Source organism: Miscanthus floridulus, chromosome 12, assembly GCF_019320115.1.
Source record: "Miscanthus floridulus cultivar M001 chromosome 12, ASM1932011v1, whole genome shotgun sequence".
NCBI classification, from domain to species: Eukaryota; Viridiplantae; Streptophyta; class Magnoliopsida; order Poales; family Poaceae; genus Miscanthus; species Miscanthus floridulus.
In genome coordinates this window covers 35,097,225-35,151,393 of record NC_089591.1, presented here as the reverse complement: position 1 = coordinate 35,151,393, position 54,169 = coordinate 35,097,225, and the positions used below count along the sequence as shown (strand labels likewise).

The window sequence follows — 54,169 nt, the reverse complement described above, 5'->3', positions numbered from 1 at the left end:
GCTGGGCTTCGCTTGTTTAAGTCCGAGCTCTTCCGGACAACAGAACTGGTCGACAGCCGTCCTCATAGATCGATAGGACAGTTAAGCTGTCAAAAAGCATTTTCATGGCTCAGGTCACCAACTATGCTGGTCGGCTTTCTTTTTCATCCTTAGTTGAACTGATCGGCTTCATGGCAAACTGCTCGGACTTGATCAAGGCGACGTCGACAAAGCAGATACAAGGCACTCGGGGACTAGCTGTGGGGGGTCTAACCCTAGGTACCCATAACGATGCACATGGGCCACACCAATAGGGATGATCTAGCCCATAAGATGAAGGCTTGCGGTGCACGGCGCAGCTCGGCGCACGCTGCAAGGCATCTCGGTGGCATCCTAAAGATCGCATAGAATTTGTTAGCATATGCCAAATGTATGATTACATGTAGATTATCTCTTACCCGATCAGATTCTAACTAGATCAGTATGTAACCCTACCCCTAGGGCTATATAAGGCGGGTAGAGGATCCCCCTCAAAAGACACGCATTCATATACGATAGCCAATACAAACCGACGGGTCACAGGATTAGGGTATTACATCAAGCTGATGGCCTGAACCTGTATAAATCTTGTGTCTTGTCACCATCTCGCTCCTGATCTCACTCATGTCTCCAACAAATCTACCATCGCGGTTAGCCCCCTTAGTGGACTATCGAGCATGTTTTGTCGACAATATGCCTTCTTCTTTATTCCATTGCTCAAATCTGCTTGACGCTTTTCTAGGATTGCACTTTTTAGTTTATTTTACACTGTATTCATGCATAAGTCTTGCAAAACATTGATATTCCAAATACATGTGGAATTATATTAGTGGTAAATGCATATGTGTATAAGTTTGCTTATTTCTCCTCCTTTTGAGTCTTAATTGGTCGTTGGATTTGGTCGATAAGGACCACCAACAATTGCTATTGATGATGGTGGGTATGTTAGTGCTAGTGATGAAGAGAATGAATTTGTGCTTGCCACTAACCATGATGTAGGTAAATATGAGGATAGCACTGAGGATAATGAAGTAATTGATAGTGTTGCATGTACTACAACCTACCAATAAATCATTGTTCAGCGTGTTTTGAGTGCACAAGTTGAGCAAGCAGACAAACTTCAATGCCATAATTTGTTCCAAATGTTTCTCATCATTAAGGATTGCCTGTGTTCGTGCTATAATTGATGATAGGGGCAGCAATAACTTGGTAAATTCAGATCTTGTCAAGAACCTTGGTTTGACTACACGTGCTCTTCCACATCCATACCATGTTCAATGGTTCAACAATAGTGGTAAGGCAAAGGTAACACAATCTACGCATGTGCATTTTTCTATCGGTTCATACCATGATAATGCTGATTTTGATGTCGTGTCTATGCAAGCTTATTCACATTTGTAAGGCCACCCTTGGCAATATGATAACGATGCTATCCACCATGGTAGACCAAATAAATACACATTCATGCATAAGCGAAATAAAATTGCTTTGCTTCTTTGAAGTCCTGCTGAAATTGTGCAATGTGAAAGGAACTTGCTAAAAAGAAAAAGAATGACCATGCTTTAGGTCCTAGCAAGACACCTAATGAATAGTTAAATGGCATTAAATTGAAGGGATGTGTTTTACTTGCTACTAAATCTGCTCTTGCTGAAATTGATGTCTATGTTGAACTGCTTTAACTTGCAAAAAAGCTATATGTTCAATTGATCCTACTCCTAGTTCTATGCCCCTTGTTGGTACTAACCGTTTTGAGGAGAATGAGGATTAATTCCTAGCGGGGGACCACCATGGCTGCCACCTTTATAAGGGATTGAGCGCCAAGATGATGATCTACGTTCAGAGCTACAATTGATGACAACCATTGGATAAGGAGATGTACTTGAGTTGAGGACGACTTCAATTCAAGAAAGGGAGGATGATGAGGACATCACTCTACCATGCAGCTAGATTAGAGTCCTAACGTTGGGCTAAGCGGGCTAGGAGGAGCCCGTGACCTAGCCCTGGATGACACCAGGACCACTCAGGCGCATATGGCAAGGGCACACAGCCAGGGGCAGGGCCACCACCGCTTCCCAAACCTTCTGACATTCGAGGAGAGACAGAATAAAATAGGGAAGTAAAAAATGGTAGAAAAATGAATAAGAGATTTGCTTAGATAAAATAGATCAGGATTTGTTAGAAAATAAATAGTTTGCTTGTAAAGGAAGTAGTCCAAATCTATAAGGACTCTTTCATTAATTTCTTAGAGGATAATTTTAGACTACTTAAGGGTCGAGTCTCCCAGGACTATAAATAGAGGGGCAATGTAACCTTTCAAAACTTAAGCAAAGAAATAATCTATTCCCCTATCCCCTTCTCTCTCTGCCAGTCGTCGCTGCCTTTCCCCCTCTCCCAGCGCCCGCGCCCTCTCCTTGCCCTAGCACGCCGCCCCGCCCCCAGTGGTATAGGGCCATGTTAATTTACCTAAATCGAGTGTCATCCACTAATATAGAAAGGGTTTATAGGAATGGTACATTTTTTTGTAGGGGCGGCTCACTCTCTAGTTGCTCCTATAGTGGGTGTGCTCGGGACCTACTTTTCTAGCCGCCCCAACAAATGGGTCGATTTATAGGGGTGGCTCACTGAGCAGCCGCCCCCCCCACTATTAGATTTGTGATGATCCAGCCGCCCCTACAAAGGCTCCACGTATATAGGCTGTAGCCCCCCTTTTCCTCCTCGGTAAGTCATTCCTACCCGAGAAAAAAGGAAGAGGGCCTTGGGCTACCTCCAAAAACATGCTCTTTTGAGGGAGGAGGTTTTGATTTCAATTCCTTTGGTGGAGAGGTTGTAGAAGATAAGAAAATGCTATTCCAAACAGTTTTTTGAAGTTTTAACGGTAAGTTAGTGCTTAATTAGAGTTTTGCTTTTCTCTCTCTTCTATGGTGCTTGAGCCATTTATGATGCAAATTGGACCAAAGTTTTGAAGGTACTAGGGATAAATTAGTTAGGGGAATAAGATTCTACCCTTATTTAGTCGATCTTTCTTAATTTTAGTGGACTATTAGTTAGTTTTATGGATGTTTCATCTACATCTAGATCTAGAACTAGGGTTTGGTTTTTTTATTAATTACATTTTTATAAACTTTTGTTTGACAAAATGGGATTAAGTTTGCTTGAAGGATAGTGGGTAAAATATTAATTGTTACTAGTTGTTGTCTTTAAAATTGTTTACTATAATCAAGAAAGTGAAGAAATATAAATTTTTATTTAGTTATTATGGACAAAGAGGTCATTAATTTTTCTCTAGTATGGTGGTTGAGAGGTATCATATATTTATATTTGCTAACCGGAATAATAAGAATGGTCTTCCATACACCTGCTAGTTGGATTCTATCAAGTAACTATTAATTTCATTCCTGTATATATATATTTGAATAATTAGTCCTTTAATTTTTTCTTTGATTGTTGTCCTAAAAGATAGAGTACACGAACTCTTGGATATATGGTTCATTAAGGTTTAAGCCAGGTTTCCGTGAAGAAGTGGATAAATTTCTTGAAGCCGCAGAGAAGGATGCAATGTTGACCAAGAATAATATTGAAATTATTTGTCAGTGTAGCGATTGTAAGAACCATCTCGCATGGAAAGATGTGACTATCATCATATCACACTTAATTATGCGTGGGATTGTTAAAGACTACACATTGTGGATTCATCGTGGTCACATTTGGACTTGTGGATATAATGTTTTGAATTATATATGTATATATATGTTCTGGTCATAATTGAATTTCCAAATTTGAATTTTTTTTTACGGAAAAATAGATTGTAGGGGCGGTTCTAAACTCAAACCGCCCCTAAAAATATTACAAGGACGGCTAGTGTTACAAGCCACCCCTATAAATCTGATTCGTAGAGGTGGCTCAAAATAATATGTAGGACTACAAATCAGATTTGTAAAGGCGGCTTGGGAACCGCCCCCTATAAATCCTATGATTTGTAGCAACGATTGCGTAGGGGCGGCTGGCCGAGACGCCCCTATAAACTATTGACAGCCGCCCCTACAGTGCTTTCATGTAGTAGTGATCCACTTGACTAACTCAATTTAAGCAAACCAACTTGGTCATCTCTAGGAGAAGCCATCCACATGTCCACTACATCAGGATCTCGGTTGAGTATCATACCACAATAGCCATCACACATCAAGATTTTATCTCAACAACAGAGTACATAAATCAACGAAAAACATATATTATAAGTCTTGTTGAATTAATAATTTAACTGTACAATATAAATGAAGACATTGATTAAACTAAGTGTACCGAGGACCAGACGACTATCTTACCACATTACACCTATGCTACAAATAATTATAACTAGTAACTGGTGGTCACCTTTCCCATGGGTGTCACCACCATAGCTTGGACGGCTCCTGCTATTCATCCACTTTGCCAACATCGACAGGATGACATGGCTGCCAACGTCCTATACTTGCTAAACAACTTAACGGCAGCACTGCGTACTCGCAGGACTTAATTCTAATATATATATTTAGTGGATGCAAAGGGGTTAATAGGCATTTGTACATTTGTATAGAAGGCATGGCGTTTATTAAAAAGATGATATGCTCAAGATTCATAATTAAATTAACTAGTGAAATATATATATTCATAGCAAGTAATGATGAGTAGCATAATTAAGGTGATCAACATTAGAGGAGGGAACGTGTGAGCCCGAGGTCACGGGTTCAAACCCCGGCGGTCGCGAAGTGCGCGTTTTTCGTGCGAAAAAATCGTGTGACTAGCCGGTGGGGCCTCCTAGGATTATTTTTTTGTTATTTTTGGCTAGATTTGTGTTTTTTGGAAAATGTATTGGTAGGGGTGGCTCGGGAACCAACCATATAAATCACTAAAACCACCCATATAAACCTTTATGAGCTGCCTCTACAAATCCTGTGTATAGTAGTAAATGAAGATTGAACTCCTAATTGATCCTAGCTCAAATCGAACTGCGGAGACTCTTTAAACTTGATGGCTCCTTTTCCTGTCTTCCGATAACATGTCAGATAAATTCTCTTGGACACCCAATCAGTTTCTTGAATATGATCTTCCGGCACTTCTTCGGCCTGGTAGCTCTTCAAGTCTGTAATCTTGGCCCATATCTTGCTGACTGATTATTGGACGTGTAGCAAAACACACCTTGCTCACCTGATGGCTTGTGGAAGCTTTTTCCGTGTGCGCTCCTTCTTTTGAATTAATCTGATCTCGCCTTGGGCAGGAGCACAGTGTAGCAGATTTTGTTTTTCACGTGAATACAACTACACAGCAGTGAAAGTATCTATCTGCCCGCATATGAGGTTTTTACCGGCTGTCGCTTAACTTAGACGAGCTGCTGCTTCGCAACGGCTGGTGGTTATAGCCGATGGAGGCAAACTAAATCTCTGGCCTCAACAAAACCCAGATAGATAAACACAAATTGATATTTCCTACTGATAAACGCAATCATACTCCAGGCCAGAAAGATTGTCGTGATGAATATTCAGCCGAACCAAATAAAAGTAAATTGGATGTCGGCCTGGATGAAATAGCTGGTGGCGCCTTGTTGTTGGATGGCCGAATCAATATAGTATCGGCCTCTCGTTCTTTGATATAGATTTTCTTCCCCAGCCGAGTCGCCAATTGTGTTGGCACGTGAAATTAATCCGTGCAACAACATGATACTATCATACTTTCCCGACAACGAGCAACTAGTTTCCAGGACATACTAGCAAAGAGGTTCCTACTTTCGTGAAGGAGAGCCGACTGTTTTTCAGTGCAAAAGGACAAAGATTACCAATCCCTAATGGGGATTAAGATTCGGCATGTATCATTGTCCTAAGGTAGAAGAAAGAAACATAATGCTGAAAAAATAATAGATTGATAATGTCGATTGGCTACAGAGTTTGTAATCGGCCATGACCTTAAAACACGTAGGACTTTCCGTAGACGGTAATGCTGCTTCTAGGTCATCCAGACTTCTGGACCAACCCCGTATAAGTCACCCGCTTTGTGCCTCACCCGCACCGCCCCCGTCTGCGTCGCCTACTCACTCAGCGCGCTGCGCACCTCTGCTCCAAGACGGACCCTGCCCTAGGCCGCGCCGCCCCTGCTCGCGTTGCGCGGCCCCGCTCACAAACCCGCCGCCCGCCCACGCCGCGTGCCCCCGCTTGGACTCGCGCCTCCCATCGTGGCCGCACTCCATCCGTCTACCCCTGCCCCTACCGAGGTCCGTGCTGCCGACAAGCTCCACACTGGCGACCTCCGCACCACTCTGCAGCATCGAGCTCCGCGTCGATGAGCCTACATTTATCCAAGCAGCAAGCTGATGCTACGCTGAAAGCGTATGTTACAGTAGTATGTTTCAAGTGTTTCAGATGTTACAGATGTATGTTGCAAGTGTTGTATATCGATGTTGTGAAATTAGATCGGTATGTTGCACATGTTGTAATGGCTATACACGTACGTTTGAAGTGTATGTTCTAATTATTTTATCTGTTTTAGACGAATGTTGCAAGTATTTTATCTGGATGTTGCATGTTACATCATATGTTTGAAGTGTTTTCAGGTCTTTCATACGTATGTTTGAGTGTTTCATCTGGATGTTGCATATATTTACAATGGTTTTCGAATATTTTTCAGGCGTTTTAGCAAGTGTTTCAGACATTTGTTTTAAGTGTTTCATTTGTCTTCTTTTGCATGTTGCAACTGTTGTATCTAGATGCTTCAAAAGTAGATAAGGTATTGCACATAGGATGCGCATGAGAAGCGGCCGGTGGCGTGGACGACGTTCGGGTGGCGTGGGCGACATCCGAGGCGGCGCAGGCCCACTGCTAGTGCACTCCCTCGCAAGCCCGACGCGCTATGCGCTTGTTTGTTCCCTCTGTGCGGCAGCGTTCGGACGCTAGCGCCCCTCGGAAGAACGTCCCGGCGCTATCAAGTCCGTTCCGTACATGAACAGAACTCTAGACCTTGAACCGAACAAGACTTGGCCATCTAAATTCCGATATGAAACATATAATGTACAAATAAATATTCTAATATATTAAATACTGACAATACGTACTAGATCACACTACCCCAAACAGCATCACCGATGATACTTCCTTCTGCTGTTAGCCCGTACAGCTTGATATCCCAACTGGTTGCCAGCAGCTAGTAAACAAGAGGAACAAGTCCTTTTAACCTCCTGCTATTAGCATGTTGCTTGTGTGGCCGTATCACCGTCTGCACTTGCGCAGTCTTACATTGGCTCTTTCCATATAATTACCAGCTAACTAGCTGAGCTTCCATATTCATTAGTCATGTGCCCCTGATGTATATTGCGGCTCTCTCCCAATACGTATAGCACTCCTATTTGATCCAGCAGGGCTCAAACATGCAGAGCCTCACCCAGAGCTAATCATCTTGGCTGAATATCTCCAATCTTGACAGTATTGCACCCTGTACTGAACTGCAATCAGGTTTTGCTTCTGGCCCCTTAGATTCCAAAGCTGCCTCTTCTTCTCAACCTTGTTACAGTTCTTGAACAAAACTCAACTCATAGACTGATAGACGTAAGTACCAACAACTATCCTCTAACTTGGCCGACCATAAATCCTATAGCCAAATTATCCTGTCAACACCCTGCTCAGCCGGCCTCCTCCAGGTGACAAATAGGTGGCTATAGGTGCTGCTATAGCCGACCATATATAGCTGTTTTAGGTAGTACATTGTTATTTGTACATACATTCAGTTTAGATCTTCTAGCCCGCTATAGTTAAGTCAAGCCTAAGGAGAATCATGCTGCTAAATGTCCATAGTCAGCTACTTGTTACACTGACGTGCATACACCTCTAGCTAGCACCTGTACTTGGTCGACCTGCAGGCTGCAGTTGACGACCCTCCCTATCTGAGCCCGTTGAGTTGGCTATTCTTCTTGTTGAGTTCGATTTCTAATTGCACCGTTGCGCGCGATACACGTGTGCGCGTTGCTCTTCCATCAGAATCAGTGTTTCGTGCTTGTAGCTGTGGTCCACAGGATTATCGGTTCAGATGAGTGAATCATTTACCGGTCTTGTCAAGCACCCGCTAGTGTTGCCGAGCACCCTACTAGACGTGCCGACCACGAACAAGCGTTGTCCGTCCCACACACTATGGCTAGAGTTAGAAGAAGAAGGGAGAACAGAGTATGCACACAAAGTACAAGACCCCAGCGTTGGTCGAAGCCCTGTCTGAGAGATGTCAAATCTGAACTCTCTTTACTGAGTTGTCTTGGTAGTCTATTTATACAACTCTATCCATCAATTCCTAGGACAGCGCACATGCTGTAACAGTAACTAGATAACATACAGGGCTGACTCTGCGTCGGCCTCTGCATGTTGCTACAGTGCTGCAGGTGAGCCATACGGCGCCTGCACCTGCAGCGCTACAGTATCATAGCAGGGGACCAGTTCGGCGCCGCCTTCCCTTGCTGGGTTCACACAAGGTAGCAGTAGATTATCTAACAATCTTCCCCTAATCCTACTGCTGACTCGTGTACCCCCTCCATGCCGATCATCTCCTTCAGTTCCATGAGTCGAAGACGTCCGAGCGGTTTGGTGAGGACGTCCGCGAGTTGCCGACCAGTTTCAACGAACTCGATGACGATCTACCCTCCATCGACACAGTCCCCGAGAAAGTGGAACTTCACGTCGATATGTTTGCTCCGGTCGTGCAGAACCGGATTCTTCGCGATGGTGAGGGCGGGCTGGTTGTCCACCATCAGTGCTGGTGGGTGAGCTTCCATGCCGGTCAGCTCGCCCGACAGCCGGCGCAGCCACACAACTTGGCACGCCGCTGTGGCCATCGCTACGTACTCTGCCTCGCACGTAGACAGCGCCACCACCTTCTGTTTCAGTGACAGCCATGAAATTGGGGCCGGCCCGAGGAATACGAGCACGCCAGAGGTGCTCCGTCGTCCGTCGATGTCCCCTGCCATGTCTGCATCGCTGAACACAGTGAGCTACAGCCTACTCCCGCCGGTCTTTGGGAAGATGATCACATGATCCACCGTCCCCTTGACGTAGCGCAGTAGCCGCTTCACCGTAGCCCAGTGATCCACTCTAGGATCCTCCATGAAGCGACTAACGTAGCCCACGGCGAACGCAATGTCCGGCCTCGTGTGGACTAGGTAGCACAGATCGCCGGATGATGCTCCGGTAGAGTGTTGCATCCACCTTCGCCGCGGTACTGACCTTCGTTAGCTTCATCCGCTCCTCCATTGGAGTCACGCATGCCTTGCACTCAGCCATGCCGCTCCTCTCCAACAGCTTGGAGGCATATGTGCTCTGACCGAGCGTGAGTTCCTCCTTCCTCTGTCTCACCTCGAGGCCGAGGTAGTAGGAGAGTGCGCCGAGATCGCTCATTCAAAAATGAGCTGCCATCTCGCGCTTGAAGCTGTTGATGTCCTCCGTGCGCGCGTCGGTGACGATCAAGTCATCCACATACACGCCGACAACGAGCTCCTCCTTCCCCCGTCGCTGTGTGTAGAGCGCGTGCTCAGTTGCGCATCGTTGAAACCCAAGCTCACCCAGCGTGGCGTCAAGCTTGGCGTTCCATGCTCGTAGGGCCTGCCGCAGTCCGTACAGCGCCTTGCGCAATTGGAGCACCCTGTGCTCCTCTCCCTTGGCGAAACCTAGAGGTTGCCTGACGAAGACCGTCTCCGTCAGCTCGCCGTTGAGGAAGGCCGATTTAACGTCCAAGTGATGGACGCGCCAGTCCTTTGCTGCTGCCAAGGCTAGTAGCAAACGGACCGACTCCATGCGCGTTAATGGCACAAAGACCTCCTCGAAGTCTATGCTCTCGCACTAAACAAAGCCTCGGACGATGAGGCGCGCCTTGTGCTTGACAATGGCGCCGAGCTCATCCCATTTGACCTTGTACACCCACTTCAAGCTGATCGGACAACATCCTAGAGGTGGATCGATGAGCTGCCATGTCTCGTTTTCCTCAATTGCCTTCATCTCCTCTAGTATCGCCCATCGCCAGTTTCCATCTCGCTCGGCCAGCGCGAACGTGGGTGGTTCCTCTACACTGACTAGTAGCAGCTCTGCGTCATTGAGCAGCCGACCAGCCAGTCCTAAGGGTCCTGTGCCACCGACAATGTCATCTAGTCAGCGAAACCGCACCTCCTCACCTTCGTGGAAGGCATCCACAAACTCAGTGATGTCACTTGGAGGTGAGGCGAACTCAATCAGCGTTGATGGAGTTCCCTGTTCTGCCGGAGTGCTCGGTAGAACACCTGGAGTGCTTGGTACCCCGGATGTAGTGCTCGGCACTACTTCTAGACAGCTCATCATAACTCCTGCAGTCTTCAGCCACACTATAGGAGTGTTCAACCTCAGTCTTAGAGAGGTTTGCACCACTGCAAGTCGTCTTGGCTCCGCCATGGGAGTGCTTGGCACCCGTCCTGAAGTGGTCGCCACCACTGCAGAACCTCCCAGCACCACTTCTAGCGTGCTCGGTATCCCTCCAAGAGTACTCGACACTCCTCCTAGAGTGCTCGGCTCCACCGCCGGAGTGCTTGGCACCTCTTCCCCAGCGTCTCCACCACTATGGATGACCAAGTGCTCGACAACGAAGGTGCTGGTGAATTCGCCAACTTCCCCCGTGCTTGGACTGCTCTAGTCCCAAGCCGCCGCCTTGTCGAACACGACATCGTGCGAGACAAGCACCTTGTCTCCGCGTGGGTCGTAGAGCCGGTATGCCTTGGTACCCTCCGCATAGCCCAGGAAACACCATCGGTGTGCTCCTGTCCTCCAGTTTGGTGAGGTTTGGCTTTGTCTTCCTAACGTGGCCGATGCAGCCGAATGTTCGAAGGAAGGACACGCTCGACTTGCGCCCATACCAAGCTTTAAACGGCATCTTGCCCGTTAGGGCCTTGGTTGGAGCGCAGTTGAGGATGAACACCGCTGTGGTCACCGCCTCTCCCCAGAACCTTACCGACATGCCTTTGGCCTTCATCATGGATCGGGCCATGCCGACCACCGTCTGGTTCCGTTGCTCCACCACGCCATTCTGTTGTGGCGAGTATGGCGTGGTGTGGTATTGCCCCACACCCTGATCCACGCAGTACTCAGCGAACTCCAATGAAGTGAATTCGCTGCCGCGATCAGTCCTCAGCACGCGGAGCTTCTTGCCGCTTTCGGCCTCCACGCGCATCTTGAACTTCTTGATCGCCATCGCCGCTTTGTCCTTGCTCGTTAGGAGTTGCAGCCACATGTAGTGACTGCAATCATCCACGAGCAGGAGGAAGTATCGCTGACCACCATTTGTAGTAGGCGTGATCGGCCCGCAGAGCGTCCTTCGCGCGATACTTGGCCGCCATTAGGAAAGGTAGCCTCCTCTGCTTCCCGGCCAGGCAACTGTCACATAGCTTGCCTCCGTGCTTGATGTGGGGTAGCCCTTGGACCATCTTCTCCAGTCGACCAAGCGCATCGAAGCTAAGATGTCCGAACCAGGCATGCCACATCCATGGTTCCTCGGAGTGCCTTGCCGCCAGGCACATCGGCTGTCTACCTTCAGGTCGAGCAGGTACAACCGGTTCAGAGACCTCTTCACCTTGGCAAGAAGTCACTACTCCTGGTCCCTGATCCTAAGGACCCCGTCTTTGATTAGTACTTCGCTACCACGCTCATCCAACTAACCAATGCTGATGATACTAGAACGCAGCTGCGAGATGTAGTATACATCCATTAGCGCGCGGTGCTCTCCATTCTAGCACCTGAAGATGATGGTGTTGCGCCCTTGGATAGCCACCCTTGAGCCGTTACCAAACTTCACCATACCGGTAACATCGTCGTTGAGCTCGGAGAAGGATGCCTTGGAGCCCGTCATGTGGTTACTGGCACCGGAGTCCAGATACCTCTGCTGCTCCTAGGTCAGGCGCCCACACGCCCGAGGTGAACTTGGGCACGTGGTTCGTCGAGGTTGACAATCTTCAGGGCCTTCCTAGGTCCTTCCACCATCGTCGCCTCTTATTTCTCCTTGACCTCGACGTCGTGTAGTGTACAGAACGTCGCCATCAGGATAGTGGCCTCATCCTCATCATCGGCTTGCGCTAGGTGAGCCTGAGCCTTCTTTTCCTGCTTGCGGTTTGGGCACTCCCATGCCCAATGGCCCATCTTCCCACAACGCTGGCAGATGTTAGGGTCGACCTGCTTCTTCTTCGAAGAAGCCTTGCCGTGGTGCTTGCCATCGCCACCGCTGCTGGAGGAGGCTGCCATCTCGGAGTTCCTCCGAGCAGCTCACTCCTCTTTCGTCAGCAGGAGTTTCCCGCTGTCCTTCGTTGCTGTCGTCTGCTCTAGGCGCTCGTCCACCGCCCGCAAATGGCCTGTCACATCCTCAATGGTGAGGGTGGACAAGTCCAGCATCGTCTCTATGGAGAAAGCAATCTAGATGTACTTTGCCGGTACGGAGTGGAGGTACTTAGAGACCGCCTCCTCTTCGTCGATGGTGACGCCATGGCTCTTCAGCTTGCTGATGAGCATCTACAAGCAGAGGGAAAAGTCCTCCACCATTTCACCATTCTTGAATTTGAGGTTGGCGTACTCCTGCTTCAGAAGCTGGTCGTCGCCTTCTTTGCGCGGTCGGAACCGACGCGCATCACCGCAATAGCCTCACACTGTCCTCCTTAGCCGAGCTCTTCTCCCCCAACGGCTCTCTATACTCCGCTGGTACAGCAGCGAGGATAGCCTCCAACGCTGACATGTCATCTTTCTTAATGTCGGTGCCTTGTCAACAGCATTCTAGAGCCGTTGGGCTCTGAGCTTGACCTTCATGGTCACCGACCACTCTCCATAGTTGGTGCGATTCAGCGTCGGCCAACTGGTGCCGCTGACCTCCCAGCACCGTGCGAACAACGACCTCCAGTCGTGGCTGGGCAGCCACAGCAGTGCCACTGCTGTCGTTCATCTCCGAACCGCCCGTCATCACCAGCGGTTAGTCTGGCGACGGCGCTTGTACGACTCTGATACCACTTGTTGGCCCATAGGATCACCGGCTCAGGTGAGTAAACCACTCACCGGTCTTGCCGAGCTACCCGCTAGTATTGCCGAGCACCCACTAGCCGTGCCGACCACGAACAAGCGTTGTTCGTCCCACACACTATGGCTATAGCTAGAAGAAGGGAGAACAGAGCATGGACACACAGTACAAGCCACTAGCGTTGGCGAAGCCCTGTCTGAGAGATGACAAATCTGAACTCTCTTTATTGAGTTGTCTTGATAGTCTATTTATACAACTCTATCCATCTAGTCCTAGTACAGCACACATGCTGTAACAGTAACTAGATAACATACATGGTTGACTCTGCGCCGGCCTCTGCATGTGGCTACAGTGCTGCAGGTGAGCCGTGCGGACGTCTACACCTACAGCGCTACAGTATCACAGCAGGGAGCCAGTTCAGCGCCGTCTTTCCTTGCTGTGTTCATACAATGTAGCAGTAGATTATCTAATAGTAGCTAGCTAGTAGGTTGTGTACGTGCATGCTGATCAGATTCCTGTCTCTTATCCAGGTTGATTGTCTGGCTGAGTGCGTGCCACAATATTTGTGTGGATATATCTAGCTTTATTGTAAAATATGATGCGAAACACATGGAGCTCTCAAGTCCAAGTCAATGCAAGGACCATCCGGAGGCTCCATTTGGTACTGTCTAGAATCTAGCTAGCAAACATTTCCAAGAGGAAGATGTCTTTGGAAGACATACATACAACACATCCACAAGCCAACAAGTTCAGGATTTGCATGCCTCAAGGCTCAACCTTGTTATATTACCCAGTCATCATTAGCTGCTGCTACTGCTACTGCTATAATTAAAGGAGGCACGGTAGTAGTTCCAGACCCTAAGGTCCACATGTATATATGTCTCCGTCTATCATCAACAGGTTCTGACTAATAATGCTCATTTTACTAGTCTTAACTGGAGACATTTATATAGCTTTGCAAACTAACTAGTTTCCACACTTATATATATGCATCTTTGTTGGAAGATTTTAACATGAAATGGCACATTTAACCTATTGTATTTTTACAAAAGTGAGTTGCTGAAAAGTCTCCAACTATTTTTCTGCATATTAGTTTGCCACATATTCCATTTGATCCAATTATATATAATTAACCACTGGCACAACAAAATACTCATCAACCAATATTACAAAAGTGAGTAAAATCACACATGCAGGACAAGCTACAGAATGTTCAATATATATACATTATTTCTGAACAATCTGCAAGCAGGCTGCAGGCCGGCACAGATAGCAGCAAAAAATTAAGAATATACGTGACAAGATTAGCATTGCAGCATTACATATGAATCAGAATCACCAATGAACAGCCATACCTGGCAAAATAAATGAAGAACATACAGGCCAGACAGTATCATGAGAGAGTGACGGCAGAGAAGAAGAGGCCTTCCATGACAGGCAAGAGCCAGTCAGGCTAGCCAAGGTGACCGCCCACAAACCCAACTGAACTGGCCATGCAACTGTAACTCGCAAGGCCATGTAGGCAAGTAATCCTTGGCTACCAGAGGCAGGCTCTGGACCTCATGCAAGGCCCCTCTTCTTCTACTTCTTCTTCTTGGGTGATCTGCGAGGCACTACCGCTTGACACCTCGGTATTTATAGCAGGAAAGGGAATACATAGTATGAACGAGACTGCTCCACCGATGCCGACTCAATGCGACAATGCATATCGGTTTACCACGTCCACAGCTTTCCTGGATACTGATTACAAATCGTTGAGAAATAAAATTGGTACCGGCCGGAATATATTCGTATTCAGCTAAGGTTGCGGCTCCAGGGCATGTGCATTTTCAGATGAGGTTGAACGTGCGTGCAATCAGCTGCACCAGGAGGCCTACTGCTTAGCTGCATTTGCCATTTATGAGAACACAGAAAAGCTCCATATGTGCAGTGATTCGCGCAATCTGAAGGAAATCTCCATACTCTCTTTGGATAGTATCACTGGGAAGGAATTCATCGCCTCTGAGTCGCTGATTTTTTTTTTGCAGGAGTCAGTGTCATGCACCACTATTTAAAGTTATTTTGTTCCCTCAATTTGAGTTTGACCTGCATTATATATTGATAATACCGTGGTTAGGTCATCCACATGGTGGTAACTGGTACTTAGGTTAGGTAAGCATACAAGAATAACTCCTCACAATGCAATATGGTCAATTAAAAAACATTATTGGTTTTCAAAAAAAGATTAAAAAACATTATTGCATCAACTTGTTGGGTTTTTTTAGATAATGGGTTTTCATTAATCTGGCTTCTATATCCACGAAGAATATACACAGCCAAAACAATATATAGAAGAGCACTTAGACTCACAATTCAACAAAGAAGAGAACACACAACCAAAAAAATAAAAAACTACGACTTCGCACATCTCTGCTTCCTAACATCCTCTCCTGAAACGACCAAATTCAGGTGTGAAAGTCATCAAGTCGCCGTCGTCCCCTAGTGCGTCATCGCTGCGAACCTTCGCTGGTGCCATCTTCATCTGCTTCACGTGAGCTGACTCCATGTGTCGCCGGTTAGCCCACCTTCATCTGTCGTCGTCCAACTGATTAGACGCGAGCCGATAGGATCTGCTTCCGCTTTGCCGGACTCCCAGGCTGCCGCCGCCCCTAGGACACTGCTGCCTACGGAACCACATCCACTGGATCTGCCTTCTCCCTACCGAGGATCAACTTGTTGGTTAATGCAATCAGGTAACGCTGCAAGACAATGAACGTGTGGTAGGATTCAGCAATCTTATTGTATAAAGTTTTTGTTGATCATGGACTCTTGCTGCTCTGAAGATTTATTATGACCATCCAGGTGTCGCACTTCTCACTTGTCTAAATTCTTTCCCCTCCTTTTATAAGAGCATCTTGGCCTTATGCGCCTAGTAAGGGTTAGTTGACTTTTTTTCCATAACTTTCTGCTCATTTTGCAACTTTCCTATGTGTCAATCAAGAACGGAAAAATGTCCTACTCTTGCAATAGGAAAGGAGACAGAAACTGAAGTCTTTGGAAGGGGAATCTCCAAACTTTTGATAATGGAATGGTTAATTGAATAATTTCTCTTGCATGCAAAGAAATATGGACCACCCTTGTCTCTTAAAATTTGTGAAAGTCCATAGTTTTCATAATCCACTACGAGAGAACAACTTTGGAACTAAAGCATAAAGGAAATATAAACTAAAATGGTTGAGAGTTTTGCTGGCATGCATCTCTACTTTTCTTTTCTCAAGTGCATTACAGGCGTAAATGCTCACGTACATGCGCACACACTCATTGTCAAACCTAGGGCCACATACATATGCACACTCACTGGCGGGCCCAGGGCCCAATGACCCTGGTTGTCCACATAGGCTCCGGCACCGGCACACGTTGAGGCATTCGTCACATCACACTCTATGGCAAGCTCAAAAATATGTGATCACATCGGCGTCTTGAGCTTCGCCCAGACTCCATTCAAGCATTGGGCCTCCACTACGCGGACTCACTTCTATAGACCCATGTGAGCAACCTGCCCCTATGAACGATTTTGCAAAACTAAGCCAACAGATAATCTTAAGATAATGAAGTTATAATAGACGTCTCACTATGACCACCCATGATGACTTGGGAGACTCAAACCTAGGTAAATGTGTTCAATATCGAGGAACCTAGCTTAGTTCACATATCATCTCTACTTCTCTTTGTATGTGCAATATTTTATTGCCCATGTGGACTAAGTCACCAAGGATGTCAAATATCAAGGTTCATCACTATTTGAGCCTCGAACTCCTCTACTACTGTGCAAAATATGTAGTCGGTTCTTGTGTCTTAGGTTATAGAATGCTACTACAATATTTTTTATATTTTGTTTTACGAGCTTATTTATCTAAAAGTGATGTTTGGGGGGGGGGGGGGGGGGGGGGGGGGGGGACTTTCATGTATATTTTTTGTGTCCTTTGAAGTGATCCAAGATTAAAGTTCTATTCAAGGAGCAGTGTGGTTGACTTGTGACGAGGTTTGAGCAACCAAGAGGGGTAATAAATAGGTCATATAATTATAGATTGATTGCCATTCTATTATACTTTGGAAGGAAAAACTTCATATAAACAAGGTGAAGGGTGTAGTTGTTTTATTTTTAGGATAATTTAGATGCCAATTTTATTTACAAAATGTTTGTATTACTGTGACATATAGTCCAGTTTGGATTAGTGGCTCATGTGTATGTTGACATTTGTTGTGAGGTTTTAGTCACACTTTGATTGTTGATGGTGGGGTTAGACCAACACGTAAGACGCATAGATCAAGTTCAAAACACCACACCAGGTTAACCCTTTAACGTGAAAATGAAGACGAAAATTGTATAAATAAAATTTCTACAAGTTGAGTGAACCATATACTCTTGCCAAAACCCTTACTTTCGTATGTGAAATACCATTCTAACCGAATAGAAATTCGCGTCAACTTGTATGTAAAAGTCTAATAGTTCAGTCTTAAAACAACATAATTTGATGGGTTTATAGAAATTTCTATTAAAACAACATATTTTTCTAGGCCATTGCACCAAAAAGTTAATAGAAATGATAAGACAAAACCACGAGCTGGCCCTTGGTACGTAAGATTTTGTGAACGATGTGGAAGATACATTTTAGGTGATATACCTTTCAAATCACTTTGGTTGGCATTGTACAAATCCCAATGTAGTTGGATTTTAAAATAAAATCTAGGAATCAAACTTGAACTTCTGGTGCAACCAAAGCTGAAAAATCATCTACGGCCGAAAGTCGAGAATAAAATCAGATGGGAACACCTTTTCAGTGGAATTATGCAAATATTTTCACAAAATATGTATGGATTTTAATAAATTCTAGAGAGAGAAAAATACACATGATATTACACGACCATGTAAAATAATTCAAGTATAATTTCATTTGTTCAAACAAGCAGTTAAATGGATAGTGATAAAATGCCTATTTTTTCTGTCCTTTTATTCACAATATGTCTGTCATATATCTCACAAACGAAATCAAGTTTGATATCTGAAAAGGCAAAAACGAGTACCAAGGACAAAGGATGGCAAGTGGCTTGTAGCTAGGTTCAGTTGTTGCAACTGTTGGATCATTGTTCACTGGTTATTCATGTCCGAATCCAATGGGATGCCAATTGAGACGGTCCCTCAAGTTGACCCTCCCTACACTTTATAGCGCTGGGACCCAATTATAAAGTTTTCTGTGGACAGGCTCCATTTGATAGACACGCACAACATTCAATAGGGAAGGAGAAGAATGAATATCATCCTTTTAACATCATGCAAAAACACCTAATCGTGCAAGAACTACATTAATTTATTGGATAGAAATTATTTCATCTTGCACCTGCGACTCCATTCTGCGGGTAAGATTGACTACATGATGCCCAATTTGGTAGCAAATTTATGGTCTTTGTTTCAACAAGAAGGGTTGTCCAATACAATCGGTTATTCTTATGACACGAAATCAGAAGACCAACCGATCGGAACCCATGGATCAAACATCAAACACCAATGGAACATTTCTTGCGCCAATGTTTGCATAAATGGAAATGCCCTGTTCTACCCAAACTCAACTGGACTAAACCTATGTTAAATCACACACTTAAATTTGTAGGTAGCTCTAACACAAATATTTGTTCAAACAGTGTAGTATTATGGGTAGAGCTAATACACCACAGTCCAAAAATTAGCTCAGATAACCACTAAATTAACAGCGTCCATTTCTCCAAACTCTCTCTTGACTAATACACTATATCCAAGAGATTGTTTGGACAAGCATATCAAGGAGATAATATAATGCTAACCTTATTTACATTTTTTTCTTTCACAGTGAACACAAGAGATTATAGAGGGAATCATAGAATACACAATCAACTACATACAAAATTTCCTAAGATTATCAACATGTTCAGTTGCGCACCTGCTCACAAGGATTCTGCAAAGATAAGAGAAGATATTCAGATATACAGAAATCATTTGTTATTTTTCTACAGTCAAGCTTGAGTATGTGTGTATGTTGGAATCTTATCATAACAAATAGTGGATTATATTCTATCCAAATGCTTATAAAAATCGCATGATTGAAATGAATGATGGAATGAAGTGGTTGGAAGGCCTTGTAATTTTCCCTTTTCCTTTTTTGTTCCTTCTTTTTCTAGCTGTACATATGATTCTTTCATTTAATTGAAAATAAATAAAAAAATAGGTAGGGAGTTCCCCTGCCAATTCGGTCAAACATGAAGTGGTTCGAAGGCTCTGATTTCAGAGAATAAATGTTATAACTACTCATTACAAGTTTCCAAAATAAAGTACATAAGCACTGCAAAAATTGAATTAAACTGATCACTGTTTCGAGAATCTTAATTAACTATTTACTTGCTGATGAAAAATGCAAGTGTTGTTCCTGTTATTATTATTTATGTTTGCGACCAGATAGTTGTAAACAATAGACTTTCATATGCTATTTATTATTCAAGAGAATTTAAGGATCATCAAAAGCCTATAATCAGTAAAAGTTTCATGTCTACTGTCTAATAATCAATGTTTTGTCATTACTCAGAAAAATTATCAGCTTTTGTAAACATAGAAATATTATATTATGGAATCATACACATGAAAACCAGTTACAGCAGTAATAACTTACCCTTTATCCTTTTCTTGTCAACAGCTGTTTCTGTTGTTGATCTTCGGGAAACATCTGCCAGCGATATAGGTGTTACTGGGGGTGAGGAAACTTCGCTGCTCTCCCTGCTATGCCTAGCCTCCAACAATTTGTTCACAGTAATAATAGGAGTCCGTTGACTATTTGAAGGTATGGAATAACTGCGAGTCATGGCAGCAGGTGGTCGTGGAAGTGGCGATGCTGTATGTGATGGGGGTGAGACATGAGTGGATACATTAGGCATCGGACGCCTTGAAACCAGAGGGCCAGAATATCCAACCAAACCAGGATGCATGGTGCCTACATTTGCTGGAGGCCGGGGCAGCTCATGCAGCTCACTTATTCTGGGAGTCGTTGTTGGGAGCGAAGTGACCCTGGGTGTAACTTTTGGAGGCACAGATGACTGACAACCAGGGCCATGAGGTCTTGTTGGCAACACATAGGGAGGGAGCTTCCATGACGGTTTGCGATCACTTGTAGAAAACAGGGGCTTGCTCAATCCTACCTTGCTTGGAATTGGGCCAGAAAAGGCCTTCATTTTCTTAAAATCTGTAGTGGAGTAGGAATAAACTAGTGATGCTGATATCCCTTCATTACTTGACGGCATCTTAACAGGTCCACTATGCATGGAATTCGGCATAAAATCTTTACCCAGTGGAGAGGAATGCCACAAATTTACTGCCACATGAGATTTACTTTCAGGTTGATCTGAATGAGGCGATTTGTTGGCAACTACCGAAGCAGGGTTCTTGTCATCAGCTGGCGTCGGGAGTTTGTAGGAGTGAACAGTTCTGTTTAACAAGTTCGTTTTCCGAAACCTCGTAGATGGATCAGCCACATTCTCAGCAAAAATTGGTGCTGATTGGGTACCAATCTCAGGCTTCATATGAGGAACTGCTAAAGTCGCCTTTATTTCTTCAGCATTTTCCTGTATAAGCATGCGTCAGTTAAAAGAATTTCAGGACTCAAGATGTCATCCCATTGGGACATAAATGACTGAACTGAGGCATGAAATACCAAGGACTCAGCCTAGAAAATACAGATATTCAAGATTCCAAATAGAGTTATCACAATTTTATTAAAACTTACATAACAAGGATTTCTGCATTAATGTCCTCCATCAGATGTGATATTATACCAATACCAAAGGAGATAAAATTTTGTGCATTGTGGAGTCCTAAGCCAAGCTAATAATATGAGAAGAGGTAGAGGAAGACCGAAATTGACATGGGGGGAGACAATAAAAAGATATTTGAAAGCTTGGGATATACCTAGAGATCTATGTTTGAATAGGAGTGCTTGGAAAGCAGCTATTGAAGTGCCTGAACCGTGACTTGGGGCTCTTGGTGGGTTTCAACTCTAGCCTTCCGCAACTTGCTTGGGATTGAAAGGCTATGTTGTTGTTGTTGTTGTTGTTGTTGTTGTTGTTGTACCAAAGGAGATAAAAACATTTTAGATTGACTTCATTGAGCTAACCTGATTTAGATTTTGTTTTGTACCCCCCTTGTCCCAAAAAAACATGTCACTTTAGGATTCATAATGACTGAATCCCATAAGCATTTGGATCTTATTACTTAAAAAGGTTTAGAGTAAAGCCCCACATAATGTTTGGTCATTCTTTGTACATGTTTACCCTAGAGGATTCATGTCATTATGAATGAAAAATTGAGAATGAACAAATTTATCATGAAAAATGTACAGCACATAACTAGTGAGATGAAGACTACCTGCTCCTGTTCCTTCAGAGGTCTTGGGGAACTCGCTGGATGAGCTTGATCCAACTATATTAACAAATAAATAAATGTTTGAAAGTTTAGTATGATAATTAAGCAAAATGTAGGAGATATAATAGGCACTTTATAACAACAACAAAGAAGTTTATTCCCAAGCAAGATAGGGTAGGCTAGAGATGAACCCAGCACAAATGCAGAACCAATAAGCTTTGATTGGACTAAGAGCATCTCCAAGGGTCTTTCTTAAACTCGCTCTCTAAATCTTCATTTGGAGATCCATTTGAATCTTCTCTATATCTTTCCACCCTCCAACAACTTCTCTATATCTTGTGCACACTCTATAGATGCAACTCGCTCTCGATCTTTGGCTAGCGAGAAATCCGGAATAGAAGATGGCAATATTCGGATATCTAATTAAAAAACTGTTGGAGGGCATTTATTCACCAAAGTCTCTATTCCTATCAATAAGAAAGGATATAAAGAGCCTCTTGGAGTTGTTCTAACTTAGCTGAAAAGGCATCACAAACATTAAAAGGTGCAACTCAAAGAAAGTAGTATAAATCTTCTTCACATGAAAAAAAAGGACGTACCCAGTGCAGAGAGCTCCCGATCTGTGCGGGGTCTGGGGAAGGGTGTCAGTGGCAAGCCTTACCCTCGCCTGTGCAATGCGAGGAGACCGCGACTCGAACCCAGGGACCTTCCGGTCTTACATTAAATGTTTCTTTAGCAATATGCAATTATTAGCAACCACACTTCTATTATGTTGCAATTAAGTGTTAGTTCAGGTTCTCCTATTGTGCCTAAAAGAAGGGAAAGTAAGAGAAGAATATTGGAAGCTATCACACAAACCAGCAATGGCTCCTAGATATCGAGGGCGCTGTCAATTAGTGCAATTGCTGATTATCTTGCTCTCTGGGATAACTTGCTCAGGTGCAGCTGCATTTAGATCATCAGATGTTCCAATACGCATAAATGGCGCCTATCAAGTCAGCTAATGAACCTTTATTTCAAGGTTCTGTTAGTTTTGGTCCTTGGGAGCGGAAACCCTGGGCACCCAGAAAATGCTGTTTCTTCCTCTGGCTGGTGGTGGCGCATAATAACTGTTGGACAGCCGATCGCTTGGCACGACGAGGTTTCTCTCATCCTGAGGTCTGCCCACTTTGTGATCAATAATCAGGACCATCCAACACCTTCTGGTGTCATGCGTGTTTGCCAAGCAATTCTGGTACTTCCTTTTGCAGAAAGTTGGACTTGCTGTACTCTGCCCTCAACCCTTGGAGCTTTCTTTTGATGATCTCCTGATCGGTGGTGCAGAACTTGCTCTATTGTGAGTGGTCCCATTCAATAGAGCCTAAACTCGCTCATCATATTTGGTTCATGAACTTTGTAGAAACAAAGAAATAATTGTGTTTAATGGTGCTTCTCCGAGCTTATCTCCGGTCCTGTCTATAGCTGGGAAGCACAGCTCTGGGGCATGGCAGGTGCTAAGGGGTTCTATTTCCTTGCTTCCTTTACCCCGGCTAGCAAATTTTCATGATCTCACTACTACAGATTGATTTATCACTGTCGCCACTTTCACTGCCTTAGCGATAGAAGCGACGGTGTGATACTTGCACCGTCGGTTGGAACGATAGCGAGGCCTCCTAAGACTAAAACCGGTAGTTTAGACTTTTACCACCGACGGGTTAATGATAGATATAGCAGTGGTATTGGGGTTGCATTTCATCCATCGCATGAAAAGCCGGGCCGACTAGGATACACATTTTACCCGCCAGCCCTAAAGTAGGGTTTGGTCAACCGGCGGTAAATTCAGCGTGAGTGTTGAATTGCCTCAACTTTCAAGGCCATCAAATCACCATTACTTCCGCTGCCTGAAGCCTAAGAGCCGCGTACCCACTGCTCTACATATACTTCAGGCCCGGTGCCCTCCGAAACGTCCCCTCTTGTTCATCCATCATCCCCTTCTCTTCCAATTTACAAAGAAAATGTCGGACTGCCCATCAAGTTTCCAAGCAGTCCGTCGTCCAGCGAGGATGAATTGCCTTCCCACCACTCCTCCGAGGAGAACGTCTCCTCCAATGACGGGATGTCTGATTACAGTCCTCCGTGGAGCTCCGAGAAGTAGGACCCGGAGGAGGAGGAGGAGGAGGACGAGGACGACGCCGACGCCGAAGACGATGACGACAACTCCGACGACTCCGACTTCGCCTCACCTCCTCCCAAGCGAGCGAGGCGAGCATGATCCTCTCTGCGAGAGGATCATATTTAGATTAAGTAGTTTATAGTTAGTATAAGTAGTTTTAATAGTTTAGGTTAGTTATTATGTTTCCGGACGAGTACAATCATATACTCGTCCAAATTGTATTTATCTGTATATGCAATGAATCAATGAAAAAAAGTTCTTTGAAATATTATGTTTCCTACTGCTGTTCTTCCTACCTATCTTTGATTCTTGCTATATATATGAATGAAAAGTAAAAATTGTCATGTACGGTTCTGGTTCCAGGAGAATCTAATAGCAGTTCAACTGCTGACAATCGCCGTATTATAGCGTTGGATTAGAATGGCAATGGTCGGCTTAATACGGATACTGTTTACCCTATCCCGTGCCATCCGTTCTCGCTGCCGATCAATCTGTTTGGAAAAGAAACCTAGAACTGCCTGGTCCGTTCCCCAACTATCCTCGGCCCTATCGGCGCATTCGCGGCTGTTGGAACCACTAAAAAACCCCAATACAAAGCCATTAGTTCTCTCCACCCATTGCCTCATCTTCATTCTCCCCACCAGTTGCTTCATCTTCATTCTCCCCACCAGTTGCTTCATTTTCATTCTCCCCACCCGCCTTTGCTTGCCCTACCTCGAGCACCTTGCATTGTCGTCGTGGACAACGCCCCGTGAAGGTTAGATGGATTCGGTCACCCCCCGCTGTTTGCATTTGGTTCCAATTGGTTTTGGGTTCAGCGTCAATTTTGTTCATATTAGAAATTTCTTCATTGCAATAGATGTCTTACTTCGGAAGAAGCCATTACGATGCGAGCAACCTTGCCTTTTGGCGGCTAGAGGTGGCACCAGGACCCCAGATGATGGTGTTTGCTACTTAGGGACAGAGCATTCACTCGGACCGACTGTTATTGTTGAAGCTGTTGTTCGTCACCTCCTTGAACCACAAAATTTGACAAGAATCGTTCAAGACCCTGTTTGTGGAGAGATTTTTATGCTTTGTAGGACTGGATAGGAAGTAGACATACTTTATAGATACAATGTGTCCGTGGACGGAGATGCTGTCATCTTCGCTACGGTTCACTACCTCTGGCTTTCGGGACCACATCAACCAATTGAGTACCTTAGCAACTGTCTACCCATCCGACATTAAGCCTTAGAATTTGTGAAACTTTTATGTTAATGAAGTTTATATGTACTGATGAAACCTCTGGATCAGTATATATGAGTACTGCATAATCGTTGAACTATTACTTCGGTTGAACTGTTAATTGAATCAGTTGGTCTTGATTGTGGTCCACGTGTACATCTCTATGTAAGCACAAAGGATCCAAAACAGACCTTCTACAGGCGGATAGTACCCTGAACCGGCGGTGACACAGCATTTCATCTTGGTGGGAGTCCGAGGGTTTTGAAGGACGTTTTGGCGCCTTGGCGGGAGACAAAAGCATAGACAAAAGACCTGAGCCGACCTCTTCACTCAGAGTGTGTGCAACACTTTGAACCCTGACTGCTCCATGGCTGCATCTAGCTCTAACTCCTACCAGTGGTCGGCACCATCCCAGGGTGCCGTCGCGAGAACACCGTCTTCCAGCGGAGGAGGCTACAACGGGAGGGGGGCGCCCATCCCGTGCCGCGTCAAGAACCACCTCTACGCATACCAGCCACCACTTTTGTGTCGCTACGGCTTGAAGACGTCTCGTTGGATTTCATGGAGTGATGGAAACCAAGGACGTCGGTGCCATAGTTTTTAAGGCGGTAAGGCGAGGTGCGGCGCTCCACCCCCTTCCAGACGCCTAGGCAAATTAGGCGCGTGGCGAGGCGACGCCATACACATACTGTTGTTCACAATCAGAGCCTCAAAGGCACATATAACAATGACACAGATCAATAAATTAACCTCTCTTATGCAGCAAAGTTCAGACGTCAGAGAGACAAACAGTCAAGCATATATTAATTATTCACAGCAATTAGGCAACCACGTCAGAAGAGTACACCTGTGAGCTATCCATTCCAACTATCAAACTGTAACACATAAATAGGAGAAACGAGCAGAGCAGAGAAAGCAAAGTAGAGCATAGGAAGGAGCAGAGCATGGGAACAAGGCGGAGGAAGAGCAGAGGAAGAAGGGGGAGGAAGAGCAGAGGAAGAAGGGGGAGCAAGAGGAGAGCCGCACAGCAGCAGAGGAAAGAGGGGGAGGACGTAAGTGCCAATCGTGCGGTCGCAGAGCAAAGTCGCGGTTGGGGACAGGGCCGAAGTCGGTCGTGGGTCGCAGCGGACGGAGCGGGAGTCGGTCACAGACAGGGCTGGAGTCGCGGACGGGACGGAGTCGCGCTCGCGCAGGCGGGTCACGGACGGGGCAGACTCGCGCGGGGGCAGTCGCCTGCGGCACGCCAGTGCCGGATTCCAGGTGCGCCGCCGCCCTCCTCTCTCTTCCTCTCTCCTCCCTTTCCCTCTCCTTCTCCCTCTCTCAACTGACGCGATGGGGATTGGGTTGGCGGGAGGTGTAGGCGCGCAGCTGCTTCTTTTCCCACGCGCGCGCATCACTTCGCTCTTTTCCTGCGCGACGCTGGTCTTTCCCGCGTGCTTTTCCGTCCAGCGGCGTCCGCCTTAGCGAAATCAACGCCTAGGCGACGCCTTCAGCCGTGAGGCGACGCCATACGCGATGAGGGCGCGACAACCCTGTTTGGAATCCCGCTCGGATGACTAGGCGACGCCTTAAAAACTATGGTCGGTACCACAGATGCTGCAGGGCAAATAATGTAACTCGATTTCTTTCGCAATGCAAATGCTGAAATCCCGCTGTACTTATAGTAATTTGGTTTTTTTGTAGCCCGACTTAGATTGCGGATTCTTTAAGTAGCACGATCCACAATATGGGAAATTTCTGGGGACTTTAATTTTGGATTTACGTGACAAGATTTGGGAGCTGAAGGCATTGGCCAATGTTACAACAAATGAAGAACGTCTGCAGGAGGAGGAAGAGATTATGCCACGGATTGAAGAAATGGCCAGGGTTCTAACGAAGATGATGGAAGATTTCGTACCTTTGAGAAAGAAATGTGCTTCCTGTTTTTCTTTCATTTAATTTTGTACTTACCTTAGTTCTTGGCATGTTCATTGGCTAGTTGCTTAGTTAACCGCAGTATATTCAAGTATCAATTTATGATGTATCGGACTGAAATCTGTCACTTTTGTACAACTATTGGTAAACTAAATGCAAGGCGATTATTTAGTTGTTTAATTTATTAAAATGTAAATGCTAGTACATCTAAGTATCAATTGATGTGTCGGACTGAAATCTATCACTATTGTACAACTATTGTTGAACTAAATGGAAGGCTAACTAGGTGTTCAATTTATTGAACTATAAATTATAGTAGATCAAAGTATCAATTGATGTGTTGGAGGCATCCTACTTCTCTGGACACTGGACCTTGGTATAGGGCAACCAATTTATTGAACTGTATATACACTCCTACGGTCCTACCACACCTTCCTCCCATCCATTCCCCACTCTGCTCCCTTGCTCTGCTTCACCCTACTAGCGTCGGACGAAAGGCAGCCTCTCACGTGCTCACTGCTCCTTCACCTCCAAGCCTCAACGGCGCACAAATCTTCAGCGCGTCGTCCTTGCTTCTCTGCTCCATCCGGATCTAAGGTAACTGCACTGGATCTGCTCCTTAACCGAATTCTATATTCATTTGTATTGCTCTCTCGTGCTCTCTGCTCCTTCACCTCCAACCTAGCTACAGTAATTTTGTTGGATCTGCAAATAAAAATACATCTCCTCGTTCTGGAGTTTGTGGCCTTGTATATCCGTGGAGTGCAGCTTGTGAGCCTTATTATCCTTAGTATTGGTTCACCGAATCAGTGCTTTGTGAACAAAGTCGATGAGCTAAATGAAAGTGTACCAATGGATGTGGACAGGATTGTAGTGATCAAGGCTCGTGATGACATGGAGATTGACAACGTGTTAGTCGCTGAATTCTCACTCTTGGTAGTAGGAGAATTCTTACTCTCATCAAGAGAGGATGACACTAGGAGTTGGGGCAATTTTCTTGTCTATTTCTTACACAAGCTCACACAAATGCCATGCCAACCTGAGGGGTTGGGGTTACATATTTATAGGCTGCTAGCCAGCCAAGCATATGCCAAGATGCTAGTCTAAGATGCTAATATATTGTCCTAGCTAAGATGCTGTCCTCTAGTCTAAAATGTTGTCCTCTAAAATGATGTCCTCTAATATAAGATGTTGTCCTAAACACAGAAAAACAGCCACAAGGACCATGTGGGCAGCATAGCCCCACAAAGACCAGCCACACATGAGACTTATCCATCATTCTCCCCCTAAGTTTTGTGCGTCGTCTTGTGGGAGAGTTGAACCATCCCGGTCCTGGAGCAGAGCTCAAGGAACTTGATCCTCCCAAGGGGCTTGGTGAGCAGGTCTGCAAGCTGGTCCTTGGTGTTGATGTAGCTCGCCTTGATGCTCCCTTCCTCCAAACAGCCTCGGATGAAGTGGTACCTCACCCGGATGTGCTTGCTGCGTTCGTGGAACACGGGGTTCTTTGCCAGGGCCAGAGCGGACTTGCTGTCCACCCTGAGCTCCACCGCTCTAGTGTCTCTGCCGAGGAGATCACCAAGCAGTCGAGCGAGCCAGAGCGCCCGAGTCGAAGCGGTGGAGGCCGCTATGTACTCGGCCTCGCAGCTGGACAGGGCCACCATCTGCTGCTTGACCGACTGCCAGCTAACGGGGCACTTGCCGAGGAAGAAGAGGATCCCGCTCATGCTCTTGCTGGTGTCGATGTCACCGGCGTGGTCGCTGTACCCGACGAAGTGTACCGCCCCAGGGCACCTCGGGTAGTAGAGGCCGTGGTCGAGAGTCCCCGCAACGTAGCGGATGATCCTTTTCACAGCCTGCTGGTGCTCCGTCGTCGGTCGCTGCATGAACCGACTAACATAGCCGACAGAGAATGCCAAGTCCGGCCGTGTGTGGGCGAGGTAGCGAAGGCTCCCCACAAGACGCCGGTACTGCGTAGCGTCCACCCTCCGTTGTGCTGTCGCGGCTCCGCTTCAGCCTCTCCTCCATCGGAGTGAGAGCTGGGTTGCAGTCGGTGAGCCCAGCTAGCTCAACGACGCGCTTGGCGTAGGCGGTCTGTCGAAGCGTGATCCCAGAGTTATCCTGGTGTACTTCGATTCCCAGGTAGAAGGAGAGAGGCCCCAGGTCACTCATCTGGAAGGTGGCCTTCATCTCTTCTTTGAATGCCGCCACCTCCGCATCCTTGGTGCCGGTGATCACCAAGTCGTCGACGTAGACACCCACCAGCAGGGCATTTCCTCCATTGCCCCGTCGGTAGATGGCCGCCTCGTGCGGGCTTTGCTCGAAGCCCATCCCCTTTAGCGTGGAATCTAGCTTGGCATTCCACGCCCTCGGTGCCTACCGCAAGCCATAGAGGGCCTTGCGCAGGCGGAGCACCTTGCCCTCCTTGCCGGGGATCGCAAATCCCGGCGGCTGGTGCACGTAGACCTCCTTCAAGTCGCCGTTAAGGAACGCCGACTTGACGTCCATGTGATGAACACGCCAGCCCTCCTAGGCAGCTAGCGAAAGGAGGAGTCGCACGGACTCCATCCGTGCCACGAGAGCAAAGGCGTCGTCGAAGTCGACCCCCTCCTGCTGCACGAAACCTCGCGCCACCAAGCGAGCCTTGTGCTTGACGATGGCACCGGCTTCATCCCTCTTCAGCTTGTACACCCACTTAAGGGTGATCGCGCGATGACCACGAGGAAGGTCAGCAAGCTCCCAGGTGTGGTTCTTCTCAACCGCATCCATCTCCAACTGCATCGCGGCGCGCCATGCCGCGTGTCTCTCGGCCTCTGCAAACGACCGAGGCTCGCCATCGTCACACGCAAGGTGCAACTGCGCCGCCAGGTCGTGAGGCACCGGTCCCGGCACCGGCTGGTCGCCGAGAAGGTTCTCCATCGTACGGTACCGCAATGGCTCGCCGTCGTGGTACGCGTCGATGCACTCCTCGTCGTGAGAGAGCGGAGTAGCGAGCTCAACCGGGCTGTGCTCGACACGAGCTGGAGTAGACGTGCCCGGAGAGGTGCCGATCGATGCTGGAGTGCGTGGCATTGCTGGCTGTGGTGGAGCCGGCGAAGAACTCATCGCAGCCAAGGTCCTCGCACTTCCATGTGATTGAATTTGTTGAGGTGGAGAGTGCGTGCGTAGGTGTGAAGATCTACTCATCTAAAACTGCAGCATGGATCTTTAAGGAATCTGAATAAGACGAGGATAGTATTGTTCTACGTTCAAAATTGAGAAGTATTTTTCTTAATGGTTTTATGTACATGGTTGAGTACCCTACGATAGTTACTGTAGATATGGAGGAAAAGACATGGAGGACAATTCGTAAACCAGGTGGTGCTGAAATGTCCATCAAGCTCAGGGTCACATGTGTGTGTGTTGTGCTGATTTTCGCAATAGGTCTTGGCTTTTAGTGTGGATACTTGAAGACTATGGTACTGATAACTGGAATTGGAAGCATGTTGTGAACACGAAGAAACTGTTTGGACTGTATGAATATTAAAGTTGGTTCTGAGCTTTGTGATAAGGAGTACAGAGTGATTACAGTTTACCCAGAATGGAATTTCATTTTCCTTGTTGAGAAGGATAGAACATTGATTGCATATGACATGGACCGCAGAAAGGTTCATGTCATCCATGCCCGTGTCATCCGCTTTTGTAGATCAAGAGAGCGTTTTCATATGAACAGGCCTTACTATCTTCCTTATGTTCTCTTGTTCATGGAGTCATTAATAGAGCAGTAAAGGTGCATTTCCTGCATTTCGTCACAACAGTCTTTGTTCAGGTAGACATTTGTTTTCATTCTATATATGTATAGGCCAATTTTGGCTTGGTAACTAAAGGAATGATATGTTCAATATTAATAATTCTGCTGCTTTGTTCAAGTTGTGGATCAGAGATGAATAAGAGGGGTTCCATGATGCATTTGCTACCAATCCAAAGGATACACTAATTATATTCATTTTGCCTTGCAAACAGGAGTGCCACATATAAGGAGCATAGCTACGTCATTTCGTTATGTAAGTCTGTATAGAATAGTATGCTCTATGTACCGCTTGTGTTACATATTAGTTCAGAAAGATGTTATGATAGCGTCCATTGTTATTGTAAAAAGTACTCTTGTTTGTGAACATAATTTATGGATGTAATGATTATATATTTGTATGCTTTGTATTCATCAAGCTATTAAGGGCCCAGCTGAATTAGTAACTATTGTGAAACAGGATGAAATTATGTCACCTGTCGCTATACGTATTATGCGGCAGGGATAAAAGTGTATCACCGCCGAATCGTTTAGTAACCCGACACCGACTAAACGATCATCAAAGGCGGATCGTGGTTCAAGACGACGGTGACCATGACCTTTATACTGGTGGATCATACGTTGAAGCGACGGTGGTGCTAACCTCTACACAGGCGTCTCGGCCATCGAACCGACAGCGAACCCGCACCGCTGACAGTCGGGTCGAAGTACAAGGCGACGGTGCTAATGACAACTACACAGGTGGTTGATGTGCCCACACGACGATTTTGATAGCCTCGACACAGTCGTATCATTTGCCAATGCGGCGGTGTTAGTGTACATCCACAGCCGGGTCGTGCTCCAATGCGACTGAAGTAAAGACCTAATCACGGACGGATCATAAGCCAATCGGCGGTGTTAGTGTACACCGCAGTCGTTCCCAGATGGCAACGGTGAAGGCTATGACCATCATTGTCGACAACTTACTGCCGAAGCCGAAATTGGACTGCGATGTGGGTTACGACGCGGCTGTGAAAGGTGCGAGTGTAGTAGTGTCTTCTCTCTGGCTAGTTTTGTCTGTGGCATGTTTCAGGATGGGAATGGGTTGACCTGCCCAGCCTTGGACCGAGCCCTATGACCTCAAGGCAACTTTAGGGGCCATGGGTCAACCCATTTCACTTAAAGGTTATCCTTCCTAACCCAGTACATCATAAGTTTGCAAGTTTACCATGATTTTAATTTTATCTATTTTCACCTCCAAAATATGATATTCCTCAATCTACTTCCAAGCATAGACATGTTTAAAAGTTATGACCAACCGTGCTTATTCAGAAAAATAAAGATCAACAAATTCAAAAAAAAAAAGATTGTTATGTGACTATTGGGTCGACCCATGTTACCTATTGGGAAACTAGGTTCTGGCGCTATCGGCCCATTTCAGACTTTGAGGCCGTCCCCTATGACCCATTGGCCTTGCTTTTATGGGTCGGGTCAACTACTCAATGGGTCGCCCTAGCCCATTCCCATCCCATCGCCCGTTAGTATCTCTTTTCTCTCTTATTAATGAAATTAATGAAATGACATGCACCTATCCTGCGTTATTCGATAAAAAAAACTAATGAAGCAAGTAAGTGTTAGAGTGTTTCCTTCCTCATGAAAGGATTAAACCAAACCAAATTATTATTAAGCTGAAGGTTAACTGACCTCAAAGGAACTTATTAAAAAAATGGCAACATATTTAATCATCTATAGAAAGGAAGCTAAGCTATCTCAGTTGGTCAAGGGTGTGGATCTATGCGAGGACCATCCAGGTTCAAGTTCTTGCTGAGGCGAATTTGGGTGCCTATTTTCTTATTAATAAAATGCCACCTAGTTCTCCTAGGTTGGTCTAGTTTTAAGTAATCATCTAAAAATTGCTCATATTTCGAGATGATGCTAGAATGATTAATCACTAAGAACAGAGGATGGACCGAGTTCAGTAAATGAAACTTAGCTACATAATGCCAAATGAATTGATCAGCTGGAAAAGAACTTACATCCATTGGGCTTCTGGAAGTGAGGAGGTCCTTGTCCCTGTCATTTATCTCGTAGTCAAAACTTAACTCACTGCCATCACTATGATTATCGTGGTAAGAGCTGTAATCATCAATATTACTGTCATCATCCAGTCCACTGAAGTGGTAGTCAATGTGCTGCTTCTCAGCAACTGCTTTGACACAAGGCTCCAGAGACTCTAGATGCTTCAGCCCTTTCCTGAAAAAACTCAACTGAAAATCCAAATAATAGTAAGATAGTTGTAGTCTTTACCACTGCATAGGAGTCATCATTAGTTGTAGTTCTTGGTGAAGACATGTTAAGCTACCTGAGCAGCATGATGACGAGCAGCCTGTGTCAAAATACTTAGAAATTGACCTTGCTTTAGTGATTTCAAGCGAAATATAAACAATGCTGCCTCCTCTTGGTACTCAAGAAACGAAGTTTGCAGTTGTTCTGATGAGAATGATTCATTTTTGGGGTGCCTCGATCGCCCTCCTTTCTCCCCATAGGCTGCTCGCATGGCTTCATATTCCGCTCTGAAATGGAAAAAAATATTTACAAGGAGGAAAAGCACAGATTGTAAAATGGATAAGATGACATTCAAGAAACGTGTACCTTTTCTGATCACATTGGTCTTTCATTTCCTGAATCAGTAGGAAAGAAATGTAAGGACAGCATGTCACATGATGGACTAAACTAAGTGTGAGGAATTAAGTTTTTCTTTTATTTGGAGATGATGATAAATGCAATATGAACAACAAATTAGCAAAATAACAATATTTGAACATGAGCTCACAATTGCATGAAGTTGAGAAAAGCATAATCAGGGAGATCTAACCTCTACAACTTGTAGCTCTTTCAGAAGGGATTCTGATGGATTTGTGATTGTATTTATAATATTTGTACGCTATAAAGAAAGAAAAAATACTAGTAAGCATACAAATTATACATTAAATAGTATGATTGATTGAAGAATATATGTTGTGATACAATTTTACAACAGTGACAAAGGACTTTACATAGCCATCCACAAATTTCTGTAGTTCAAATTGGGCCTTCCCTAGCATCATCAGCACTTTACCTGCAGGTAGGACTAAATGAATAGAACGAAGAAGGCCTGATACTTCTTAAAATAAAGATGTATCTCTAAAAAACAAACATGAGAATTTTGTTTTCTACGTTCACTGAAAGCTAGAAGAAAAGTATCATCAACTAACAAGTGTTTTCAATGAAGGATTTGGCAATTCTCCTTGCAACTATCAAGAGATAAACTGGACACTAGTATGGCAAAACTGGATGACAAGTCTGCCACGATGTCAAAAAAAAGAACACCCTCAAAATTGGTACTGGAGGTAAAAAGGAAGAAAATATCTAAAACAAACTAATATTACTAGTAGATCTTAAAGACCAGTTCATGATTCAGTAGTTCACGTAAATGGATTGCTCAACGGGCTTCTATCCAAATCCATTGGATAATATTCCATTCTTCCAAATCCCATTTTACTGCATCCTCCTGTTTCAGGTTCAGCCAACACCTGTCTCTCTTTATACAGGGGGCTGAGTAGATGAAAATTCTGTTTCGGGGCTTATCCATACAAAAATGACATACAGCGTTCAAGAAAGAAATGGACATGCTGAAAAAATAGCATAGTTGGCTCTAAAACACGAAATTTGATTTGCTAAAACGCACTCGTAAGAACAATTTCAGACCACAAAGTTTCCATATCATACGTACTTACAGATCCACACAATCACTCACCACTTTCATCATCATCATAGTTCAATGCAGCTTTTTCAAGCAAGCAAGTTCCCATTTCATCCATGGCTTCTGCAAACTCTGCAGGAGTGGATTACATGTGATTGTAAGAATATGACAGACAAAATATCTGATGTGGCAATAGGGACAGTTTTATTTCAGTATAAGTAAAAATAGCAATTACCATATACACTATTTGTTGTTGCAGCTGCAGCTGAAAGCAAGCTATCGTAACAGTTCCTCATATCTTCCATTTCCTGCAAAGTACGATTTCACGTTCATGTTACAAAAAGGTGGGTTAAACAATTTTAATTTCCATTAAAGGACAGTTGTAGGCCCCAAATCTTCTCTTCCTATTATAATTCACATGAGAAAGTGAATGACTTGTGAATTTTTCTGAAATTTCAAATCATGGATCAGCTTGTAGTCCTGTCAAACTTGTACCATATAATAAACTTCAATTGCATTCGTCTAATCCAACATCACATTCATGTCTGAACAGCTTTCACCATAATTTATCCATTAAGATGCAGACACTAAGGACAGGAACTCTCCTAAATTTCAGAAAACGTATTTCCACACTGTTATTAATATAATAACGCCCAGCAGGCAACGCAAGGTTAAACAAATGATCTGTCCTCTCATAACGACTTTGAATTGCTGACTGCGAGACCAGTTCTAGATAGCTACTTTCTGCGACCCAAGCTTCCTGCCGTGGACTTTGACCAGGAAGAAACAGGCCAAGTGCTTCTGAACTCCAAATCTCTAATGGCCACAATAACACACGAAAGCGAGCAAATCCACACATTTCGCTGATTATATCCAAACAATATATGAAATTATGAACAATTTACTAAGAAGAATTCCCACAGCCTAAAGGAAAATGGGCAACCTATACACGAAATAAACACAAAAAAGGATTCATCGCTCAGTACAAATGTATTAGCGAAGATCATCCGATCCTAAAAAATCACCGTGGCCCAGGAACAAGTCGCTGCGGTCAACACGAGCCATGAAAATCCGCGGCATAAGCAGGGGGTGGGATCGCGGCTCCTCGACGAGCACACACGATCCGACTTTGGCGCGTAACCACACGGCAGAACCAACAGCGCAGCAATAACCCGGCAGGAACGAAGAGAGGCGTTCGGGGCGGAGACGAGACCTGGGCGGCGTAGGTGAGCTCGTCGAGCTTGGCGGGTGGCGGGCCATGGTCCTTCCTCTCCCTGTGGTGGTGGTGGTGGGCGAAGCCCCGGAACCTGCGCAATGGCGATTTCATCCCCTTCCGCCTTGAATCCCCAGGCCGGAATCGCAACACCGAATCGCAGGCCCGCGACGATGATTAGCAGGAGAGGTGGAGAGAGGGGAGAAGGCGAGGCTGGCGTTCTTCGTTGCTGCAGCTCTCGAGCTTTGGAATTTTGGGACGAAAACTGATGGGAAGAATAGTCAGTCGTCGGAGAGGGGGAGTTTATGGCGTGGTTTTTGGAGAGATAGAATAGATGGATTCATTTTGATCCATGTTTGACCAAACGTAGCAAGCGTGACCCTGTAAAGTGCGAGATATATGGCATAAATAAGTCGTACACAACCATGTGTTTTATATAGTTTCAATACATAATTTTTTTACATCATAGGATTAAGATCAAAGAGCCTTCACCCTTCTTAACCTCTAGCCACTACAGATCACAGATCACAAATTTTTTTCTATGGAAGGACAAATCACAGATCCACTGCCGTCGTCGTCGCCACCGCCACTGCCATGGCCGGCGCGCGCGCGGGGAGGCACGCTGGGCGCGGGGAGGCACCGCCACCGCCACAGCCAGGGCTAGCGACGCGTGCGTGGCGGGAGGAAGGGATAGGGGCCGCTGCACCGCAGGTGCGCTCGGAGGGAGAGACGGAGAGGGAGAGAGATGCGCGCGGAAGGAGGGGAAGAGAAGAGACTGCAAGGACTCACCCGCGCAAGGGACAGAGGGGGGGGCGCCGGTGCGCCGGTGGGGGCGACGGTGGCGGGAGCGGTGGCGTCACGGGAGGCGTGGCCGCGCCTCGTGAGAGACAGAGGGGGAGAGGACGGGAGAGGGAGAGTGTACAAAAAAAATCCATGTATTTTTTTTTCTAAAACATATGTGTGTTGTATAGCATTTCTGTAAATAAAATGAGGTTTGTGACTAAATAATATTTCAAAATCGGAGCAGAACCGTTTCACACTTCCTTTGTAAAAAAGTGAAACCATTTCACACTTTGTAAAAACGTGAAACTACGATTACCTAGTTTTGCCTGTTTCGCTCCACCTTTTTGTCAGCTTCGTCTTCCTCCTCCTTCCCGGCACAGGCAAGCATCCTCGCGTGGCATCCCCCGAACTCCTCCCGACGTGGGAGGGCAAGCTCCACCCAGCGGCACGTGCGAGTGAGCTCCTCCCGGCCTGGATAGGCAGGCAAGGAGCTCCTCCCTGGCGGTGCGGGCGAGGGAGCTCCTCGCGGCATGGATGGGTAGGCGGGGGAGCTCCGATCCTCCCGGCATGAACTGTAAATGTGCACAAGGAAGAAGATGGTATGGCTGACATCTGGGCCCGCATACGGTTAGATAACAGATGGAATCGGAGGGGCTGTTTGGTTGGCCCCATAGCAAACCTTCAGCAGTCACGTTAAAATAGTCATTGTTTGGTTAAGTAGTAACGTTTGGCAGCCACAGGAAAAGCTAGTTGATCTTTCGCTGCATTCACGTCACACTTGCGGCGCCGATTTAGTCCGCCACATAACTGTGGCGCTGCCACACTCGTGGTGGCTGGACACGCCCAGCAACCATGCAGCCTCTGAATTGGTAAATTCAGCCAAACGATTCTAACAAAGTAACAAGTGATTTCTCTTTGCGAGAAACGTTTCTTCAAAGAATTCCGAACCGGACATTTCTAATAGAATCTAGAGCCTTATCAAACAACCCCTTAAACTCTGCCTAGGCTGTTGTCTGCTTGGGGCCATTTATCTCTGGTAAAAAATAATACTATCATTTGTCCCTAATTATACATCGTTTTGGCTTTTCTAGGTACGTAGCTTTATTATGCATCTAGATATATGATTGTCTAGATATACAATAAAAGTTTTATATCTAGAAATATCATAACGACATATAAACTGAAGAGGGTTATATAAATATTGTATGAGAATGCGTGTAGACCGACTTTAACCTATTTACCATTTATTATGTCTATATATAAACTCACAGTCTTATCTTTGTGTTGGGGTTTGTAAAGACGTGTGTATAGCCGCATCAACATGCTCAACGTCCTGTGTTTCACGTGACTGGTATCAAAGCTTAGGTAGCGTTTGTTTAGGAGGCAAGGTGGAGTGGCATGGTCCTGTCTCTAGTTGATGGGACGGGATGACTCTATTTTCTTTTTGGTTGAGAAGGGATGGAACCAACTCATTTTCTGTTTGGTCTAGAGACATCAAAAGTGGGATAAGCTACTAACAGGTGGGACTCATTTGTCAGTGTTTTATTTTTTATTTTTCTTTCCTCTCTCCTTATCTCTTCGTCCCCAGGTCCACCGCACGTGGCCCCACGCGTTGTCGCCTCCCACCCGCACGCGGCTCGTGCACGCGGCCTACCTGGAGCGCCAGCAGCGGCCGCCTACCCGCAACCCCTCACGTTCACATCCTCTTCTTCCTCCCCTACACGTGCCTTCTCTTCTTCTTCGCGCGCAGGCAGCGCCCGTCCAACCTATGGCAACCCCGTCCGCTCGATTCACAGGGGGAGGGATGGTCCCATTCTTGATCGTCCCCCAACCAAACAACACAAAAGAGGGATCATCCCACTCTCATCCCATCAACCAAACACTACCTTATATAGTTTCTTGTGGATTCAATTTCGATAGGATTAGAGGGACATGCCACCTCAAATCCTACATTTTTTATGTTCCTATACTTTTCCTATCCTATGTTCCAAAGGAGCCCTGACTCGATCTTTAGTGTCAGAGTAATACATTATATTTCGGCAGTGTTTTTGACTTTCGGTTTTTGTACTATTGCATTTTTGGCAAATTGGCCCCATAGCACTTTTTTGCGTTTCATTCTTCGGTGTAACTTTAAATTTTAACAAATGGATATCACTCTCATGACAATTTTGACAAAGCATGCGATAGTTTTTGAACAATATTTTCCTTCGTGCAACTAGTAAAAATATTGTGGTACAGATAAAGCTACCACTAAAAATTTAGACAGCAAAAGAAAATATCATATCTCACGTCGTTGTTTACGTATAGCCGATGAGTTGGGCATCGTTGCTATTTAGTGCTTTTATGTTTCAAAAGTCTACCTACACCTCACCTAAAAACATGGGGCATATGTTGATGACCAAAAGTGGCCAAAGGACTTTGTAGCAATATTCTTGGCAATAACGATCACAAAAATATATTGAATCATTATTGAGTCCAGAAGTCAAGAAGGGCAGAAAGAGAGAGGAGCAGAACCAGCCTGGCCGGTTCCCAAATTGGCCAAGCCGGTTTTCCATGTGCCTAGTCTGCAGAGCCAGCCTAGTCGATTCCCAAACCAGCCAAGCCGGTTTCCCTGTGACTTGTGTTGTGGCTGGCTTCTCAGGCCGGTTTGGGACCCAGCCAAGCCGGTTTCCCTGTTTGAGTTCCAACCGATTACTTTTTCAAACTGGTTTTTGGACGTGTTTTGGCATAGGAACCTTGAGACTATGATTTAGACTTGTTAAAAAGATATTTGAAAGCTTGGGATATACCTAGAGATCTATGTTTGAATAGGAGTGCTTGGAAAGCAGCTATTGAAGTGCCTGAACCGTGACTTGGGGCTCTTGGTGGGTTTCAACTCTAGCCTTCCGCAACTTGCTTGGGATTGAAAGGCTATGTTGTTGTTGTTGTTGTTGTTGTTGTTGTTGTTGTACCAAAGGAGATAAAAACATTTTAGATTGACTTCATTGAGCTAACCTGATTTAGATTTTGTTTTGTACCCCCCTTGTCCCAAAAAAACATGTCACTTTAGGATTCATAATGACTGAATCCCATAAGCATTTGGATCTTATTACTTAAAAAGGTTTAGAGTAAAGCCCCACATAATGTTTGGTCATTCTTTGTACATGTTTACCCTAGAGGATTCATGTCATTATGAATGAAAAATTGAGAATGAACAAATTTATCATGAAAAATGTACAGCACATAACTAGTGAGATGAAGACTACCTGCTCCTGTTCCTTCAGAGGTCTTGGGGAACTCGCTGGATGAGCTTGATCCAACTATATTAACAAATAAATAAATGTTTGAAAGTTTAGTATGATAATTAAGCAAAATGTAGGAGATATAATAGGCACTTTATAACAACAACAAAGAAGTTTATTCCCAAGCAAGATAGGGTAGGCTAGAGATGAACCCAGCACAAATGCAGAACCAATAAGCTTTGATTGGACTAAGAGCATCTCCAAGGGTCTTTCTTAAACTCGCTCTCTAAATCTTCATTTGGAGATCCATTTGAATCTTCTCTATATCTTTCCACCCTCCAACAACTTCTCTATATCTTGTGCACACTCTATAGATGCAACTCGCTCTCGATCTTTGGCTAGCGAGAAATCCGGAATAGAAGATGGCAATATTCGGATATCTAATTAAAAAACTGTTGGAGGGCATTTATTCACCAAAGTCTCTATTCCTATCAATAAGAAAGGATATAAAGAGCCTCTTGGAGTTGTTCTAACTTAGCTGAAAAGGCATCACAAACATTAAAAGGTGCAACTCAAAGAAAGTAGTATAAATCTTCTTCACATGAAAAAAAAGGACGTACCCAGTGCAGAGAGCTCCCGATCTGTGCGGGGTCTGGGGAAGGGTGTCAGTGGCAAGCCTTACCCTCGCCTGTGCAATGCGAGGAGACCGCGACTCGAACCCAGGGACCTTCCGGTCTTACATTAAATGTTTCTTTAGCAATATGCAATTATTAGCAACCACACTTCTATTATGTTGCAATTAAGTGTTAGTTCAGGTTCTCCTATTGTGCCTAAAAGAAGGGAAAGTAAGAGAAGAATATTGGAAGCTATCACACAAACCAGCAATGGCTCCTAGATATCGAGGGCGCTGTCAATTAGTGCAATTGCTGATTATCTTGCTCTCTGGGATAACTTGCTCAGGTGCAGCTGCATTTAGATCATCAGATGTTCCAATACGCATAAATGGCGCCTATCAAGTCAGCTAATGAACCTTTATTTCAAGGTTCTGTTAGTTTTGGTCCTTGGGAGCGGAAACCCTGGGCACCCAGAAAATGCTGTTTCTTCCTCTGGCTGGTGGTGGCGCATAATAACTGTTGGACAGCCGATCGCTTGGCACGACGAGGTTTCTCTCATCCTGAGGTCTGCCCACTTTGTGATCAATAATCAGGACCATCCAACACCTTCTGGTGTCATGCGTGTTTGCCAAGCAATTCTGGTACTTCCTTTTGCAGAAAGTTGGACTTGCTGTACTCTGCCCTCAACCCTTGGAGCTTTCTTTTGATGATCTCCTGATCGGTGGTGCAGAACTTGCTCTATTGTGAGTGGTCCCATTCAATAGAGCCTAAACTCGCTCATCATATTTGGTTCATGAACTTTGTAGAAACAAAGAAATAATTGTGTTTAATGGTGCTTCTCCGAGCTTATCTCCGGTCCTGTCTATAGCTGGGAAGCACAGCTCTGGGGCATGGCAGGTGCTAAGGGGTTCTATTTCCTTGCTTCCTTTACCCCGGCTAGCAAATTTTCATGATCTCACTACTACAGATTGATTTATCACTGTCGCCACTTTCACTGCCTTAGCGATAGAAGCGACGGTGTGATACTTGCACCGTCGGTTGGAACGATAGCGAGGCCTCCTAAGACTAAAACCGGTAGTTTAGACTTTTACCACCGACGGGTTAATGATAGATATAGCAGTGGTATTGGGGTTGCATTTCATCCATCGCATGAAAAGCCGGGCCGACTAGGATACACATTTTACCCGCCAGCCCTAAAGTAGGGTTTGGTCAACCGGCGGTAAATTCAGCGTGAGTGTTGAATTGCCTCAACTTTCAAGGCCATCAAATCACCATTACTTCCGCTGCCTGAAGCCTAAGAGCCGCGTACCCACTGCTCTACATATACTTCAGGCCCGGTGCCCTCCGAAACGTCCCCTCTTGTTCATCCATCATCCCCTTCTCTTCCAATTTACAAAGAAAATGTCGGACTGCCCATCAAGTTTCCAAGCAGTCCGTCGTCCAGCGAGGATGAATTGCCTTCCCACCACTCCTCCGAGGAGAACGTCTCCTCCAATGACGGGATGTCTGATTACAGTCCTCCGTGGAGCTCCGAGAAGTAGGACCCGGAGGAGGAGGAGGAGGAGGACGAGGACGACGCCGACGCCGAAGACGATGACGACAACTCCGACGACTCCGACTTCGCCTCACCTCCTCCCAAGCGAGCGAGGCGAGCATGATCCTCTCTGCGAGAGGATCATATTTAGATTAAGTAGTTTATAGTTAGTATAAGTAGTTTTAATAGTTTAGGTTAGTTATTATGTTTCCGGACGAGTACAATCATATACTCGTCCAAATTGTATTTATCTGTATATGCAATGAATCAATGAAAAAAAGTTCTTTGAAATATTATGTTTCCTACTGCTGTTCTTCCTACCTATCTTTGATTCTTGCTATATATATGAATGAAAAGTAAAAATTGTCATGTACGGTTCTGGTTCCAGGAGAATCTAATAGCAGTTCAACTGCTGACAATCGCCGTATTATAGCGTTGGATTAGAATGGCAATGGTCGGCTTAATACGGATACTGTTTACCCTATCCCGTGCCATCCGTTCTCGCTGCCGATCAATCTGTTTGGAAAAGAAACCTAGAACTGCCTGGTCCGTTCCCCAACTATCCTCGGCCCTATCGGCGCATTCGCGGCTGTTGGAACCACTAAAAAACCCCAATACAAAGCCATTAGTTCTCTCCACCCATTGCCTCATCTTCATTCTCCCCACCAGTTGCTTCATCTTCATTCTCCCCACCAGTTGCTTCATTTTCATTCTCCCCACCCGCCTTTGCTTGCCCTACCTCGAGCACCTTGCATTGTCGTCGTGGACAACGCCCCGTGAAGGTTAGATGGATTCGGTCACCCCCCGCTGTTTGCATTTGGTTCCAATTGGTTTTGGGTTCAGCGTCAATTTTGTTCATATTAGAAATTTCTTCATTGCAATAGATGTCTTACTTCGGAAGAAGCCATTACGATGCGAGCAACCTTGCCTTTTGGCGGCTAGAGGTGGCACCAGGACCCCAGATGATGGTGTTTGCTACTTAGGGACAGAGCATTCACTCGGACCGACTGTTATTGTTGAAGCTGTTGTTCGTCACCTCCTTGAACCACAAAATTTGACAAGAATCGTTCAAGACCCTGTTTGTGGAGAGATTTTTATGCTTTGTAGGACTGGATAGGAAGTAGACATACTTTATAGATACAATGTGTCCGTGGACGGAGATGCTGTCATCTTCGCTACGGTTCACTACCTCTGGCTTTCGGGACCACATCAACCAATTGAGTACCTTAGCAACTGTCTACCCATCCGACATTAAGCCTTAGAATTTGTGAAACTTTTATGTTAATGAAGTTTATATGTACTGATGAAACCTCTGGATCAGTATATATGAGTACTGCATAATCGTTGAACTATTACTTCGGTTGAACTGTTAATTGAATCAGTTGGTCTTGATTGTGGTCCACGTGTACATCTCTATGTAAGCACAAAGGATCCAAAACAGACCTTCTACAGGCGGATAGTACCCTGAACCGGCGGTGACACAGCATTTCATCTTGGTGGGAGTCCGAGGGTTTTGAAGGACGTTTTGGCGCCTTGGCGGGAGACAAAAGCATAGACAAAAGACCTGAGCCGACCTCTTCACTCAGAGTGTGTGCAACACTTTGAACCCTGACTGCTCCATGGCTGCATCTAGCTCTAACTCCTACCAGTGGTCGGCACCATCCCAGGGTGCCGTCGCGAGAACACCGTCTTCCAGCGGAGGAGGCTACAACGGGAGGGGGGCGCCCATCCCGTGCCGCGTCAAGAACCACCTCTACGCATACCAGCCACCACTTTTGTGTCGCTACGGCTTGAAGACGTCTCGTTGGATTTCATGGAGTGATGGAAACCAAGGACGTCGGTGCCATAGTTTTTAAGGCGGTAAGGCGAGGTGCGGCGCTCCACCCCCTTCCAGACGCCTAGGCAAATTAGGCGCGTGGCGAGGCGACGCCATACACATACTGTTGTTCACAATCAGAGCCTCAAAGGCACATATAACAATGACACAGATCAATAAATTAACCTCTCTTATGCAGCAAAGTTCAGACGTCAGAGAGACAAACAGTCAAGCATATATTAATTATTCACAGCAATTAGGCAACCACGTCAGAAGAGTACACCTGTGAGCTATCCATTCCAACTATCAAACTGTAACACATAAATAGGAGAAACGAGCAGAGCAGAGAAAGCAAAGTAGAGCATAGGAAGGAGCAGAGCATGGGAACAAGGCGGAGGAAGAGCAGAGGAAGAAGGGGGAGGAAGAGCAGAGGAAGAAGGGGGAGCAAGAGGAGAGCCGCACAGCAGCAGAGGAAAGAGGGGGAGGACGTAAGTGCCAATCGTGCGGTCGCAGAGCAAAGTCGCGGTTGGGGACAGGGCCGAAGTCGGTCGTGGGTCGCAGCGGACGGAGCGGGAGTCGGTCACAGACAGGGCTGGAGTCGCGGACGGGACGGAGTCGCGCTCGCGCAGGCGGGTCACGGACGGGGCAGACTCGCGCGGGGGCAGTCGCCTGCGGCACGCCAGTGCCGGATTCCAGGTGCGCCGCCGCCCTCCTCTCTCTTCCTCTCTCCTCCCTTTCCCTCTCCTTCTCCCTCTCTCAACTGACGCGATGGGGATTGGGTTGGCGGGAGGTGTAGGCGCGCAGCTGCTTCTTTTCCCACGCGCGCGCATCACTTCGCTCTTTTCCTGCGCGACGCTGGTCTTTCCCGCGTGCTTTTCCGTCCAGCGGCGTCCGCCTTAGCGAAATCAACGCCTAGGCGACGCCTTCAGCCGTGAGGCGACGCCATACGCGATGAGGGCGCGACAACCCTGTTTGGAATCCCGCTCGGATGACTAGGCGACGCCTTAAAAACTATGGTCGGTACCACAGATGCTGCAGGGCAAATAATGTAACTCGATTTCTTTCGCAATGCAAATGCTGAAATCCCGCTGTACTTATAGTAATTTGGTTTTTTTGTAGCCCGACTTAGATTGCGGATTCTTTAAGTAGCACGATCCACAATATGGGAAATTTCTGGGGACTTTAATTTTGGATTTACGTGACAAGATTTGGGAGCTGAAGGCATTGGCCAATGTTACAACAAATGAAGAACGTCTGCAGGAGGAGGAAGAGATTATGCCACGGATTGAAGAAATGGCCAGGGTTCTAACGAAGATGATGGAAGATTTCGTACCTTTGAGAAAGAAATGTGCTTCCTGTTTTTCTTTCATTTAATTTTGTACTTACCTTAGTTCTTGGCATGTTCATTGGCTAGTTGCTTAGTTAACCGCAGTATATTCAAGTATCAATTTATGATGTATCGGACTGAAATCTGTCACTTTTGTACAACTATTGGTAAACTAAATGCAAGGCGATTATTTAGTTGTTTAATTTATTAAAATGTAAATGCTAGTACATCTAAGTATCAATTGATGTGTCGGACTGAAATCTATCACTATTGTACAACTATTGTTGAACTAAATGGAAGGCTAACTAGGTGTTCAATTTATTGAACTATAAATTATAGTAGATCAAAGTATCAATTGATGTGTTGGAGGCATCCTACTTCTCTGGACACTGGACCTTGGTATAGGGCAACCAATTTATTGAACTGTATATACACTCCTACGGTCCTACCACACCTTCCTCCCATCCATTCCCCACTCTGCTCCCTTGCTCTGCTTCACCCTACTAGCGTCGGACGAAAGGCAGCCTCTCACGTGCTCACTGCTCCTTCACCTCCAAGCCTCAACGGCGCACAAATCTTCAGCGCGTCGTCCTTGCTTCTCTGCTCCATCCGGATCTAAGGTAACTGCACTGGATCTGCTCCTTAACCGAATTCTATATTCATTTGTATTGCTCTCTCGTGCTCTCTGCTCCTTCACCTCCAACCTAGCTACAGTAATTTTGTTGGATCTGCAAATAAAAATACATCTCCTCGTTCTGGAGTTTGTGGCCTTGTATATCCGTGGAGTGCAGCTTGTGAGCCTTATTATCCTTAGTATTGGTTCACCGAATCAGTGCTTTGTGAACAAAGTCGATGAGCTAAATGAAAGTGTACCAATGGATGTGGACAGGATTGTAGTGATCAAGGCTCGTGATGACATGGAGATTGACAACGTGTTAGTCGCTGAATTCTCACTCTTGGTAGTAGGAGAATTCTTACTCTCATCAAGAGAGGATGACACTAGGAGTTGGGGCAATTTTCTTGTCTATTTCTTACACAAGCTCACACAAATGCCATGCCAACCTGAGGGGTTGGGGTTACATATTTATAGGCTGCTAGCCAGCCAAGCATATGCCAAGATGCTAGTCTAAGATGCTAATATATTGTCCTAGCTAAGATGCTGTCCTCTAGTCTAAAATGTTGTCCTCTAAAATGATGTCCTCTAATATAAGATGTTGTCCTAAACACAGAAAAACAGCCACAAGGACCATGTGGGCAGCATAGCCCCACAAAGACCAGCCACACATGAGACTTATCCATCATTCTCCCCCTAAGTTTTGTGCGTCGTCTTGTGGGAGAGTTGAACCATCCCGGTCCTGGAGCAGAGCTCAAGGAACTTGATCCTCCCAAGGGGCTTGGTGAGCAGGTCTGCAAGCTGGTCCTTGGTGTTGATGTAGCTCGCCTTGATGCTCCCTTCCTCCAAACAGCCTCGGATGAAGTGGTACCTCACCCGGATGTGCTTGCTGCGTTCGTGGAACACGGGGTTCTTTGCCAGGGCCAGAGCGGACTTGCTGTCCACCCTGAGCTCCACCGCTCTAGTGTCTCTGCCGAGGAGATCACCAAGCAGTCGAGCGAGCCAGAGCGCCCGAGTCGAAGCGGTGGAGGCCGCTATGTACTCGGCCTCGCAGCTGGACAGGGCCACCATCTGCTGCTTGACCGACTGCCAGCTAACGGGGCACTTGCCGAGGAAGAAGAGGATCCCGCTCATGCTCTTGCTGGTGTCGATGTCACCGGCGTGGTCGCTGTACCCGACGAAGTGTACCGCCCCAGGGCACCTCGGGTAGTAGAGGCCGTGGTCGAGAGTCCCCGCAACGTAGCGGATGATCCTTTTCACAGCCTGCTGGTGCTCCGTCGTCGGTCGCTGCATGAACCGACTAACATAGCCGACAGAGAATGCCAAGTCCGGCCGTGTGTGGGCGAGGTAGCGAAGGCTCCCCACAAGACGCCGGTACTGCGTAGCGTCCACCCTCCGTTGTGCTGTCGCGGCTCCGCTTCAGCCTCTCCTCCATCGGAGTGAGAGCTGGGTTGCAGTCGGTGAGCCCAGCTAGCTCAACGACGCGCTTGGCGTAGGCGGTCTGTCGAAGCGTGATCCCAGAGTTATCCTGGTGTACTTCGATTCCCAGGTAGAAGGAGAGAGGCCCCAGGTCACTCATCTGGAAGGTGGCCTTCATCTCTTCTTTGAATGCCGCCACCTCCGCATCCTTGGTGCCGGTGATCACCAAGTCGTCGACGTAGACACCCACCAGCAGGGCATTTCCTCCATTGCCCCGTCGGTAGATGGCCGCCTCGTGCGGGCTTTGCTCGAAGCCCATCCCCTTTAGCGTGGAATCTAGCTTGGCATTCCACGCCCTCGGTGCCTACCGCAAGCCATAGAGGGCCTTGCGCAGGCGGAGCACCTTGCCCTCCTTGCCGGGGATCGCAAATCCCGGCGGCTGGTGCACGTAGACCTCCTTCAAGTCGCCGTTAAGGAACGCCGACTTGACGTCCATGTGATGAACACGCCAGCCCTCCTAGGCAGCTAGCGAAAGGAGGAGTCGCACGGACTCCATCCGTGCCACGAGAGCAAAGGCGTCGTCGAAGTCGACCCCCTCCTGCTGCACGAAACCTCGCGCCACCAAGCGAGCCTTGTGCTTGACGATGGCACCGGCTTCATCCCTCTTCAGCTTGTACACCCACTTAAGGGTGATCGCGCGATGACCACGAGGAAGGTCAGCAAGCTCCCAGGTGTGGTTCTTCTCAACCGCATCCATCTCCAACTGCATCGCGGCGCGCCATGCCGCGTGTCTCTCGGCCTCTGCAAACGACCGAGGCTCGCCATCGTCACACGCAAGGTGCAACTGCGCCGCCAGGTCGTGAGGCACCGGTCCCGGCACCGGCTGGTCGCCGAGAAGGTTCTCCATCGTACGGTACCGCAATGGCTCGCCGTCGTGGTACGCGTCGATGCACTCCTCGTCGTGAGAGAGCGGAGTAGCGAGCTCAACCGGGCTGTGCTCGACACGAGCTGGAGTAGACGTGCCCGGAGAGGTGCCGATCGATGCTGGAGTGCGTGGCATTGCTGGCTGTGGTGGAGCCGGCGAAGAACTCATCGCAGCCAAGGTCCTCGCACTTCCATGTGATTGAATTTGTTGAGGTGGAGAGTGCGTGCGTAGGTGTGAAGATCTACTCATCTAAAACTGCAGCATGGATCTTTAAGGAATCTGAATAAGACGAGGATAGTATTGTTCTACGTTCAAAATTGAGAAGTATTTTTCTTAATGGTTTTATGTACATGGTTGAGTACCCTACGATAGTTACTGTAGATATGGAGGAAAAGACATGGAGGACAATTCGTAAACCAGGTGGTGCTGAAATGTCCATCAAGCTCAGGGTCACATGTGTGTGTGTTGTGCTGATTTTCGCAATAGGTCTTGGCTTTTAGTGTGGATACTTGAAGACTATGGTACTGATAACTGGAATTGGAAGCATGTTGTGAACACGAAGAAACTGTTTGGACTGTATGAATATTAAAGTTGGTTCTGAGCTTTGTGATAAGGAGTACAGAGTGATTACAGTTTACCCAGAATGGAATTTCATTTTCCTTGTTGAGAAGGATAGAACATTGATTGCATATGACATGGACCGCAGAAAGGTTCATGTCATCCATGCCCGTGTCATCCGCTTTTGTAGATCAAGAGAGCGTTTTCATATGAACAGGCCTTACTATCTTCCTTATGTTCTCTTGTTCATGGAGTCATTAATAGAGCAGTAAAGGTGCATTTCCTGCATTTCGTCACAACAGTCTTTGTTCAGGTAGACATTTGTTTTCATTCTATATATGTATAGGCCAATTTTGGCTTGGTAACTAAAGGAATGATATGTTCAATATTAATAATTCTGCTGCTTTGTTCAAGTTGTGGATCAGAGATGAATAAGAGGGGTTCCATGATGCATTTGCTACCAATCCAAAGGATACACTAATTATATTCATTTTGCCTTGCAAACAGGAGTGCCACATATAAGGAGCATAGCTACGTCATTTCGTTATGTAAGTCTGTATAGAATAGTATGCTCTATGTACCGCTTGTGTTACATATTAGTTCAGAAAGATGTTATGATAGCGTCCATTGTTATTGTAAAAAGTACTCTTGTTTGTGAACATAATTTATGGATGTAATGATTATATATTTGTATGCTTTGTATTCATCAAGCTATTAAGGGCCCAGCTGAATTAGTAACTATTGTGAAACAGGATGAAATTATGTCACCTGTCGCTATACGTATTATGCGGCAGGGATAAAAGTGTATCACCGCCGAATCGTTTAGTAACCCGACACCGACTAAACGATCATCAAAGGCGGATCGTGGTTCAAGACGACGGTGACCATGACCTTTATACTGGTGGATCATACGTTGAAGCGACGGTGGTGCTAACCTCTACACAGGCGTCTCGGCCATCGAACCGACAGCGAACCCGCACCGCTGACAGTCGGGTCGAAGTACAAGGCGACGGTGCTAATGACAACTACACAGGTGGTTGATGTGCCCACACGACGATTTTGATAGCCTCGACACAGTCGTATCATTTGCCAATGCGGCGGTGTTAGTGTACATCCACAGCCGGGTCGTGCTCCAATGCGACTGAAGTAAAGACCTAATCACGGACGGATCATAAGCCAATCGGCGGTGTTAGTGTACACCGCAGTCGTTCCCAGATGGCAACGGTGAAGGCTATGACCATCATTGTCGACAACTTACTGCCGAAGCCGAAATTGGACTGCGATGTGGGTTACGACGCGGCTGTGAAAGGTGCGAGTGTAGTAGTGTCTTCTCTCTGGCTAGTTTTGTCTGTGGCATGTTTCAGGATGGGAATGGGTTGACCTGCCCAGCCTTGGACCGAGCCCTATGACCTCAAGGCAACTTTAGGGGCCATGGGTCAACCCATTTCACTTAAAGGTTATCCTTCCTAACCCAGTACATCATAAGTTTGCAAGTTTACCATGATTTTAATTTTATCTATTTTCACCTCCAAAATATGATATTCCTCAATCTACTTCCAAGCATAGACATGTTTAAAAGTTATGACCAACCGTGCTTATTCAGAAAAATAAAGATCAACAAATTCAAAAAAAAAAAGATTGTTATGTGACTATTGGGTCGACCCATGTTACCTATTGGGAAACTAGGTTCTGGCGCTATCGGCCCATTTCAGACTTTGAGGCCGTCCCCTATGACCCATTGGCCTTGCTTTTATGGGTCGGGTCAACTACTCAATGGGTCGCCCTAGCCCATTCCCATCCCATCGCCCGTTAGTATCTCTTTTCTCTCTTATTAATGAAATTAATGAAATGACATGCACCTATCCTGCGTTATTCGATAAAAAAAACTAATGAAGCAAGTAAGTGTTAGAGTGTTTCCTTCCTCATGAAAGGATTAAACCAAACCAAATTATTATTAAGCTGAAGGTTAACTGACCTCAAAGGAACTTATTAAAAAAATGGCAACATATTTAATCATCTATAGAAAGGAAGCTAAGCTATCTCAGTTGGTCAAGGGTGTGGATCTATGCGAGGACCATCCAGGTTCAAGTTCTTGCTGAGGCGAATTTGGGTGCCTATTTTCTTATTAATAAAATGCCACCTAGTTCTCCTAGGTTGGTCTAGTTTTAAGTAATCATCTAAAAATTGCTCATATTTCGAGATGATGCTAGAATGATTAATCACTAAGAACAGAGGATGGACCGAGTTCAGTAAATGAAACTTAGCTACATAATGCCAAATGAATTGATCAGCTGGAAAAGAACTTACATCCATTGGGCTTCTGGAAGTGAGGAGGTCCTTGTCCCTGTCATTTATCTCGTAGTCAAAACTTAACTCACTGCCATCACTATGATTATCGTGGTAAGAGCTGTAATCATCAATATTACTGTCATCATCCAGTCCACTGAAGTGGTAGTCAATGTGCTGCTTCTCAGCAACTGCTTTGACACAAGGCTCCAGAGACTCTAGATGCTTCAGCCCTTTCCTGAAAAAACTCAACTGAAAATCCAAATAATAGTAAGATAGTTGTAGTCTTTACCACTGCATAGGAGTCATCATTAGTTGTAGTTCTTGGTGAAGACATGTTAAGCTACCTGAGCAGCATGATGACGAGCAGCCTGTGTCAAAATACTTAGAAATTGACCTTGCTTTAGTGATTTCAAGCGAAATATAAACAATGCTGCCTCCTCTTGGTACTCAAGAAACGAAGTTTGCAGTTGTTCTGATGAGAATGATTCATTTTTGGGGTGCCTCGATCGCCCTCCTTTCTCCCCATAGGCTGCTCGCATGGCTTCATATTCCGCTCTGAAATGGAAAAAAATATTTACAAGGAGGAAAAGCACAGATTGTAAAATGGATAAGATGACATTCAAGAAACGTGTACCTTTTCTGATCACATTGGTCTTTCATTTCCTGAATCAGTAGGAAAGAAATGTAAGGACAGCATGTCACATGATGGACTAAACTAAGTGTGAGGAATTAAGTTTTTCTTTTATTTGGAGATGATGATAAATGCAATATGAACAACAAATTAGCAAAATAACAATATTTGAACATGAGCTCACAATTGCATGAAGTTGAGAAAAGCATAATCAGGGAGATCTAACCTCTACAACTTGTAGCTCTTTCAGAAGGGATTCTGATGGATTTGTGATTGTATTTATAATATTTGTACGCTATAAAGAAAGAAAAAATACTAGTAAGCATACAAATTATACATTAAATAGTATGATTGATTGAAGAATATATGTTGTGATACAATTTTACAACAGTGACAAAGGACTTTACATAGCCATCCACAAATTTCTGTAGTTCAAATTGGGCCTTCCCTAGCATCATCAGCACTTTACCTGCAGGTAGGACTAAATGAATAGAACGAAGAAGGCCTGATACTTCTTAAAATAAAGATGTATCTCTAAAAAACAAACATGAGAATTTTGTTTTCTACGTTCACTGAAAGCTAGAAGAAAAGTATCATCAACTAACAAGTGTTTTCAATGAAGGATTTGGCAATTCTCCTTGCAACTATCAAGAGATAAACTGGACACTAGTATGGCAAAACTGGATGACAAGTCTGCCACGATGTCAAAAAAAAGAACACCCTCAAAATTGGTACTGGAGGTAAAAAGGAAGAAAATATCTAAAACAAACTAATATTACTAGTAGATCTTAAAGACCAGTTCATGATTCAGTAGTTCACGTAAATGGATTGCTCAACGGGCTTCTATCCAAATCCATTGGATAATATTCCATTCTTCCAAATCCCATTTTACTGCATCCTCCTGTTTCAGGTTCAGCCAACACCTGTCTCTCTTTATACAGGGGGCTGAGTAGATGAAAATTCTGTTTCGGGGCTTATCCATACAAAAATGACATACAGCGTTCAAGAAAGAAATGGACATGCTGAAAAAATAGCATAGTTGGCTCTAAAACACGAAATTTGATTTGCTAAAACGCACTCGTAAGAACAATTTCAGACCACAAAGTTTCCATATCATACGTACTTACAGATCCACACAATCACTCACCACTTTCATCATCATCATAGTTCAATGCAGCTTTTTCAAGCAAGCAAGTTCCCATTTCATCCATGGCTTCTGCAAACTCTGCAGGAGTGGATTACATGTGATTGTAAGAATATGACAGACAAAATATCTGATGTGGCAATAGGGACAGTTTTATTTCAGTATAAGTAAAAATAGCAATTACCATATACACTATTTGTTGTTGCAGCTGCAGCTGAAAGCAAGCTATCGTAACAGTTCCTCATATCTTCCATTTCCTGCAAAGTACGATTTCACGTTCATGTTACAAAAAGGTGGGTTAAACAATTTTAATTTCCATTAAAGGACAGTTGTAGGCCCCAAATCTTCTCTTCCTATTATAATTCACATGAGAAAGTGAATGACTTGTGAATTTTTCTGAAATTTCAAATCATGGATCAGCTTGTAGTCCTGTCAAACTTGTACCATATAATAAACTTCAATTGCATTCGTCTAATCCAACATCACATTCATGTCTGAACAGCTTTCACCATAATTTATCCATTAAGATGCAGACACTAAGGACAGGAACTCTCCTAAATTTCAGAAAACGTATTTCCACACTGTTATTAATATAATAACGCCCAGCAGGCAACGCAAGGTTAAACAAATGATCTGTCCTCTCATAACGACTTTGAATTGCTGACTGCGAGACCAGTTCTAGATAGCTACTTTCTGCGACCCAAGCTTCCTGCCGTGGACTTTGACCAGGAAGAAACAGGCCAAGTGCTTCTGAACTCCAAATCTCTAATGGCCACAATAACACACGAAAGCGAGCAAATCCACACATTTCGCTGATTATATCCAAACAATATATGAAATTATGAACAATTTACTAAGAAGAATTCCCACAGCCTAAAGGAAAATGGGCAACCTATACACGAAATAAACACAAAAAAGGATTCATCGCTCAGTACAAATGTATTAGCGAAGATCATCCGATCCTAAAAAATCACCGTGGCCCAGGAACAAGTCGCTGCGGTCAACACGAGCCATGAAAATCCGCGGCATAAGCAGGGGGTGGGATCGCGGCTCCTCGACGAGCACACACGATCCGACTTTGGCGCGTAACCACACGGCAGAACCAACAGCGCAGCAATAACCCGGCAGGAACGAAGAGAGGCGTTCGGGGCGGAGACGAGACCTGGGCGGCGTAGGTGAGCTCGTCGAGCTTGGCGGGTGGCGGGCCATGGTCCTTCCTCTCCCTGTGGTGGTGGTGGTGGGCGAAGCCCCGGAACCTGCGCAATGGCGATTTCATCCCCTTCCGCCTTGAATCCCCAGGCCGGAATCGCAACACCGAATCGCAGGCCCGCGACGATGATTAGCAGGAGAGGTGGAGAGAGGGGAGAAGGCGAGGCTGGCGTTCTTCGTTGCTGCAGCTCTCGAGCTTTGGAATTTTGGGACGAAAACTGATGGGAAGAATAGTCAGTCGTCGGAGAGGGGGAGTTTATGGCGTGGTTTTTGGAGAGATAGAATAGATGGATTCATTTTGATCCATGTTTGACCAAACGTAGCAAGCGTGACCCTGTAAAGTGCGAGATATATGGCATAAATAAGTCGTACACAACCATGTGTTTTATATAGTTTCAATACATAATTTTTTTACATCATAGGATTAAGATCAAAGAGCCTTCACCCTTCTTAACCTCTAGCCACTACAGATCACAGATCACAAATTTTTTTCTATGGAAGGACAAATCACAGATCCACTGCCGTCGTCGTCGCCACCGCCACTGCCATGGCCGGCGCGCGCGCGGGGAGGCACGCTGGGCGCGGGGAGGCACCGCCACCGCCACAGCCAGGGCTAGCGAC

The 54,169-nt window shown here is 45.6% G+C and overlaps 2 protein-coding genes across 3 annotated transcripts; both read right to left on the bottom strand.

Moving 5' to 3' along the window:
• Window positions 1-18,765: 18,765 nt before the first annotated feature.
• LOC136496847 (uncharacterized protein At2g33490-like) lies at window positions 18,766-35,800 on the bottom strand. 2 transcript variants are annotated; one of them, XM_066492609.1, is made up of 12 exons: window positions 35,466-35,800; window positions 34,488-34,560; window positions 34,307-34,384; window positions 33,567-33,628; window positions 33,386-33,454; window positions 33,163-33,191; window positions 32,873-33,083; window positions 32,547-32,777; window positions 21,458-21,511; window positions 20,382-20,658; window positions 19,713-20,279; window positions 18,766-19,004 (listed from the first exon to the last, which is right to left on the bottom strand). In XM_066492609.1, exons 1-12 carry the CDS (start codon window positions 35,577-35,579, stop codon window positions 18,994-18,996), a joined length of 1,776 nt encoding a protein of 591 aa, XP_066348706.1. In that variant the 5' UTR covers window positions 35,580-35,800; the 3' UTR covers window positions 18,766-18,993. The 2 variants fall into 2 exon arrangements, with proteins under 2 accessions (XP_066348706.1, XP_066348705.1); XM_066492608.1 differs by having other exon boundaries at window positions 19,713-20,658; window positions 35,466-35,799.
• Window positions 35,801-39,195: 3,395 nt separating this feature from the next.
• Window positions 39,196-53,840, bottom strand: LOC136495245 (uncharacterized protein At2g33490-like). The gene is made up of 9 exons (XM_066491222.1): window positions 53,502-53,840; window positions 52,524-52,596; window positions 52,343-52,420; window positions 51,603-51,664; window positions 51,422-51,490; window positions 51,199-51,227; window positions 50,909-51,119; window positions 50,583-50,813; window positions 39,196-39,547 (listed from the first exon to the last, which is right to left on the bottom strand). Exons 1-9 carry the CDS (start codon window positions 53,613-53,615, stop codon window positions 39,410-39,412), a joined length of 1,005 nt encoding a protein of 334 aa, XP_066347319.1. The 5' UTR covers window positions 53,616-53,840; the 3' UTR covers window positions 39,196-39,409.
• Between the last annotated feature and the right edge of the window lie 329 nt (window positions 53,841-54,169).

Bases quoted from the DNA above. Each gene is read 5' to 3' on its own strand.
- LOC136496847 (XM_066492608.1), bottom strand. From the start codon at position 35,579: ATGAAATCGCCATTGCGCAGGTTCCGGGGCTTCGCCCACCACCACCAC. The intron at 33,629-34,306 runs GTGAGTGATTGT...TCCTACCTGCAG, and splicing joins CTATGATGATGATGAAAGTG to GTAAAGTGCTGATGATGCTA. The intron at 33,192-33,385 runs GTTAGATCTCCC...CTACTGATTCAG, and splicing joins AAGAGCTACAAGTTGTAGAG to GAAATGAAAGACCAATGTGA.
- LOC136495245 (XM_066491222.1), bottom strand. From the start codon at position 53,615: ATGAAATCGCCATTGCGCAGGTTCCGGGGCTTCGCCCACCACCACCAC. The intron at 52,421-52,523 runs GTAATTGCTATT...CCACTCCTGCAG, and splicing joins AACAACAAATAGTGTATATG to AGTTTGCAGAAGCCATGGAT. The intron at 51,665-52,342 runs GTGAGTGATTGT...TCCTACCTGCAG, and splicing joins CTATGATGATGATGAAAGTG to GTAAAGTGCTGATGATGCTA.